Here is a 67,470-nt window from a genome sequence, read left to right on the forward strand (position 1 = left end):
ACGTTTTTGGTTTCAGAAGTTTACACTAGAACCGCAAAACTAAACATAACTGGATGTCGGCATGAATCAGATTTAGTTAATTTTTGCTTTTGTTAAATATTTTTATTGGAGGTCGTAAGGCTACGTTAATTGCTCTGAGGGAGTCGCTGTGAAAAAAGGTTGAAAACCCCTGTTGTAGAGGCTTTGAACCACTGACGCAGGCCCGGTCACCGAGATTGATAGAGTGGTTGCTGAAATCTTGTTGCGGGGAATTATTCCGTCTATTAGGTGCCGCTGAATGGAGAGCAGTCCTTTGATTTAGAATGCGCTGTTCAAGCGCACACTTAACAATGTAGGCCAGGGCTATCTAATTGTGTTAACACATTTTATTTTTTTAAACTAAAACATACCTATAGGCCTACATTCATGTAGCCTATGTAGGGAGATGTTGGATCTTCAAACTAGCGGGACCATTAAATCATCACCCTAAACTTTTTCCTTTCAAATTATTTTTTTTAGTTAAATGTTTTTAGGCTGAGATTAATTCCAATCCATGATTTCCAAAAGATCACTGTAAAGCAATAATAAAAAAGTGACTGTTTTACGATTTTTTTGTTTTTAACAGCCAAAAGTAATTGTAGCACACTAAGTTTTTTTGCGCTTTGTCAGTGCTTTTTTGATTATCTCAAATGGTTTTTATTTCAGACAATAAGTATTGCAACTTATCAAAAATTATGAAAACTCATAATGATGTCAATAATAACTGCTAGGTTGAAAAGCATGCATGGTGCCATACTGGACCTTTAAACCAGCCGCTGCGAGCCAGTGGGGCTTTAAACCAATGGTTGACGAATATTGACTGAAAAAAGCAGCGGTTGAGAACTATGTGGTATGAATTAGTGGTGCGATACTGATGAGCCCAGCCTCATGGGCGAAACACGTGTCTATCGCTGTCAATTCTTGCTACACTTGACTGCCGAGAAACACATGTTTTTGGAAAAGTCTTGATAGCTGGTGTGGAGGTTACACCGGTATGGCTAGCGAAACACAATCCTCGCTGTTCTTTTGTGAGTACTCAGGTAGTGCTGACGCCAGGAAGATCGCTCCTTGTCAACTGTGTATATCCTTGGCGACATCAGTCAGTTTAGTTGTTTTCTTTTCACAAAGATAAGGATTCAATTCACTGACAAAAGCAGCACTGTGAGAACTGTGTGGCATGACTTAGTGGTGCGATACCAATGATCCCAGCCTCATAAGCGAAACTCGTGTCTATTCTTGTCAATTCGAATTGACAGCGATTGCTGTCAATTCTTGCTACACTCGACTGCTGAGAAACACTTCACTGCCGCGAAAATCAATAATTGCAACATGGAATGGTTCTGGTAACTTAGGGCATGAACTTCAAAAAAGTTTCTCTTGAATCAGAAGGAATCGACAATCAAGTTTCGACTAGTATGCAAAACTACCAGAATTTTACTTATAAAATTACTTTTTCAATCAGGGGACAAAGATCCCCACAAACCACAATCAATCAGTTAACCGTCAATATACAGCACACCTTCATCGCGGTTGCAAAAAAAATAAAAATAGTTAAGGCAGCCGACAGCAACAAATTAAAAGTATTATCACGATGAAAACACAACAGTTGTCACGACAATTATACTACTGTCGTATACTTATTGTCGGCCAAAGTGAGCTGAGTTTGTTGCCTGTGCGGTCATACAGTTTTTTACTACCATCTTATGCTGAAATACCAGCACCATACTGAAACAATAAATACAATAAACTGAGCTGTAAATACAAGGTGTGGGATGGAATGGAATGGACGACGTTTTGTCCATCTTCCATCCTGAGATTTTCTTCCCCATTCCATCTCCATTCCCTCATAGAAATCTTCTTCCCTCTTCCATTCCATCTACTGTCTGCAAATTTTGTAGCTAAATTTAAGCTAAAAATTTTACAACAATATTTTTTATAGGACTACGTACCGTTTGATGTTAGAAGTTATCTTACAACTACAAGAAGAATCCAGTACTGTGGAGTCGGGGAAAAAATTCAACTCCGACTTCTCGGTTTATAACTGGACTGGCCAACTCCGACTCCGGACACGCCAAAAATCCTGCTGACTTCACGACTCCGACTGCACAGCCCTGGAAGAATCTGTGATCTTGTTTCAGCGCAACTTCAGCATTTGTGCAGGACGCACAACGAGGTGGAATGCGTTGGAGTGGCCGATATCTCTGTTCTGTCAATTTTGTGAAACATTACTCAGGGTATAAGTTTCACGTACGTAGAGAATTGCTTTTTTTTATTCTTGCAAGTGTATCATCAACAAGTTTTAGCCTGTTGAAGTAGCGTAGGAGTGGTTGATTTTTTTCCTTTGTGTTTGCGATGGTGACTGTCCGGTGTGTGTTATGCAAGCTTACTCACTCTTCTATCGCTTAAGCTTTATTTAAAGTAGGGGAAAAACTTTGACTTAGAAAACCTTATGCTTTATTTCAGTGACTCTACGGTGTAGCTTCGATATAGATGAAAGTTATGTGTTTGTATTAATTTTCTACCATGTACCGCGCCGGAATGTGAAGCTATACTGAAATAAACTTGATCAATTGATTTATTTTTATTATCACTTTGCATGCTGCCACATAATGTCGTTGTTTGTCGCTCTTTGGTTAATTGTCTAAGTGTTCACAGAAATAGAATCATTCAAGAGCGATGTTCTTCAATGTTGTGCATGTAAAAGTCTAAAAAATTAAGTGAAAGTATGTTATTGTCATACTCAGCACAAAGTGTGAAAATTGTCGACTTTGCTTACTTGAACAATCGTCCACGAACAGTCGCGCTTGTTCAATACGAAATAAATCGACATAATTATGTTTAAAAAACGTACCCAGACAGAATCCTTTACTCAATTTATTTTACAACTTTTATATGTCTTGATACGGCTGTGCAAACTTAATGATGGAATTGAGATGGAATGATGGAAGATTGTCTTCCATCCCTTTCTATTCTTGACATTTTCCAACTTCAATCTCAAAATGTACCTTCCATTCCATTTCATCCCCTTCCATTCTCTGTGTAAATATACCAAGTATGAAGTCATTTTGCGTACATGGAGACTGACTTCCAGTCCACTCATTCTTTAACTACGCAAAATGTTTACAAATTTGTGCATTGTACAATGCAAAATCGAATCATTCGCTCAATAACCTTTAGCAACAGAAGAGCAAAACTTTCACTACTGTACCAAGATCTCGACATACTTCCTATCAGTAATTTGCAGAAAAAGGTCTTTAAATTTAAAAACATGCTATTACCTGGCTACTTTGAACTTTATACTTTCAGGAAATTACTAAAGTACATTGCCATGGCACGAGAGCTTCTCAAAAAAAAATAACTTTCACTTACGCAGTGTCAGCTCAAGAAAAGGTCAAGGCAGTTTGAAATTCTGAGGCACTAAAATAGGGAATGATCTGCCTCCAGAAATAGTCGGCGCTATGAGTATAAAAACTTTCACGAAAAACTTATTATATGAATAAACTTAGTCTGCGACTGTTTTTATTGGCACAAACTTGACGACTGTTTCGCAAATTGTTTCGGACTGAACATTGTCGGTACTTCGTAGGCCTACTATACTCACGAACTGGTGCTACGTACGACTTAACGGCTGTTATCTTGTTTAACTGTATTCAAGTCGGCCTATAAACTGATCAATTTTGTAGTATGAAGTTTAAAGTATGATTAGCCCTACTTTTAGTGTTTATGCTTTGTCCTTAATGCTAGTAGTTAACAGTTCTTGCTTTTGCATATAGGCTAGGTGTTTTTTTCTCATACTACTTTTGTAGGGCATGATATTTTTGTTGATTTACTTGACTGTCGTAGCAGTAAACAACCTTTTGTTTTCATTTTTACGGAACTTAAGCTTATCTTGTTTCGACCTGATGCAGATGCTTGACATTTGTCCTATTGAAAACATGGGAAGCAGCTGACTCGATGATTGATATAGTCTTTCGCTGTTTCCTGTCTGTTGTGGAATTGTTATGGTGCTATTTTATTCGCATTGTTTATATGTTTGTACCGTAGGCTATACTATTCTTGCAACAGACGAAATAAAAGGTTTCTCTCTATCTCTCTCTCTCATAGCAACAACAACACTTTCAATACATCGAAGATACTACTAGTAATAATATTAATGAAAATAATAAGTTTTTGATAAAGTTGTATTCACTGCAGCTTACGTTGCTTTCAGCGTTGTAGCCTACGAAGCAGGCAGTGTCAGTGCTATACGAAGTAAACAATGTCTGTGCAGCCTTATACAGTATAAGCGTAGACGAGCGCATGGATAAGATCAAATATTCCAATTTTGATCTGCTGGCTGGTCCTCACACCCGTCTGCTGTCTGGTCCTCAAAGCAGTGATGATGGGAACAATTAGCAGAATACAGTTACAATATATAATAGAGTATTGTATTCAAATCACAGAATGACAATCACCTAACTGTGCTGCAACAATACAGGGTGAAGACAATTGTCGTAAAGGTTGTAACAACATAAAAAAATACGTAATAAGACACATAGGCAATGGAATAATAGTATGATTCGTTGGCAAAGCACAAAGCGATTGGGCGCACTTCTCACAAACACAAGGCACTTTAACACAAGCCACAAACTAGGTACCGGTAAGTCATACACAGTGTAATAATAATAATGTTATGGTTTTATTTATTGTCGCTCTACAACAGCTAAGGTCTTTTAGCGACAGGGCTCATTTTTATTTATATCAGGTTTACGATGTTATCACATTATTACCCGACTCATTTTCACTGCGCTATGCAGGATAGAACATAATCGGTACCGTTTTTTAAAGTCTTCGGTTTGACCCGACCTGGAATCGATCTCAGATCTACCAGCACCAGAGCCGAAGGCGAAACCACTCGGCCACTGAGCTGGTTACACAGTGTAATGTTGCGATAAGAGTAGCCTACTCTACACGATGGCTATCCCTCGCCTTCAAGGATGATGGCCCTCGCAATAAACGATCGCCGTTAGGTTTGAATGTCTTGCGAAGACGCCTGTGCGTGAGTTGATTAGCGTGGACTTGATGGCGCATACTCATCAAGCACACATAAGCTTGACAAAGCCATCAGCTTTATCCAATGGCAAGACAAGATGATTGGAGCTGGTGGCATGCTGCAGCCTTCATCCGCCTTCACAGTCGTTCTTGGCTGGCTTCATCCGCCTGTTTCGCCGTTGGGGACTTGGGTACTTTGGACTACGTTTTGTCTGACCTCTACCTTTGGACCAACCTGGCATGGGTGACCCTTCTAGGAGTAGTTAGCTCCGCCAGTACTGCTCTACAGGTCACCGAGGCACGGAAACTCTCGCACCACGTTAAGGTAGTAGTCCGAGGAGAGAGTTCTACACATTCACTCTACTCTACACATTCTACTCTGCACATTCACATATTGATTTAGTGTAAACGATACTGCTTTACTGTTATGCGAACAGTTATGAGGGTAATACAAAAAGACATATAATCATCAACTAACGGTAATATAACTTTAGTCTATGAAATTTAGCGACTCCTTTCTTGTCGAATAAACTTCATAAGTAAATGACATCTTATTGTTTGACCAGCAACGTAGCTAGAGAGAAAACTTTGGGAGGAAAAAATAAACAAATCAGTGGAAAGTAGACACAGCTTTTACCATAAACAGCAATTATTATTTTCGTGGCTACGGTGTTTTAGAAAACTGCCATGCTATTCCACTAATAGCAAGTAACTAATACACAAAGATTCTGTGTGACGAAATAACACTACAATTTGTGAATAAAAAAGGGAAAAATCCGCTAGAGTTCCACTGAGGTTGAGTTCCATCAGGAGTTTCGACTTCAAGGCGAATATTTCTTGGTTGTAACATAGTTTTTGGTTAAACGTCATTCATTATGAAATACAATTCATTGAAATGTTATGATAATACTAAAAACAGTTCTTTTGGGTTGCAAGATATTGGTAAAATTTTGGTGAGGAGAGCGATTACTCCCGCAAGCCTTTCCGTGGCCACGCCCCAGGTATTGACGTTGATACCGTAGAGCTCAGTGATGTAGCAAGAAAAGCAATTGAAACAATGCAAAAATAATTTGTTGAATGACAGATATTTCTAAATCTCTGGTAAAAACATGGAATTCAGAAAAATTTGAAGAATCTGATAAAAACCTGAACAGCTATGGATAGCAATATACAAGAACATGTGAAATTCTAAACTTTAAATATACCGGTCACAAAGCCAAAAAGAACAATAACGGTTGCGTAACGCTCTGGTAGAATAGCATAAATGAAAGCAAATAAGCAAGATGCTAAATATGCCACTTCATAGGCTAAGATAGTAAATGTATGACAGTATGAATTCAATAACTTAAAAAGAAACTCTGCTACAACAATATCTACAGGGCTAAATCCCCATATAAAATAAATGAGCGTAATTTGACATCTCAAAATAGCGTAGCTAATTTCAGAGCTGTAAAAGTTAATCATGGATTGGCCAATCCTGCAACATGCGTTGAAGACTGTGTAAGCTACAAAGCTATCAAGCAGTTGATAAGTCATTGTTCTTGATTGTGACATATGCGTTACACATCGAAGCAGGAACGAAGTTCGGTTTTTGTAGATCCAATAGGTGGTCCATAAGCTATGTAAACAATAAAACAGAGACGGTTTCGCGAGTCCAATCCACAAATTAGAAGAAAGCCCAATGATACAGGACAACTCCACCTCCATACCTGAAAACAAACGATTTTAGTTAGTTGCTAACGCACAGGAACCTATTTTTAAGAATGAAATCGAGAGACATAGCTGCGGGGACTTGAGGAGAAATCTCTTCCCTAAAATTTTATTTTTATTTTCAAGAATGGAATCGTCTAAAATTTCATCTTGTCTCCTCTCTCAAAAAATGTTTTAATACTCTTACAAAGATTTAAAACTATTATAGTATGTCTTGATTGATGATGTTTGCCCCTCCAACAGTTGCTTTTGCTTGTCTAAGATTTTTATTTTAGTTACGTCCCTGATGACATTCAATAGTAGGCTACATTTCGTTGCAATTAGAAAATTCTCCAACTACAATCAAATCTCGTAATTTTTAAACGGTTACTTCACATTTCAACACCTGTTTGAAAAGATTAGTTCTACAAGTGGATAATTCAGGTAAGATAGTGTTGAAAGAGAATCTTTGCATGTAGCCTGCTATGGGCTATTGTAGCTACTGCAAACTATAAGCTACTCATTCTTGTTATGAATAAACGTTCGTTATACGTATCTTTACTTGCTGAAGATCGAGGTAAATTTTATAAGCAAATTTTACTAAACTTTACAAACTCACCTTGTAGGAAATGGAAGTAATGTATCTTCATATATTCAACCAGTAAATTGGTTAAAACTGCAAAGATGGATGCAGTTATGAAGTCCATGTCGCTGTTGTCCAAGAGTTGCAGAAGTTTTCGATTTGGTGGTTTATTTTCAAAGTAACACCTTAATTGAGTTAAACAAGCTTTTGAACTGTATAGAGTGCATGGTGTCACATGAGGCATTATTTTAAGTGAGCCGAAACGGCATAGGTTGATAAATACACATGGGAATCTATCAGTCTACATTCTGACATTTAAAGTTGAAAATAATTTACAAACAACATCACTTAAAAACGTTAATCGAAACTACCTTCTACAAAATGTCAATTATATTTGTGTGTCAAAGAACCACTGCACTGCGCAAACGGAAAGCAGTAAAAAAGTTATAGACCTACCCTGAACTATAGCTGACCTCAAAAAGAACTACAGCTTGGGGTAGGCTACTAAACTTTAAATTTTAGCTCAGTCAGAAATGGCCTGCAGCTAATTACCGGTTTGTGCCTAAAAGCGAGGGTAATTATAGTTATAAAACATCTTATCTTTTCCTACATTCATACAAAACGCTCCATACGATTACACATTCGTTTGAAAGACCTAGGTTTTTGGTGCCTATTTAATAGGGTTGTTATAACGTATAGCCTGTGCAGTTTACCACACCATGGCGTATTGGTAAAAGTAAACATGTTGTCAATCTAGACTCTAACCTTAAAATGTTATCATTAACCCTTCATTCACTTCCTTTATATATGTAGGCAGGTCAGAACCTGATGGGGAAAGACCCTGACGTCATAGCAGGCCAAGTTTCTTCTTACAGTCTACTGTATATAACGTAACTATAAACTTCACACTCTAGGGTGTTTGAAATAATTAAAAAATTTCATATCAAGTTTCAGCTCTTTCGATTCAACACAGATTGAGTTTCTGTTATAACTGCTTGACCTCATAAAGTAGGCTTCACCTACAAAATGAAGTGAGCTGGCTGGCCTTGATTTTTTGTAAGGTTTTCTCAGTGATGGTTTTTCTGAGGGGAATCACCCGAAAAACGTTTGACAGGAATTACCTTTGTACTTTTGTGCAAAGGTAAATCGGTTTTGTTTAGAGGTAAATTTATAGATGATTGGTTGGTTTTGAATCTTTATCTTCGGACTGACAAAGCCTTGATAGGTTATTTCTGGTAGTTTCGCATACTTGTAGAGGCTTTTGACGCAGGGGCGCAGGACCGGTTACCGAGATCGACAGAGTGAAGTCTTCCGATTGTTGCCGGAGAATTATTCCATCCATTTGGTGTCGCTGAATGGAGAGCAGTCCTTAGAATGCGTTGCTCAAGCGCACATCTCGAGAGTTGAACCAGCGCCGCTTGGTCTTGAAGCTTGTTGGTTAACGAAGTCACGCGCTAACTAACTGAGATATCGGGCGGACGGACATAAGCTATCGAGAGGATTCATGGAATCAACTGGATACCCATACCCATTACCCATTTACCCATTACCCATTTTGCTAAGTCGTTTGCCCATCTATCTTGCACTTCACTTTTGTGATTCTTCAATTGAATGTTTGGGAAATTAAAATGTTTAGGCCATGCTTCAGCAGAAATGTTTAACCTTCGTCCGGCGGCATATTACCGTATATACAATTGTAATTGTAACTTTTGCGTTTTCAAATTGTGAAAACCTTTTTACTGGAAGCCGTATCGCAAAGTTTAGCATATGGAGTGAAGTCGGAGTGAAGCCAGAGGTTTCCAATTTTCAGAAAATGGAGTGCATTCGGAATTTCATTTATCAAAAAAGTTTTGGAGTGGAGTAGATTCAAAGGTATGTTCAGCTACATTCAGGGCCGAATTTAGCTGATGGAGGGCCCGGGGCATGTTTAGATCGGGGGGCCCCGTGCGAAAGACCACCTCTACGTCTACAGTAGCATTGATCCACCACTGCACAGCATTTTGCAGAAACTTCAACGGCTGAAAAAAAAATCACATTTTTTCACGTCGGGGGCCTTCAAAAGGGGAGATCGGGGCACCTGCACCCTCTGCCCTCCCACAGCCTAAATCCGGGCTTGGCTACATTGCTTTTTAGCTAAATCGAATAAGTCTCGTATAGTTCTGATTGTAGAAGAGATGAAAAGTTTCCCAATGATTTTTGACCTATCGTTAATGCTTATAAGTGTACGCAACAAAAACATTGACATGCTATAGCCTACTAAAATTGACAAAGATATTTTTGCACTCCTGAACTATTTCATAATAACCTAGCCTAGAAACTACTCATTGGCTAGAGAACTCAAAATCACATTGTGGAGTGGATTCGGAGTTTAAAATTATGAAACTTTTCGGAGTCGAATTTGAGCGGAGTTTGGTTCTATGGAGTAGGAGGAGTCGGAGTCCCAAAAATCACAATCCGCTCAACACTGCCGTATTGTCCTGCCATTTCTACATTGTTAAGTTAGATTGCGTGAGCCAAAATTCAGAAAAACATCTCTACGTGTTTCCGGATAAGTGCCAAGTTGTTTTTACACCCTTAACAGGAGGCACAGGTAGGCTACAATTGTACCTTCGCAATTTTGTATCGAATTCATGCCGGAAAAAAATACCTAAATTTTACTTTTGAAAGAATATTTTTTTGTAATAACAAATGAATACAAAACACCTTATTTACAGTTTCAACAATAATTTAGGAAACATATTTATTTACCGTGTTTACACAAATATCACACGTTGTCTTTGCAAGTGAGTGTTGGTCGCAAACAGGTGGACGCAAATCACACAGCTTTTCCTAGTTTTACCTTGTTTCCGCTCCTGATCCCGGCAGACATAGCAAATGCCATTAGGAAGTTTCTGAGTAGTGAATTGAAACGTTTGGACCAATAAAAACCATGCAGAAAGTACAGTATACCTTCGCTGATTTTCATGCAACATATAAGTTATTTAAAGGTATTATTGTACAATGTACATATAGTCCAGTCGTTGAAGGGTTTTACCTTGACTTAATTGGTGTAAAGCTGAAATTTTGCACATTGGTTCTGTTCATTGTGTACAATGACCAAAAAAAAATCCCCGTGAAAATTGTTTGGTGAAAAAAAGTTATCCGCTATTTTCGAAATTCCGCCATTTTTTTCAAAATGGCGGATGTACAAATACTGAAATATTCAATTTTTATGAAATTATTGTTAGTGTTGGTGCTCATTTAAAAGTAAATTTCATACTGCAATTATTTCACATTGGCAAAGTTTTGGTCCACCGTGATTGTCGGAGGAAGTTTACGGATACACGGAAAGGGGTTCAGGGAAAATGCCTGCAAGGAAATTACGACCCGTGACAAGGATATTCAAGCTTCTGAAGCCTCCAGCATACTGCGTCAAAAGGGTGCTGATGGGATTAATCCTGCCAGTACTAATAGAGGGGACATTGTTGCGATAGCTGGTCGAAAAGTACACATAGACTGTCGTAAACGTTACACCAACCCAATCGATATACAGCTTAAGAACAACAGAGAGGAAAGTGGGTCCTGCGTCACGAGGAAACGAAGTGTTCGAATTCTTGATGGCAATTTCGGCAGTAAGACTCATTGTTTGTTTTCAAAACGTCGAAAATCTGGGCGACCGAAGGATGAGGAACAGGACCAGGCATCTCTAAAGATGTGTTCACATCTTGAACAGAATGATGAAGAACAGTTAACGATATCAGATCTCAGATATAAAATGAAGGAGTTTTTAGCAAATGATGATTGCCTTTATTATGGATCAAAATATCTGAAGACCCAATCAATGAATTTATTTATATAACTGAAGGTCAGGGCCTTCATGACATTGTCACTATGAGAGAGAAGACATCCGAATTCCTCCGATCTCATTACCTAGAAACAAGGCATGAGGATGATGAAGAGTCACAAAAAAGAGAAATACTTATAACTGCGGCAAGGATCATCAAAAATGATGTTCCATCTGTTAATGATCACTATCCAAGCACTGACGCACTCAATAATAATAGTAATCGTGTTTTATGTGCGCCCATTGCGATACATAACATACAGTAACACTGCGATCGCAGATGCGATACAACAGACGACAGGAAGCAGCGAAGTGACATAACTTATAGTCTTCGAGTCAGCTGCTCTCCTTATTTTGGCTTGCCATTAAGTGTCTTTGCCGAGACACAGCCGCGTGCTCTGGAGCGGTGTCAAACCCACGTCCTTTCGAACGTCGCGCAGACGTTCTCACCACTTGGCTACGCAACCGACACTCAATCTCGGTCCTGCTCTAATGTAGCCCACTTGCCTGAAACTTTGCGAACACTGTTGGGTTCTTTATTTGTAGGAAAAGACACAAAGCAAAAGGTTGCACGTATTGGCCAAGCTGTCGTTCTCACCACTCGACCGACCAGATCGTCAGACTGCGAGCGGTGATTGCACCATTGCAAATTAGTCTTGCTGTTCAAGGACATCATTTGTACAGGTCGAGATTTCTTGTTGATACTTTACAGTTTACACAATATGGGATACTGTTCTTCTTACGCAGAAGTCCTGAGGTTTGAAAAGAATGCAGCTGATTGCGTAGCGTCAGAATCCATTGTTCTAGAGAACATAGACCAACTCGAAAGCACAATGTTATTTGCAGCTGACAATGTTGATCATAATATTATCACCCTGGATGGGAAGGGGACTTTCCACGGGATGGGAATGATTGCTGCCTTGACATCGGGTCAGAAAGCAAACCGTATGATTCTAAAGCACAGCATATCACAACTCAACATCACAGAGAAGACTAGGATTGAAATCATGCAACTCCGCTTTGCCAATGAAGTGTAGAAGACATCACTGGCTGGTTATGTACCTTTTTCTCAAGATCAAACCCTGAGGAATATTGTGAATGGTGTTGTGGCCGAGGATAACGTTAATGTACATAAACATGAACAAAAAAATGATTGACCTATTCGATCAGTAAAACACTTCGGGATAGCCTAAAGGCTGCGAAGTGATCACTGCTCCAGGGGATGCTGATGTTCCGATTGTGAAGGCTACTGTTCTTAGTGCAGTGTCACACTCGACAACGTTGATTGGAGAAGACACAGATCTGTTGGTCCTGCTTCTTCATTATGCGCAACAAGTAAACAGAGATCTATATTTCCGTTCTGACAAGGAAAATGCTGACAAAGTGTATCATATAAACGAACTGAAAATGGTGATGGGTGAAAAATTATGTTCCCATTTACTTTTTCTACATGCCTACACTGGATGTGACACAACATCAAGAATCTTTGGTGTAGGTAAGAAAAACTGTCTTTCACAAGCTGGTAAAGGGTGATGCTATTCTGAAAGACTGTGTCAATTACCTCCTTCTTCCAAAGCAGACAGCAGCATCCATTGTAAACAAAGATTGTCAAGCGATGGCTGTGATTTTTAGGGGCACGCGGACGGATTCCCTCTCGTCATTGCACTACAGAGTAGGGTACTAAAAAAAAAGTAGTCTCTTCCCAATCATTTGTGACACCAGAACGCCTACCACCTACTGAGTCATCAACAAAATTTAACTGTCTAAGTGTTTACTACCAAATGATGGTCTGGCTAGGACAGAAGAGTGATATGGAAATTTGCTGGTGGGGTTGGAAACTGGAAGGCAGTCAGTTTGTGACAACAGAGTCGTACATGAATGCGGAACCAGATTCCTTCTTATGGATTATCCACTGCAACTGCACAACTGCCTGTAGCACTGCCAGGTGTAGGCAGAATAATCTACCCTGTACCTCAGCATGTGGACAGTGCAACTTGATGCCTGTGACAATACGTACAATCAGTCATTACTGGATGAGGATGATGACCAGGACTTATTAAGCAACTGAATGTAAATAACTTAATAAGTGGTCTGCGATTCTTGTACTGCCAGTGTTTCACTATTTGTTTGGTTTCATATAACTTAATAAGTTTTTCCATTAAACTAATTAGTTAATTTCATTTTGAATTGTTTTAATGAATTCCTTACCACCTTAAACCTAGGGATAGACGCCAGAATTAGAGCTCTAGCATGAATATTAAGTAAATTATTGTCATTATACTGTTTTGGCGGCCATCTTGAAAATGACAACTTTCCGGTGCTCTGATTCATTTTTAATATATTATTCTTGATGATAAATACTAGAAAAAACCGTTGGAAAACCTTTTGTAGGAATTTTTTGGGGTCAAACCATATATTGACCTGACTATAAGTGAACAAATTTATCGTTTTTGGAACTATAATGCATTAGCGTAGGCTATTATTATATAATATTTTGTTAATGTCACTTCGTTTAAAGTCAAATATAGTTGTTATTGAGTACCTACTTGCTAATTAATTGTGACAATGATAATATCATATTTTAAAGAAGCCGTAGTATGACGATACTTCGGAAAAATATTCAAATTTTGTTTATCTGCCAATTTGAGAAAAAAAAAATGGCGGATTTTCAAAAAAGGCGGATAACATTTTTTCACCAAAAGATTTTCACGGGGATTTTTTTTTTGGTCAATGTACATAATCAACAGAAACAATGTGCAAAGTTTCAGCTTTACACCAATTAAGTCAAGGTTCGGCCCTTTTTTTCGCTTCAACGACTGGACTAATATGCCGCCTGTAATGCGGGGTTCACACTGAGCTTGTCTGGCATTTAGCATATAGCGGGTGGGCGTGTTTTCATGTCTGGCGTGTTTCGGCTTTATGATTTGCGCTGACATGTTCACATTGGTTTCCATAGAAATAAGACGTTAAGCGTGTGGAAGCCATTGAGTGAGTAGGCTTGTTCATATATCCGTTGACAAACTTTCAAAGCTATAACAAAACCCGACATTGCATTTATATCCGCTCTGATGCTTCGTCAACAAGAAAACTTAGTATTTTTTTTTGAAAAGTAGCCTATGCAAGACTACTTGTAAATAACAATGAAGTTTTTCTTCTGGCATAGACCTAGGCTACTTCAAAATAAGTTTGTTTATTGTTCTTTACAAGTAGGCCAAGTCTAGGCCTACTTCACTTCCTGGCTGATTAACCAACAAAACAAACTGAAGACGGTAGCCTACGGTATTTTTATTAAATTTTTCACAAAACATTTAGATGGTTGGTGCTCCCATATTTCAAAGAAGGGATGACCTGGGCCCTGGGAGAACAAAATCTTGTGACATAATTGAGGAATAATTTCATCGTTAGTTTAGAATGAGTAGTAGTAGGTCTACCTTATAGATGATCTGCTTTCTTGACAAAACGTGTCAGCTCCGCTTTGTCGCTTCTACCCTTTTTTGGACCTCTGCTATGTTTGCCATATATTAACTTATATGATCAGAATAAAAACAAATTGCAAGCGCAGGTTACTTTTATTTCAGCGATGTTTGGAAATACAATTGGTCGTGAATTCAAGTGGCCCATTCGTGTAATTTCATTTAGAATCTTGTGTTAACTTCCCGGCTTCTCTTACAAGTTTTATGGTTTGCCTTAACGGTCTTGCCTTAACATATCTCCGCATCACAACTGTCCAAAAAGTATAGGCTGTGGCCAGGGATGGAGGAACCACGTGGTCCTCGTGGGCCTGGGCCCATCTACTTTATTTTGTGGGTGGGCCTGGCCCACCCACTTTTGAAAGCCAATTTTTTTTGAATAGGTAGCGAAAACGGCAAATCAGAGAGGGAGTTCCAAAAAAGGTCTTCACTCATTTGATATACACTAGTTTGATTATCTTTGATAGCTCAATGATGAAATCCAATATTTAAACTTTTCTGTTGAGCCCACAAGGCACTATTGATGGGCAGCACGTCTGGGTGTGGTTGCATGTGATTGGTAGAGCAATCTATCAATCAATTCATTATTCTTTATGGTCTCTATGGTTAAAACAATGATATCATTACATATATGCACGTACTGTATAATGCTGCAGGTTATTACTCCGATGTGGTATTATAACTGTGTGTATATTGTTACCTTTTATTTGTGTGTACATCGCCATATTTTGTACGGCGCTATAGAGCGGTTTTGTAAACTTTTTTGGCAAAATCGAGCCAAAAATGGAAAAATGTTGCTTGCTAGAAAGAAATGTAATCATGAAAACACAATGTATAAACGATTTAAAGTATTAGGAATGCAACAATATTATTGGGGGTCTGGGGGGCAAAGCCCCCCAGAAGTCGAATTGATTTTGACTGCTGCACCTCTGGGCCCACCTACTTTTAAAATGGTTCCTCCATTACTGGCTGTGGCTGACATCAGATGCTCTGCAAACATCAATCAACAGTCAGTGTTGGGCGCGATAACTCATTTTTCAGTTAAGCGATAATCGATAAACGAAAAATGCTTACAGCGATAACGATAAACGATAAATCAAAAAAAAGTTAAGCGATAACGATAAACGATAAAATTATCGCCGATAATGTCCGATAACAATAATTTTTTTTTCTTGATTAGCGCTGCCCCATCCCATGCAGCACGAACTGTTTTCATCAACATGATGAAAATTGAACATAATACAGTAGAACTCGGTTAATCCGGATTCGGTTAATCCGGATCTTTGCCTAATCCGGATGAAACTGGAAGTACAAATGATTTGTAATCTTTTTCTTGAGAAACAGCTTTGGATTATCCGGATTATTTAATCCGGATCTTCGCCTATTCCGGACAAAAGTTGCGCTTTCTCTATCGCTTTATCCGGATTTGCCCGACAGTTTTGCCACTTTATGCTAAAACGTAACGCGGATTATTGCGAGAAATTTCTTATCTATTGTTCCGTTAATGTGACGCAATAAATTCTTAATTTCGATTGTTACTTAACAGCCGCACATTCGTCTTGAATGCTGCAATCTACAGTACATTGCAGTCATTCATAACAGCTGTTAAGACACTTTCTAAGCCGGAAAAGCGTAGTCGTCAGGACAGGACCCTGGCAAAAATTACGATTTTCTTCCGTTCATGAACAGAATTCCCTCCTAACGCAAAATTCGTCCGCAAATGCCCAAACTCGTACTGTAACTTGAAAAGATGTCGGTGGAATTTTCGGTCGTAATGTCAGTGACGTTTTTCCAATCGAAGACTTTGTTTGGCCGTGATTTTTTGTAAGTTTTCAATAGAAACTCGTCTTCGGTAACTGTTTTCAAAAGTTTTGAGTGACTACAGATTATTCCGACACACATGTCTGAAGATGTAACTTTTGCCGGTGTGTTCTTGCGTTAGGCGCAGAGTCTACAAATACATTCATTTTACATGCATAGGCCTACTGCATTTCAAAAGAACTCTATCACTGGGTCGCTAATGTGGTGATCGCGCGTCTCGGAATTGGCAGATGACCACACTAATGCGTTCAATTTCGGTGATTTTTACCGATACCCTTCTATCTAGGTAACGTCAGGCTTGATAGTACCGTCATCGGTTAATCCGGATCTTCGCCTAATCCGGATGGAATCGCCGGTCAAATCGAATCCGGATTAACCGAGTTCTACTGCTGTAAAGGGACAAAACTTTTTGTAAGTTATGCATGAATAGAATCGCAACAGCGGCAGTGGGTATCGAATCTTCAACCTCTTGATCCAGAATCAAACCACTGAGGCAACCGCCGTGCTTATGATTATTCCTTCAGATACCAGTTGGATGCTTTTATCAATTGAGTTACACTGCCGCTTACGTGCAGTAGGCAAAATAATTAAATCAAATGAAAATACCATAAAAAATTCCAAACTTTGCATATTGCTTTCTGCTTAAAAGGGCTGTTTACAGCAAAGTCAGCAATAATTGAAAAAATTCCAAAAAACGCAAAATCAAACGAAATTTAGGCTATATCGGAACAACAATATTGGATTTTTCAAAGTTAAAATTAGCCATTTAATGCCAAAAACTCTCTGAAAAACTCCCTGAGCTTCCGATCCTCGGATTCCAATGAGTGAGTTTGCAGCGCTTCCCCAGTTCTCTGGCTGAATTTTAAATGATTTTTTATTCAAATTCACTAGGCTATTATTTGTTACGTTTTTGTGTCTATGGCCTCTCCTTATAAACCGATTTCTTATTATGTTGATTAGTTATTTGTTAACTCTGATTTGCAAAATTACTATTCAGCATTCATAATATTGTTGCCCCACGAAAACTTATGGCGTTTATTATGTGACCGGCTTCTTTATGACTTGTTCAATAGGTTAACATTTTAGTGCTTCAGGTATTCCAACTTTGGTTCTCGTAAATCTTTAGGGTAAGCGTGTGGAAGCTATCGGTGATATAAAAACATTAAACGACAGCCAATTAAAAGAACATGGTACTGTGTTACTAACCCTAACTCAGTACATTTATAACTCAGTCCGGTACGGGTTTATAATTATTTATATTGGTCAGCCTACTGGTTGATGCAGCCCCCCCACGTTTTGAGACCACGAACCGCCACTGCTGTCAACAGTCATATAAGACTGGCAATATAGGCTACAGCTACACGCGTCGGACTCTTAATTCTTTGCTCTAAAAAGTACCAAACCAAGCACGGATGTACCAAAGCAAGCAACTACGATGTACCAGTATATTGTAAGGCTTCGAAGTTGAGGAAAACGAAAATTGACGATAACTACAACGTAAAAAAAAACGAAAAATCAAGCCGCAGATAGTGTAGCTACATTCGTATCTACAATGGGCAAATAGGCCTAGCATAAGGCTTAGGCATATGATGAAACCAAGACCTGAACCAGTAGCGTAGCCAAGAAGTTTGAAAGGGGGGGTTTTGGCCACCCAACGGCGAGGGATCTGGGGGGCCTTCCCCAGAAAATTTTGAAAAATTATTTTGAATTTGGTGCATTCTGAGAGCATTTTCAACAAAAATGTGGGTACGAATATTCCTGTAAGGAAATATTCTGTCCAGTAATGGTGCTGTCCGGTAGCATAGCAAAAGGATAAGATCATGTTTTCTTCGGCATTTTTCGGAAAAAAAGCCAAGTCTCTGTGTTTTCTTGTTGCTAATTCCTGGCTGAGATGTTTGAATGTTTGGTATTGGCAAAACTCGCTCTTTTAATGCAATTTTGTTTAAAATTAGGCAATTTTTTTTTAGACTGAAAGCATCATTCTCAATATCGTGACGTCATACGCGTACCAAAGGGGGGTTGTAACCCCCAAAACCCCCCCTTGGCTACGCCCCTGACCTGAACATACACTGCAATGCTGAATCCTTCCAAAACGAACCTACACCAATCATCTTAAACTTACTCTACTCTAACGACTAGAAAGATTCATATGATAAGTGATATCAATCATACCAGCGGCATTAAACGCTCTAAACACTGATTGAACCAAGTAACACAACGAATGATTACTATAGCAAGAAATAAGCTAATCTGGTATAAGCATGAAAATGACGGTACAGTGCATATAAGTCCACAGATCATTGTGAATGCACAGCCCACATATTTGCAGACAATAAGCACTTTTATCAGCCACACATATCAAAGTAAACTAGATACAGTATACAAATTTAAATAATTGCAAACAATATATTATACAGAATAATATATGTACTGTAGCCAGGGCTGTGGAGTCGGGGAATTTTGGCGTGTCCGGAATGGAGTCATTTAAAAAGCTCACTCCGACTTGATACAAAATAACGAAAAACAAAAGTTTTGTTAAGACGCTTTTTAAAAGAATATAATTTCTTGTTCGCCGTATTTGGGTCTAAAAGTTCACCCGAAAATAGAAGTGCTTGTTTTTGTTAAATTTGTAAACGTCGCTGTAACAATTTCGATCATAACTTTGATAAAATTAAATTTTACAAAAATGGAAAACGATAAAAATTATAAAAAAAAACTGGAAACTCTGAAGCCGGAGTTGGCTAGTTATAAAACGAGGAGTCGCATATTTTTCGCAAGACTCAACAGACTACAGCCCCCCAGACAGCCACTTTATCTGGTCCAAATCTTTACCAGATTGAGTACGATTTTGGCCAGATAGAGTGGCTGTCTGGGTTGCATATAATAGCTTTTACGGTGTTCAAATAATCTCAAATGAACTAAATAACGACAGTGCAAACCACATTGTCTAAGCCAAGGCTAACTTCAAATTACTACAATACATACAATTTTAGTGCCAAACTCCCCTCCAATCTTTTATAACTTTTCAAACCAGTCACATTGCAATTTGCAACAAACTGATGGCAAGCAGGATGCTCATTTGATCAAGAAGAAAAACACAATTAATTTGATGTTCACGTGCGCTCACATATCGTGACAGATTATGTAACGTTCTAAACTAGTCATTATAAGCTACTCCTAAACGATTAAAACAAAAAAAAACGATATTTATGCAACAGTTACAAAGCATAAAACGACGTACAGTATGAGTGAAACAGAGTATTGTTAACAGTCGTTGAACATTTATAAAATAGCGATTTTCATTTGTTGGCAATGCAGCAAAGTGAGCGCATTTGCCGCAAAATATCCAGTTCATTAGACAAACTGTTACATGTATAACACTTAACCGACCCAACAAAGAGAAATTTCTCAGGCTCAAGCGAGTGGGATTCAAGAAAGTTTAAAATGTTGAGAAAATAACAACCAAAAGGTTTTTTACAATTACAAACGATGTCATGTCTGGAGGCATAGCCGATTAACCGCCACAGTAGTTTAGAAGATATTTGTTTGAGACCATGTCGACTGGGGGAAGAGTAGCAAATATCATCTGCAAACTTTATGTGATTAACACAAATATTACAAAATCAGACAAGACAAGTGAAATCACACTTATGTGCTTTTCTGTTGAATGGTGCATACATACTAAACACTGTGTGACATGCACATATCAGAGGCGTGTTTGTATGAATCAAAGTTTGGCGTGGTTAATCAATTGACCAAACAATGCTTCTTCATCTGTATTGTATGTAGCAGTAGACAGTGCTGTCCCTATTGCTGACGAGTTTTCTTTTAACATGGAGAGCAAACATTTCTGAAAAAATATATAAGTTATGATGCAGGCCGCATAAAAATGAACCACAGAAAAGTACTGAAGTTCCTTGATTTATGTCAAAAACTTTCAACACTTAAATAACAATATTTAAATAACATGCTTGGTCGAACTTGGATGTAAAAGATGGATTTAAACGTTTGTACAGTATATATGTATTGAAAAGCAAGCACACATCTTGCAATTACATACCTAATTTGAAGATATTTAATATTTTTAATATCAAGGACAAGGGACACAATTACCTCGACATCTGTTATAGTTCTTACAATGCAATGCTTTGTCATGTCCTGATGTAACTTGTATTATCCGCATATCAGACAAGACAAAATTTTCTTTTTCTTACTTGTATTTTATTTTTGTGTAAACTTTTTGGTCTTTCTTAAATACTCCCAGCAGGACTCTCACATCACCACCTTGCATTTTCTGATTCTAGGTAATAATTACCCCTCAGTGAAATCTTCAAAGGAATTTATGCTTTAAGACAGAAAGTCATTACAAATTTATGCTCTCACTGTTGTCATCTGGGTGTTTCAGTTCTACAGCTGCACATAAAATAAGCGTTTGTAATTAACTTTTACTAATTTTAAGCATGAAATTTATTAATTTTAGCAGATGAATCTTCACATTAATTAATATATTTAGTAACAAAAAGAGATTCTATTTGAATAAGGACCTTCTGATGATCCTCCTTTAGGTGAAACAAGCCGTCAAGGGTTTAGATAGTAATAACTATATTTGATTTATATTTGGTAACATAACATGTATATTATATATAAAGGAAAAGTTTTGTTTTGAAGGTAACCCACAGCTCAACCACAACCAGATTTTGCATTTATATAGCTTATGCGCTTGCACTTAAGAGTAATTGTCATTGCAATACATAATTCAGCTTCACAGTGACATTGTTGAGACAATACTATAAAGTCACTCACTAACTTTAACCACACTCTCTACTTCATACTTTGTGAAGATTCTTCCATTAAAAGCAAGAAATTGAAAGCATTTTCAACAAAGCTGTTGTGATCTTTCTTGTGCAAGTTTTGTGGAAAATATCAATTTAAAAGACTTATCTTCACAGGACTTACACAAACAACTTTTCGATTTCTGTAATTTTAGGTGTGGTATTAATTATTTTCTCCCATATCATCATTTTAGAAACTAAAATCTTCACTCACAACATAGCCATTGTATCTGTGAGCTTACAGTAACAGTACTTATTCGAAGTGGTTATATCTAACCATGGATTACCATGGTTGCAATTAAAAAGCATTGTTTTGTAAAAAGTGTTGCCAAGGATAGGTTTAAGCTAAGAATTTTGCCCAGGATTTCAAAATCTCATAAATCACAAGTTTTTGTCTTCAACTACTTTAAACTTTACTCAAATTATGGAAAAATTTCTTATCTGGTAACACTAGTGCTGTAAATATAGCCACGCCTTTAATTCGTATTGCTAATTTCAATATATGTGTTTATTCATCATCAACATCCCTGATCATAAAATATGTAAATAAAGCAATACAAAGTTTGTTTAGATAGCTCAGTTGCTACCCTGTAAATAAGCATTACGTACAGTCGTACACCTGAGATTAGTTTGATGACACAAAAGCAGTAAAACACACAGTGAAAAACCAAAACCATTACAATTTACAAAAATATGAACAACACATGTTTTCACACTAGAACTAGATTTCTCTTCAGCTCACTGACATCAGCAGAAACGTTTTTTTACCGTTTCAGCAACGTTTTCCAACTACCGTAAGTTGTTTTGTTATCAATCATTATTTAAAATTTTTAAAGTCAGACTATAAATTAATAATTACCCGGATGGCCTATATCTTTTTCATTTCTTTCCGTAGCTTTTTCTTCAACTTCCTAGTTCCTATCTTTGTACCCATTATGCTTTTTATCGTACAGAGCAGGAACATTTTAAGTTCTACCAGTTTTTTATTTAATTGTATGTTTTATTTTTTAATTGAAGCAATATTAACTGCAATATAAAAAAAATAATACCACTTGATCATGTACCATTGACATAGTCTATGTCATGACTTAGGTTTGTTTGTTAAAGTACCATTCTAAATTTTACTTTTAAATCATAGACCTAGCCTATACCGAATACCGGTACATTGTGTTATACCGGTACGGTACTGCCCTGTATTGTAGCAGGCCAAGTCAAATATAGCCACTCGGCCTTCATAGATTCAGGGCTAATAAAACAGCATAGCCTACAATACTGTAGCCTACATACCGGTATTCTAATTCAGTATAATGCATCTAAACCTGAACTACGCTTTCATTTATTTGCCAATTATATACCGTATAAAGTTGTAAACTGTATTAGCCTTGTATTAGCCTTATTAGCCTTGCAACGACCAATCAAATAAAATTCAATGCCATGTTCTTATTCACGATGTTTCTGACCACTTTCCTATTGTAGTTGTGATAAACTCTGTAAAACCAAAACAAGAAAAATATACACAAAAAGTAAGGAACATGAAAAACTTTGTTGCTGATGAATTCGTTTGTGATCTGGAAAATAGCTTGACCAACCAATACACAGAGAGGAATGATTCAGTTCATAGCAAATTTAATCATTTCATCGACACTTTTAATGACACTTTAAACAAGCATGCACCTTTACGATTGTTGTCTCGAAGAGAAAGAAAACTCAAGACCAAACCATGGCTAACAAAAGGAATTTTGAACTCCATCAAAACTAAAAACAGACTATATCACTTAAAAATAAAAGACCCAACAAACACTTCTGCACAAGCAACATACAAAAAGTACAGAAATGTACTTACTCATACCAAAGAGCAAGCAAAAAAAATGCATTACAGTTTTCTTATTACGCAAAGCAAGCACAACACTGGAAAAATATGGAAAACCATAAATGACATCATCAAGTACAAACATAAGCACACAGCTCACATACCAGAAGAAATAATTAGCACTGACAATGAAAAAATATCTGACCCTGCACAAATAAGTAACTGTTTTAATGATTATTTCACAGAAATTGGTCCTTCCATGGCATCTAAAATCCCTCTACCGTCTCCTGGCTCATTATTGAAATTGCAAAGTGTCCCATTCTCCTTTTTCCTAAAACCTGTCAATCAAGAAGAAGTATTAAAACATCTTAATAATCTTTCTGTCTCTAAAAGTACAGGACATGATGGAATACCTATAAGATTTGTCAAACTATCCTCACCAATAATCGCCCCTTTCCTCACCAACTTATTCAATGAGTGTATCGATAAAGGTGTATATCCTGATGTACTAAAGGTCGCTCAAGTTACCCCAATCTTCAAAAGTGGCTCCAGGAAAAATTGTTCCAACTATAGGCCCATATCACTATTGTCCCCCTTCACCAAAATATTCGAAAAATGCCTGTATGAACAAATGTACAATTACCGTATCTAACAAAAAAAAGACCTGATCACACCACATCAGTATGGATTTAGACCACAATATTCCACTTCGTTAGCTGTGTCAAACGTTTGTGATAACATCTTAACTAACCTAGATAATAAAGATACAACTTGCTCTGTATTTCTTGATTTAGCTAAAGCCTTCGACACAGTTGATCACACTATTCTCATACAGAAACTGCAAACATACGGTTTTCGGGGCCTTCCATTACAATTGTTAAAAAGCTATATCAGCAATCGTCTACAGCACACGGTCGTCAATGGAATCTCTTCAAACTCAAGACAGGTTACCTGCGGTGTGCCCCAAGGATCGACATTGGGACCCCTTCTTTTCTTACTTTATATAAATGACTTACCAAATTCAACAAACATGAATGTTAAACTATTTGCTGACGACACCAATCTTACGATGAGCGACAAATGTGAAATAAATTTGCAGAACAATGTGAATGCCGAAATGCAAAAAGTTTACAACTGGTTGAAGCTTAATAGATTATCATTAAATTTCTCAAAAACTGAATACATGCTAATAACAAATAAAAAACACATAAAAAATTTTAACATTAACCTTGGTAACACAAGCATTCAACAAAAAGATCAAATAAAATACCTTGGCGTTTACATAGATACGGTAACAAATTAACTTGGAAATATCACATAGATAAAATTTGCGGAAAAGTAGCAAAAGGTTCATGGGCGTTGCTTAAACTCAGAAATTATGTCAACACAGACACTTTAAAAGATGTGTATCACGCTTTGATTTACTGTCATTTGCAATATTGTATTTCAAGCTGGGGAAAGGCCTGTGACAGTGCACTGGATCCATTAATAAAATTACAAAAAAAGGTTATAAGAATAATTACGAAACAAAATTACTATGCTCACACTAATTTTTTATTTTTCAAAATGAACATCTTGAAACTAAAAGACATACATTGTAATGTCTTGATCTCTCAAGATATATTGATTCTTATACTGAATTATAGCTTCATCAAACTAGCGTCTTGCGCATACATCAGTAACTCGTGAGAATATATATTTCGTCATAGTAATGGTAACCGCACATATATACAAGTGGTAGATGGCGCTATAGGCCTAATCATTCAATCTGTTACATCTTCCTTCTTCAAATAGGCCAACATTATTTACACAGCATAAAAATACAATCGTGAAATATGAACAGTAACACAAATGCTTGTAAGTCACAAATCGGTGAATAAATCAATCACGATATCTTTGTGGGGTGACAACTTGTCTGCCAGATCGCGTTGTCCTATTTTCAAGTCGAGAAGTACTTGATTCATTTCGAACATCAGGCACATTTTGATTCAAATCATGATTATTTGCGATAGTTTTCATCAGGATCAAATTTGAAATCACCATGACAGTACGGATCAGCGGGCATTTGCAATAGATGTCTACGATTACGTCGAAGAGGTCCACGTTCATTGCAAACAATGTAAGATCGAGGTTCATTGCATACATTCGAAACAACAGCATTGTTCCAATAATTACGTGTTTTATAACGTACTTTATCTCCTTTTTGCAAAGTAGGTAAGGGTTTTGTATGACGATCAAAATAAGACTTCTGGCGATTTTGACGTTTGCGTAAATCAGCATACACATCAACAACTTTAGGCACAAGTAAAGTGTTAGCAATAGGCAATTTACTGCGAAGACGACGACTCATCAAAATTTGAGCAGGTGAGTAACCAAGACCAGCAATGGGTGTATTACGGTACTCTAACAAAGCTAAATAGGGGTCAGTGCCTGCATCAAAAGCTTTTTTGAGCATTTTCTTTAACGTCTGAACAGTGCGTTCAGCCTGGCCATTACTCTGAGGTTATTCGGGGCTGGAGGTAATACTCTTAACACCATATTCTTTACAAAACTCAACAAACTCTTTGCTTCGAAACGGCATATTGTCGCTGACAATTTCTTCAGGAATACCGTGTCTCGCACAGACACTTTTAACTTGTTCTACAACAGTCTTTGCTGTCTTGTCAGCTAAGGAAAGCAGTTCTGGGTACTTGGAATAATAGTCAACAACAACAAGATAATCGCGATTTTTAACAGTCATTATGTCCATAGCAATTTTTAAAAAGCGTCCATCTGGAATTTCGTGAGAAACTAGCGGTTCACGTTGGTTGATTCGTTGATGAGCACAACAAACATTGCATTTTGCAACAATGTTTTCGATGTCTGATAACATCCTAGGCCAATAAAGCAAGTCTTGCGCTCTGGATTTGCATTTTTCCATTCCAAAGTGGCTTTCATGGATTAAATTCAACATAAACGATCGTAACTCGACTGGAACAACGATTCGATCGTTGGCCATTATTAAATGTTCGGCTTCATGCAATATGTCACGCATATTCCAGTAACTTCTAGCTTCGACCGGAACGTCTCTTTGTGCACGAGGCCATCCATTTTTGCAATAGCTTTTGACCTGCATCTCGCTCTGTAGCCTCAGTAAGCTCGTCCATGCGAGATGGCTTAACTGGAAGGCTAGTTATAAGAGTGTGGATTACACGAACAAGGTCATCATTCAATTCATTGTCTGGCACAACATTGAGATAAGCACGTGATAAAGTATCAGCTAGGTACATTTCTTTTCCTGGAACAAATTTGATTTTTAAATCGTATGGCTGCAAACAAAGCATTAAACGTTGAAGTCTAGGCGGAGCTTTGCACAATGGCTTCTTCATAATTGATTCAATTGGTTTGTGATCAGACTCAACAACAATAGAGTCTTTTCCATAAATGTACTGATGGAACTTTTTTGCTGCAAAAACGATAGAGAGCATCTCTTTTTCTATTTGTGCATAGTTTTGTTCGGCGGAAGTCATGGACCTAGAAGCATAGGCAATCGGTTTTCCATCTTGAAGTAAGCACGCTCCGAGTCCCTTTTGAGAAGCGTCGGACTGGATTGTTACAGGCTTCATGACATCGTAGAACGATAAAACTGGCTTACTTGTCAACAGTAATTTAAGATGAGTTAATGCTTCGTCATGAGCATCAGTCCACTTCCATTCAACTCCTTTCTTTAACAGATCACGTAAAGGCGCTGTAATGGAGGATTCATTAGATATATATTGAACTTCGTCATTCCTAGCAATCGCTGCAAAGAATGGACATCTGTGGGCTTGGGCATGTTCACAATAGCGTCAATTTTCTTTTCATCCGGCTTCAGACCATCTTGTGAAACAATGTTACCCATATATTCAACAGTTTTCACTTTGAGTTGGATTTTCTTTTTGTTAAACTTCACTCCTTTTTGACGAGCTCTGTCTAGCACAGCTTTGAGAATTTCATCATGTTCTTTCTCAGAAGATGCTGCTATGATGATGTCATCAGCTATGACATGCACATTGGCAATGTCACCAAATGTCTCTTCATCTCGTTTCTGCATTATTTCAGATGCGGACGACAGTCCAAAAGGCATTCGAAGAAATCGTTTTCTACCCCAAGGGGTGTGAAACGTAGTGAGGTACGAAGATTCTTCTGTCAACTTTACATGCCAGTAAGCGTCTTTCATGTCAATTACAGTAAATAAATTCTTTCCGGACAGTTGGGATTGGACATCCGCTGGTGTGGGAATATTATGACGTTCACGCTTAATAAAAGTATTCAATGGTTTTGGGTCTAAACAAATGCGCAACGATTTGTCTTTCTTTTCAACTACAACAAGGTTATTTACCCAATCAGTTGGCGTATCAACATCAGCAATGATTTTTTGTGTTTTAAGTTGTTCAAGATGCTCTTGCAAGTGTGATCTTATAGCATAAGGGATTTTTCTGGGGTGCTGGATTACAGCTTTGGCATCAGGCTTGAGCATTATGTGGTATTCTTTATCATAAGCTTCAATGCCAGAAAAAATATCAGCATATTCATGGGTAATATTTGCAATAGTACCAGTGCCATTTTGTGTGTATGCGTCGATACGTTTAACAAGGTTTAAAATAGCACATGCATGTTCACCAAGAATAGCAATATCAATGACATCAGTTACGTAAAATAACAAGTCAAAACAATTTTTTCTTTTATCATAGCATTTGATTACGGTGGTGCCATGCGGCTTAACAACGCTATTACCAAAACCACAAAGCTTGGTGCTCGTCTGCTGCAATTCAAGACCGGACATTTGTGCAAAAAAATTGTAAGGAATAACATTTGCAGCTGCACCAGTGTCAAGCTTACACAATACAGAATATTTGTGACCATCAGGATCACCAATAAGCAAGCGAGTTTTCATTTTCGTGCTGCTTTCTTGTTCATCAATGGTAGAAACTTGTAGAAATGTTGGTTCTGATTCTTCGGCTTTGATGTCGTGCATCGGCTTCGTAGGTGGCTTTCGACACACCGATTTAAAATGATTACGCACACCACAGTTGAGACATGTTTTACCATAAGCAGGGCATTTTCTGGGTGCGTGGACTTTACCACAGTATCTGCAACTGTCTCTTGGCTTTGGAACGGGTTGCATCGCAGAGGCTGCGCGGTTCGTCATGGTTGACTGGCGTTTACTACTAATGCTGTCGATATGTTGTGGTTGTGTGTTATTCATGACCAACAAATGGCTTCTTGTTGCGTCATAAGCGTGGCATAAATCAATGGCTTTTGCCGGCGTTAAGTCTGAGGTTTGCATCAGCTTTTCTCTAATACTCTGGTTTGAAATACCACAGACAATTTGATCACGAAGATTTCTCTCTTTAACAGCTTGATTATGAAATGCACAGTCATTTGCAAGTGTTCTGAGATCATTAATCCAACAATCAAAAGACTCACCATCAAGTTGATTTCTATGCCAAAACTTGTACGTGGAAAAAATTTCATTCTTCTTTGGTTCACAATATAACCGAAATTTTCTCAGTAGCCTACGTGGTCGTAATTATCTTTGCTATCATTATCATCATTGTCTGGAAAGACAAAATTGCTAAAGATTTCTTGTGCTGCAGTCCCAGCACAGTGTAGCAAGATTGCGACTTGCGTCTCTGCTGACTTCTTACTGATCTCAGCGGCTACATAATAGGTTCGGAAAGACATCTCCCATTTTTTCCATGCTTCTGCTATGCTTGAACTGTTGAAGTTCATCGGGGCAGGCTGCTTAAAATCTGCCATGTTTTAAGACTAAAAAAACGACTATTGATAATTCTTCTTGCAATACGTAGGTTCAAGTAAGTTCTGACACCATGTAATGTCTTGATCTCTCAAGATATATTGATTCTTATACTGAATTATAGCTTCATCAAACTAGCGTCTTGCGCATACATCAGTAACTCGTGAGAATATATATTTCGTCATAGTAATGGTAACCGCACATATATACAAGTGGTAGATGGCGCTATAGGCCTAATCATTCAATCTGTTACATACATAACATTGAAATAAAAAAACATATGTACAAAGTTCATATGAATGAGTATCCGTCTACGTATTGTGATTTATTTACAAATGCTTCATCTATTCATCAGCATAACACAAGATATCAAACAAGCAACAATTATTTTATAAACAGATCAAACACAGAATTTGGCAAGAAGTCCATGCAGGTATTGGGACCAATGCTCTGGTCAGAGGTTCCAAGTAGGCTAAAAAACTTATCATTTCATTGTTTCAAAAAAGAGATCAAAACGTTAATTTTACAAAGCTACAGTGCATCGTAAGTGATATGTTATGGAAACCAACTTGTCAGTTGCTTCGGAAACTTTATTATTTTCTGCTTGCTTCATGGAATTTTGTGTTTAGGCCTACGTTATCATCAATATGTTTTTTTTTGTGCGTATGCTGTTGTTGAAGCGCGGGAACGTTTCAATTATTATTTTTCTCTTGTAAGCTTATTTTAAATGGCAAAATCGTAATTTCCGTAGGGTGGCAATTGACTAGTAGACCGTATGGTCGTCTCGTTGTCTCCCTGTCGGTATGGGAACTTGTGTAACTTTTGTACTGTGTATATTGCATATTTCAAACATGTACCTATGTTCCTGTTACTGACAAATAAAACATTGATTGATTGATTGATTGATTGTTGATCTTTTTGCATTTAGGTTGTTTGGAAAAAAAGGTTAACTTACGGTATCTATGATTAGTTTTAAAACAAAAACAATCTGGTATTTCTGTAAATTTGGAATTATTTGTCAACTATTTAGTCTCACTTAAGTATTCTAGTGAGATCTGATGATCTGACCCTGGTTTATGTTACAGCAATACTCCTAGTATTTTTTCATAAGCTTTGATCTTTCAATGCTAGTATATTAAATCAATTACATCTTGCTGCTGGCTAGAATTTGAATTGACTGCTGATAACGTGTTACAAAATCAAAATATCTACAGAGCCAAAACTGCTGACAAACTATAGCCTAAGCGAGTCGAACCTCGACTCGAACAGATCGAGTTCTCATGTCAAGCGCGTAGAGGAAAAAGTTGAAATAACTCAACTTCTGTTTTCACGCTTGAAATCGAGATCTCCAAACCGGTGGCGCGATTCGGTCACGCTTCACGCTCTCAGTGTGAACACTTTTTTTTCAGTGTGAACACTCGTTTTTTTGACACGCTTTATGATTTGCGCTTATGCTTGTCAGTGTGAACCCCGCATAAGAGTTGCCAAATTATGCCGCCGGACAAAGTTCAAATTTTCCTAAATTTAATGAGCAAGCCAAATATTGGCGCTTATTGTCTTTAGCCTACTGGGGGAGGGGGGAAGTTAGCTGAAAGTGTCTTATAGCCTAGTCGCCATGATTAGTGGTAAGACTTAAGACAATTAGCTTCATACCATATTTTTCTACATATAAAAGAAAATAGCCTACTTTCTCAATTACTATTGTTTGATGTGCTGTCGTTGTAACATTTGCAGAGCTCGAAATGTTTAGGGCTGCAGAGCTCGAAATCTTTAAGAAAAAATTCCCATATCAAATGTCAGCTCACTCGATTCAACGCAGATTGAGTTTCTGTTATAACGACCTACTTGACCTAAAGTTTTTTGTAAGACTTATTTTTTTAAGTTTTTTTCAGTGATGGATTTTCTGAGGGGAAAATCACCCTAAAAACGTTTGATGGAAATCACCTTTGTAGTTTTGTGCAAAGGTAAATAGGTTTTGTTTTGAGGTAAATTTATAGATGATTCATGGAATCAACTGGGTGAGATGGCGAAAAATAGTTTGTCAAATTTCACATAATTGTTCAATCACAGTAACCGCTTGAGCTTCTAGCTATTTCTATAACTTGCTATATCGTGCATTGTTTTTGTTGTACGGTCAGAAATAAAAGAAACTGAACTGAAAATCAACGATGAATCAACTTAATAAAACTCAAATGTATCCACAAGTCCAACAAACGTTTCCAAAGGTGTGTCAACAAAAAAATTTTGAGAACCACTGAATTACTCCGAAATTTCATTGGATAACAACCAACTTTTGGTTTCAGTCTAGACACGAAGACCTTCTTGATTAAATGAGTGGAAGATAGCACAGCCATACTGCAAGCGCTACTACTGAGCATCTATGAGAATTTTTTTTTTTTTTTTTTTCTTTCACTTTTGTTATGGTTTAACGTGTAAAACATACGGTAGCCTAACCCAAATTTATCATATTACTGTGACATGCCACTACTACATCCCAGCTGGCGATAGCACAGCCATACTGCAAGCGCTACTGCTGAGCATCTATGAGAATTTTTTTTTTTTTTTTATTCACTTTTGTTATGGTTTAACGTGTAAAACATATGGTAGCCTAACCCAAATTTATCATATTACTGTGACATGCCACTACTACATCCCAGCTGGCGATGCCTGTCATTTTTGCATTAATTCAACGTTTGCTAACGTTGGATCAGTGTGGAGGTGACGAGTTTAGCTGACTGGGGTCTAAAATTATCGCTTTATCAACGCAAGTTTTATGAAAGCACGCTTGATATCTTCAAGATATTACTTCCCTGGGTATGATTGAATTTCCGCAAGATGATGATGTTGTTTTTTGCTAGTTTGTTTTATTTGTTTTTGTCATTGTTTTCATGTCGTCAAGTTATAGCCTATCTATTTTGTGAGTCGTGCAAGGCCTGGTGCGTTGCGCTTGAAATGGCTTTGCCCGTGGTAGGATTTCTTTGTGGGGTTTTCTTTGCCTGCCTTGCTCTTCTTTGCTATGAGCTAAACGCATCAAGACGTGTTCCCCTTACGACCATCAGCACTCTTGATAACGCACCATGGCCGATCTTCATAGCAACTGTCCATACAAATCTTAAATATATCAGCTAAAGCTATGTGGGCTAATAAAGCTATAGCCTAACTATATGTTGTTTGATTGTTTTTTGTTTTTTTGTAACATTTTCTTTTTTTATTTTCCCTTTATATCTTAAATTTTTCTGAAGGTGTTGCGACCGTGCCAAATTTCTTTCAAATCAATAACTTACTTCGGTCTCAAGCACGTTTTAACGTTCGCGTTTTGTCGCTTCTACCCTTTTCTCGACCTTTGCTATGTTGACGTGTATTGTTTTGATATGATGGTCAGAAATAAAAACAACTGAACTGAACTGAGTGGTGCCTTTCCAGTTAAAGAACGCAGAGCAGATCATCAGCTGCACACGGAAGCTACTTGGAATCATTACGTTTTTTGTCTTTAATCGATTAAAATCTTGTGAGCGAATATCGTGAAGCGTAAGACGTGAACACAGGGAGCTGTTTGACGAGCCCCATATTTTATACCATTCAAACTTATTTTGGTAAGATGTGTTTTATGTAGTGCCACATCCATCGCAGAAAAAACGACAGCACCAGCGCTTTTGAAGACCAAAAGCTTCAGAGCAGTAACAAAGACACAGATGAACCAAGTGGTTTTACACTCAACAAGCAAAGACCCAATTATTTCAAAAAGTTTAAAATGCATGGGTATCAAGGTATGGGAGAATTTACCACCAAATATTGAGAAAAAAACATGGTCAAATGCTACAAACTGTTTAGCAAAACCTGCAAAAAACACTTCTTCAGTAAGCAAGAGCTGTAGAAGCGACAATCATCACCTGATTTTATCTTCAACATCATTAGTATTTCTTTTTTGCATTTCATGCATACATATTCGTTTTTTCACTGTGTTAATTTTCCATTTTAAAAACGCAATACTTGCATTCGTATGTATGTTTGAATGAGAGAGTGCAGACTCGACGACCTCCTTCACCTTCATAGGGCTACGGTCTTTCGCACTCTCTCATTGTATACACACTGAAGGTGTTTTATTATGTTATGTACGTTTAGTTTCGCATCCAAACAAAAACAAATGAACATCCATCCTTATCACCCTGAGTCCATTTCACTCGGTGCATGTTGGATAAGAACGAGAATTAGTGCCATTTCTATGAGGTCTTTGATGTGACAACAGGATATCGAACCCAGTCTACCTCATCTGAAGCGGGGTCCTACCTACTCAGCCGGGTATATGTTCTTAAATGGAAACAGTTTGAATAATAAGAATAGGAGTGACGCACGCAGTAGCGTTGACAGGGGTGTCCAGGGGGTACCATTGGACCCGGCATCATTTTAGGGGCCTGTAACCTTTCCAAGGGGGCCTGGAAACTTGAAGAAACCATTCGTTGGATATGGGACATTTTTCTTAAAAATATCTTGATTTCGGGCACGAGAATCGCACTGGCACCGGGCCCAAATTATCTTCTCTAATAACTTACTTCGGTCACACGCACGTTTTAACGTTCGCGTTTTGTCGTTTCTACCATTTTCTCGACCTTTGCTATGCTGACGTGTATTGTTTTTGCTGTGATGGTCAGAAATAAAAACAACTGAACTGAACTCTCGCCGGCCCTGGGCGTACGCATAAGGCTTTGTTGTATCTTCTTGAATTACAACAAACGACATCACCTTGTAATTTTTTTTTCAAGGTGGAATTTCGAAAAAAGTTCTTACATTCCAATGACAGGGATCGACCATACAAACTTCCTACTACAGCTCTGCAATAAGTGCCAGAGCAAAACAAACATAAAGGGATGATTGGTTGGGTAGCCAGCAAGTCGTGTAACAAACAACACGGCTACTTGAGTAACAAAGCCATTGTAATCATGATCATTTGACCAGGAGAAGCGATACATTCAATGAAGCAAAAAAAATCTGTCTTCAGAACCAGCTCGGATATTCAGCACTGACCAAGAGGTGCATTTGCACAAATAGTGTCAACTTTTATTGGATTTTGAAATTATTGTTCAAAGTTAAACCATAGGCATACGAAGAGGCGTTAAGTTAAATTCGAAAAAGCAAATTTCAGATGAGAACAAATTATTTTTCATTGAGATATGACCCAGCTAACACCATTGGTCCTCACTGCATTGTCGCAACGTCTGCAGACGTTGAATCAATGCAAAAACACTAATTCTCCCAGCTGGGGCGTTTAAAGTAGCACCTAAACAGTAAGTTAATTGTCACTTATACATCACTTCAACGTTCGGCGACATTCAAAATCAACATTAAATAAAACTGTACATTTGTTCACGAAGAAAAAATAACATAACTCTACAAAAATAGAGGTTTGCTAATACTTCGACGAGTTACTTTGAGAGCAAAATTGGTCATTTTTACGTTGAATCAATGTAAAAACGAGGGATTTTGTTGTCTGGGTAAGAACGTAAACAAACATTCTAAAATTTCAGCAACGTTAAATCGACACAAAAGTACGTAAATTTTTCAAGTACAACAGACGACTCAGGTCCTGTTCAAACACTTTGGGGCAATATTCGTGCTTTTCTTCATCACCCTCCATCCATTTCCCACATATGACGTTTTCGTCAACTTATGTGACGCAATTCTGACATCACATACTACTAAGACGTCATGTGGTATTTGAACAGACTCTTGCCTCCCTTTTACATGCGCACATTTGAGGTCGGTGCTCTGCGTTCTGATTTCCAAACGTAACTTTTCGTGGTGTATGAAGTAAATAATTTGAGGTCGTTCAGGAAGTTTGAATGGCCAAAGATACAAAACTTAAGTTTTTTTAAATTTCTGTCTCAAAAGTTTTGAGACGAACCCTTGCTCTGTCAGCAAATCAACCGTTTTTTAGATTGATTCAACGTCTGCGGACATTTGAATGGTTGATTTGCTGTCTGAGACGCATGTTAATGAATGGATACTTCTGATGTAACAATGCAAAACAATGGATCAATAACAGTATTTGTTTTGAAACAATAATACAATCAACGTCATAATACCGATGGAACAGGCGACCGCTTTGCATGGAAGGGTTTCTTTGGGTTGGGCCTCAAACACATGACCAGCAAACAAACGGTGCTGAATGACATGAAGCACAGGTTAACTACATCGCTAAGTTTTCATATTTGGTACTGTTGCAATGACTTAGGCAAGCTAAACTATGGTGTACAACTGTACCAAGCTTTCCTTATTTCATTACTTCTATAACTTTTCACTTCATACCCAAAAACCGTATCAAACAACGCCTGTATGAGTGTATAGTGTATAGCATACGTTCAATCATCGTAAACAAGACTGATTTGCTGGCTTGGTAAACATCGTCAAAACCACTTCCACAAACATCACATTATCATTTCCAAATTCGATCGTGTCGAATTATTACGGGTCAATGCATCAAGAATGAAACTTACACGGCGATCACGTAAATATTTCAAACTTTGGGTGTTTATGGCTGTTTGGTAACAATAATGACAACATTACATTTGCTTAGTAAGATTTGGCAATACAAGAAGAATGAAATTCATTTGGACAATGCGCAACTACCACTTGCATTTCGATAGTTGGATATACTTTGGATCTGCTAAACTTACTAGCGGAAAGTTTTCAAAATAACATATTTCACAACATTTTTAATGTGGTTCTAAGATCTTCACTAATTTAAGTTTCCAACTTCTACGAGTAAATGCTGCAAATGCAACAGACTCTACTTATTGCACGCCCATGGAAGCCATGCCGCTACCTAACAAAGCTTGCAAAAGAGTAATTTTTATTCACAGGAGATGTACATTTGTATATTACCGGTTTACAACAGTTCCTTGTTTCATGACGTCTAAAAACGTTGAAATAATGTAAAAAAATGGCAGCTATTTTACCAAAGCATTGGGCAACTATGGTTGAAAATGCTTTGCCCGGGAGCAGTGCATCTTTAACTTTGGCTGACCCAATAGATTGTTCGAGATTTAAAACAAACGTTTACATCGGGATGAGAAAATCAATCCTTTTATGAAGTGATAGAACGTTGTCAGACGTTAAATCAATGTAAAAAAAACACTAATTTATAGCCTAGGATGCCATCGGAGACAGCTGACCACGCGACACATGTGCCACCACGCGGAAGAAAGCACCGATGCTACATTATGACGTCACACGAAAGGCTGACACGGATGGGGCACAGGATTCATGATGGATAATATTTATGCAGTTCGCTGGCGTAAGTTAAAGTGACGTAAAATGTAAAAACATGGCACAAAACATTTGTTCGAACCAGGATACAAGCATACACCTATGGATCATGGTTCGGCCGTGAGTTTACTAAATCTGTTACACTTCGAACATAAACGTCAGTATTTTTCTAAGATTAAAGGACGATTTTTTCCGGTTGAAAAACTGCTAGAAGAAATTCCCATTCATACAGTTACGCCTCAGATGACGATCAAACAGCATCCTGAAAACTTCGCTGGCTTGAAGCAGCAATGGCTGCTTGCCACTTAACAGCAAACAAAAGCGATATTGCAAGAGCCCTGTAAAGCGATACTACGTGGAGTGAATATTTAGAATAATCTACAAGCATGGCTGAATAAGATGCGTCTGGCTCACAATACGCCGAGTGGTCGACCACACCATTGGGCTACAAGTAAGTTCACGATGACGTGTATGCGATCATGCGCGACGGGTTAAAGGTCGACAGAAAGCAAAGATTTGCGTGTGACGAGGCCAAGAAAAGACTTGTCGTACTATGCAGCCTATGTTGTTTCCCTGCTGTTGTTTCCGACAAGGATTGTCCATTGGGTCTTTGACATAAAAAATTAAGCTTTTATGAAGATGAAGAACCTTTCAGTGAAAAGAAAGGTATAGCAAAAAAATGCAAAGGGTACGTTTCATCTTAATAACTTTATTAACATCTAAGCAAAAGAAGCCCTTAGATATACACGCCATACCTGTATGCGGCCACATTTACAAGTACAATAACAATTTTGGAAACGTAGCTCGCTACAACTGTCGTCATCGAAAACTGTGACAATTCACAATGTAAAATAACGAAGTGTTAGAGCAAATATTTAAAATACTTTATCATTGCGTGAGGATTTGATTCGGTTTTAGTAAAAAAAAATCTCGGCTGTGTCGTCAAGAGCAAGATGAACCGAAAAAGGAGGAGACACCGGAAGCTAACCAAATCCACCCAGCAAAGTTTTTATATCGTCGTAACGCTTCAAGACTGGCTGCTCTCCAGTAGCCTCTCGGCGTAGTCCGACATGATCAAGAGGGGTGGTAAACGGATAAACCCACGGTGAACGTCCAACGATGTTGAAACAATCTAAAAGCGGATACATTTGCTGGTTGGAAAAGTATCGGATCTTTTGGTGATTGCACTGAAGTTGCAGCTACGGAATGTCTAACGACTCACGACAACCAGGTTCTCTGAAACATCTCAGATCAGTATAACTGCTGTGAGGAAAGTAATTGTCAAGCAGCTGATGGTGTTCTAATATAAGGGAAAAACGAAGAAGAATAGACAATTGAAAACAAACGCATGGCGTCAAAACTGTCAGAAACGCTACCAATGCACGTTGAAACTGCGGCACGTAATCAAATAGCTTGACGCGCGTTCCTCAAAAAGAAAGGAATTGGAAAGATTTTTTATTTCGAGAGCTTTTGAATGTGAAACTTTTGACTACAAGTTTAAAGACTTTCAATTCTAATTTTATGAAAATGTGATTTGAACGTATTCGGAAATGCTCACTTCATACACTCCTGCGTCTAGGTGCAAGCACAGGAAAACCAGCACAACCAACACCGCCTTGAAAGAACAAAACAATTGTTTAAACTTTTTTCTTGCGCTTGAATAAACTTCCAAAATTCGATCGTTTTTTTGTTGATTTTCGATTATTTTCTTCAGATTCAGTAGAATTTGGAGGAAGTTTGAAAGTTTTTCCTTCGGCCAGTGTCGAATTTTCGACCTTAGGCTTAGAGAACATGTCTGGTAGAGAGTGACTGCTGATGGACTTTCTTGCAGGTAAAGGCAAGGAGTCAACGTCATTCGAACCCAAAGAAATGGTTCTTCCAGGAGAATTCTCCCTCCTCAATTCTTTAAGAGCCTGTGTGACTTCGATCGTGCAAGATCGAACCGAATCGTTGCTTCGGTTAAACTTCGGAGAAGATCGCCTTCTCGGTAGTGTTCGGATTTTTTCGGAATCCGAATGTTCCTCAGCTTCGGGAATGGGTGATGGCGACTTGTGGTTTGATGACGTTTTCACGGTGAGCATAGTGGAAGAGTTTGATCTGAAAAAGAATTTGAAACTTGTGCTTATTTTTCGTTTGAAGAGTTTGGTTAAAAATATTTCAAATGATCATGTTTGTAAACTACAGTGCGTATCGTAACAGCGTGGACGTCGCTACGTCCATGGTTAGATAATAATTAGAGATACAACACAAACTGATAGTCAGACAAAACAAAATCATATTCGATTGAGCCTCTTGCTTAGTTGAACTTGCAGCATCTTTTTCAGCTCTCTCTTGCGCAACCACAAAAGCATTATTACGTTGATTCAACGTCATAAAAATGTGAACATAGCAACACCAACATCCATAACTACATGATAAGGACAAGCGTTTTGAAGCAAAAAGTTAGTCAACTTAACTGTACACATTTTTAGTTACATTCGATTATCTCAAACAATGCATCGGTTTTTGAGTCGCATAGTTTCAGGGGTGTCCAATCAGAGGATGACGCAGCACACTGCGAAACAATTGAGAGCAGCGGTTCTTACAGTGTTGTGTAGCAAAGCAACAACGTGAAGACATTTTGTAACACGAAACGGACAAAATTATTTTCGCATAAAGCTCCAAATGAAACGTTTGGCAAATACCCGTTCACTGATTGAGCAATTCTCAACAACAACAACCAACTAATCACAATTAAGATGTTTCGTTGATGACAACACCCACACATTGCTGCTTGAAGTGCAGCTGTCAAAACAACATGCTCATTCCATGGTGTTTCCAATTTCCATTCCAATTTAACCATCCGCATGATGGCAGTATAGCGATGCAACATGGCAAAATGAACCTATTTTTATATTTGAAAAAAGTTTTATAATATCTGAAGAAAGTTTTTTTTTTTTAAACAAAAAGAAACCAAATTAAACGAAAAGCTGGAACACCACCATGACAGCATGCTACTAACCGACGATGGGACACACTGGACCACGGCTTCATGTAGCTGATGCTGTGTGATAAACATTGTAAGGTCAAAACTTTCCGCAATAATATTACTTGAACAAGCAGGATCAGCAGGCATAGCCACTTCACTGTGAAGCACGAAAGCTGACTAGCTCACGCAGCCAAGTTAGGATATAAAATGAACTTGTGTAATAACTTTTGTTGGTAACAAAATATAAATTCCTTTTTACTACCAGGCACTTCTCATTGAAGTATATTAGAGCTGCCTGAGTTTCGCACAAGCCTTCAAGCTGCATTATATTGGTTAGCAAAAGTATCATAATTAGATGAGCTAGCGATCGGCAGCAGGAAAACATTTTTTGAATGCAAACCGCAACAGCTATAAATAATCACTAGAACGAGTAGCGATGCTACAATCCCACACCAGACAACAAAATCTGTCATTTTTACATTGATTTAACGTCTGCAGACGTTGAATCAATGTAAATATGATTGATTTTGCTGCCTGGGACATAGCAAAAATCTACCATTTTGTGTCGATTCAATGTCATCAGATGTTGAATGCACCCAAAAAAAAAACATAATTTGCTACATAGACGGAGCGTGCGTTTAGCTTCATGAGCTTGCAAACAGACTTGATGTCGCTTTCGAAAGTCGAAACCTCTGCACTGCAGTGAATTGCGCGGAACTTGAAGTGAAAATGAACTTGAAGTCTCGGCCCGAGGTAACCACTAACCAACGCAACAAGGGCTGGTACAAACCGCATTGCGCACACGCGGCATAATCAACGCAGTAACGGACTCACGCAAACTGATTGGCGCACACACGACCGTTGCCATAGAAACCCGATCAAAGGCGGAATATGCGCATCTTTTGATTCATCTGCAACGCGAAAACGGGCGTTTTACAGCGGTCAGTCATAAGTTGCGATATTGTAGTGAAAAAGGAGCAATGTCAAGTCGAAAACTTAATCAAACGTCTCTCCGTAACTATTTTTCAAGGGCTGCTTACGGATGTCAGCAACTTTTAAATTTATTCAAGGTGACGTGCTGTTGAATTGATGTAAACATGAATGATTTTACTTTCCACAGGTATATTTTCAAGCGTATGATCAAGTTAGTATTTGCATTCCATTTTCAAAACATTGTCATTCCATTTACAGTATACCTTTTAGTAAACCTTTTCGTCTCTTGTTTCATGCTAATAAATCTAGTTCGTTGCTAAACTTTATGTTGTGCCTAGCTTAAAAGAGTTGCAGTTCATCAACCGCTAGCTAACGCAGACGCATGTCATGTGTTTGCTTAACCGAAGTGGTCGAGTTTTGTTTATAATAATTAACATGCCTGAAGGTGGACACGAATATTGGCTTCCTTGCCTTCCCGTCCACTTAATCTAAATCTTCAACCACCGGGTGAAAGCCTGGATACGACAAACAAAACGGTAGGTCGAACGTAGCGATAACTCCGAGTGTGGCAATAAAAGCAATCCTAGTGTGGCGGCATGTCGGCATAATTACGTCATCCATCTGCGTGACATTTGCTGAATTTACGTTGCTTCTGATGAAACACGCTTTCGCCCCCACGGCCAAAAAAATAGCTAGGCGCCTATGAAAATGACTGTTGGACACATCACTTTCAAGTCATTCTTTTTAACTTAAACAATAAAATTGTTTCCACACTGAGTACAATAGTACATGCACTTCAATCGAAATAATTAGGGACAGACGCCTTGACAAAAAACAACGCTCAAGTTAGACATGCAATCAGGAATCCAAATGACAAGTGTTGTAACCCCCTGCTCTAATGCTTTACAATTACAAATGAAGCTTAGGTTGCCCAATACAGCCAATCTAAATAACAAGGAAGAGTTTGAAAAGATGTTCACTTTTCGAAAACTAAACTGTCATCATCAGTGCTACAAATGACATAAATGTCATTACTGTCATTGTGCTATAAACGACATAATTGACATTTATGTCATTTATAGCACTGATAATGAAAACAGTTCAGTTTTCGAAACGTTTGCTGAACATTATGGGCTCTTGATTTCTTCACTAGATTAAACCATTTTGCTCCTTTAGGTTCAACTATTGTGCTCCTATATCTACTTTGTTTCCTTGATGCTCAAAAGAAAATAGATAGCTCAAAAGAAAATAGATGAACACTCAAAAACTTTTTCGTTGTGTCGTCAAACCACAAGCTGAGAAATAACTGGGAAACAGATGGGAAGCCCACCTGTTTGAATGAATGGGACCATTGTCGGTTCTACAGAGTGATGTCACTGAGAGAACAATACAAGAACAAAGCCTCATCAACATCAAACTAAAATATGTTGCACAATCACAGGCTGCACTAACGCATATGTTTATTAACACTCACATCGGTTCACTTCGCCGGTGGTCATTATAATGGGAAGGATGCTGGGTAAAGGTGGGACAACTGCGTAAAGACTTCATCCCCTTGCTTGACTCGGTATCAGAGTCTTCAAATGAAGGATCTGGATAATACGTGATCAATGATGTTGATTATTATTGTTAAATTAATCCTTAAATCCAATACAATTGTCCATCCACACATACAACAGAAGAATTGAATACTTGCATTAGAATATCCAGTAGAAGTTTTGAGTTGAGGATTTGAGGCAGGTGCGGTTCATTCACACACTTTATCGATACAAAAGCAAGCAAATGGAGAGAAAGTGATAACGAGAATCGAAAACTAACCTGTTCACAAACTCACCTTTCATGTGTAACCCGTCCGTACTGTCGTTAAGAGTGCCTTTGCCTGCAAAAAAAATATGTCAATAAACGATATTAGTTGAATTTTATGTGCAACCCGTCATGATGTACGTTTTAATGCCTGCTATGATAGTCTGGAAACTTAGTAAAGACCATAAATAAAAACCCTTCATGACAATAAATGCCCCAACGAGGTCTCCATAGGCACGGTTGATCTTGGGGAGCACCTCATTGTGGTAACAATAGTGAGTCGAGCTCTGCAACAACTGAAATCTTCTTGTGAGAAACTTAGCTCTTAAACGAAGGTATTTTTTCAGCATAGAAACAAGATTTTCTTCTCAGAAGTTAAACACTTTCCCACTCAACATTAGTAGCTCCTAATCAAAGAGATTTTTCTGCATGAAAACAAAAACCCCTTCTTAAAATTAAAGAATTTCGCACTCACCATTAGAATAGTCGTGATCAATTTTGTTCTTCAACATTGTGACATCATTTGCAATCATCTTCTGCTTTAAGCTATGTGCCTTCCTATTGTTGTTCTCATGATTCACAGATCGACCGGATATGAAGTTAGCTTTGCAAATCTTTTCTAACTCCAACCAACGCTTCTTGTAATCATGGTTATCTTGTTGTACTTCGCGTAGAAATTCTCTGTAAAATTAAATATTTTTAGGTTGTACTCTTCCAAGATAGTATTCTTTGTCAACTAGAATCTACGCACACGAAAAATTAAGTTCAATCATCATGATTACTTATTCAAACAACACTTCGATAAGCAGAAACTTCACTTTGTCTGTTTCGGTGACCTGAAGGGGCCATTAATCCAAAGTCTTTTACAAGCATGCGAAACAGTCAAGATCAGGCTTCCATAGGCTACACTTTCTTTATTTAGGAATAAGGATTTTCACTATGCCTTGCGCTAGTCGTAAAAATATAAGCCATTGAAGCAGAGGGTTTATCCTTCTACCCGAGTATTGGCGATGTTTTCCAGACTACATAGAGAGATGCTACGGAAGAGCAGGGGACCTCAAGCCTCGTAATTCACAACAAACAGACCTTCTGCTGCTTTTTGGTAGACCGAAGATAGTACAATGGTTGATGATATGGTATGTGATCTGTTTCTCAGAACAACGCCCAAAAGAAAGTTAACACCGACCCGTCAAAACCACTTCATAAACTGGTTTAGTCTTTGCTGGAACTTGTTTAGAAACTTACTTAGTAACTTGCACTTCCAGGTCGAAGGTGTCCACTTGTCTACTATGCACTAGCTGAACCGATGTGAATATAGAGCTCTTCTTCTTCATTTTCAAAAACTAAACAAAAATGATTAAAAGATTAATTTTTTAAAGTTTAAAACTGAATGCTTTTTACATTCATAGCCATACGCACAGTAGTTTTAGGCCAACCAACAAGTACTGGGCCCAGTTAAAGTCATTCAAGAATTGTTTGCCGTATCCAAGATTATGCCTGATGGTTAAAGATTTAGATTAAGTAGATGGAAGGTCAAAGTAGCCAATCTTCAACCATGCCTATTAAGTACCCTGCCAAAGACATGGCCGCTTTCTCTTGAACGGTGTCGAACCGGCGCCATTTCGAGTGCCTGGCCAAGGTTCCCACCGCTCGGCTATGCAACCGACATAGCTTCGAAATTCATTCTCTTGTCACTGATGACTAAACAGGACGTGACGTAAATTCGCTACTGTGTCGTAGCTGGATATCAAAGTCAAAGCAGCCATCATAGAAAACACTTCATCACCATACCATAAAAATACAATTACATAGAATTATGCCGGAACTGTCTCAAGTTCAAACAAACAGTTAATTGCGCAGACTGTGAGACTTCCTCATGTTTACGTCGTTTCCAGGCAACACAGACAGATTGTTATGCAACAATGTAACCTGGTTTGACATTTACAAAACATAACCTTTTGTCACAATAGTCTTCAAACGAAACAGCCAATCAACAATAACGTTAATGCAATAAAAATTACACGATATTGTTTCTATGTGATACGACTCAGCGTAACATGTAACTAATAAGCGTAGGATCAAAATATATCGAACTAGAGATAGTTTTTTTTTTTTCGGAAACGTGATAACAGTTTCATGTGTAGTACTAAGCCATCGCTCCATGCAGTAATTGCGCAGGTTTAGGGAAGGACTCCAAAGAATATGGCAAGAAGGCACAAACGAACTTGATTGACATCTCACCCATTGATATCACATCGATTAAAAACAAAATTAAAAGCTGTCTCTTAGCAAAATATTGACCATTTCATTTTAGCTTCTATTTTTAGTGATCAAAGAATATCACCAGAGCTTAGCACGATAAATCTTGTTTTTAGCATTTTGACAACAAATTAATATACGTAGTGTCATATACAATAAATACTGTTAAAGTGCTCAATGCCAAGCAAAAAAGCCAAGCAGAGTTAATTACATCAAGTGCAGTTACTAGTCTCTAAAAACCTTTACAGGCTGTTTCACCATTATTGGGATCATCAAAAGATTGCTATTCTGGTCATTTTCGCAGGCTTTATTTGAATAAGAACCTTCTGATGATCCCAATCTGGGTGAAACAGTCTGTTAAGATTTTTAGAGACTAGCAACTGCATTTGATGTACGTAGTATCATATGTAGCCTACAGTAAAACTCGCATACTGAAGAAGGTTTTCAACGACAAACGCTAGCCCAGACACTAAGGTTAAGAGTGAAATTTATGCTTTTTGTTATTTCGCGATATTTTTTGCAGACTATTCCAATCAAACAGGTCAAAAATAAACCGAATCAACGACCAGACCAACCGTCTCGATCAGTACAGTAGAAATATCTTCAAAACTCTATCCGATGATGATAAATATATGCAAAATCAAAAACCAAATCGCTCCTTACCTGGCTTTTAGCCTGTTCCACCTTCTTTTGTGCCTGCGCCCGCTTCGCTTCGTGCAGCTTCGTTTCAACTTTGTGTGTATTCTGAAACAAACGAAAATGATCAAAAGTTGTCGGTGCTGCAGAATGTAAGCCTCGTTCAAGCCACACGAAACCACAACTCAAACACAAAACAAAGCTCAAAGAGAGCAATGTTTATCAGGTGGTTATTGAAGAACATCGCTCCTCTCTACCTAGGGTATAATAAATTGGGTGGACGTACTTGCTGAAGTAAGGCAGCCGAGAGAAAAGAACTGGCCACCCTACTCTCGTCAGTCCCCAAGACTTAGTATAATGAGAACTTCATTTAATCGCCTTCTGTTGTATAAACCTCTGAAAGCAACAGATTTACTAAGATATCCAACTAACATGAACACCAGCAAGAAGTTATGGCAACTTCTCACCTTCAGGCAAGTGATCAGCCTCCCTGGGGGAATCCACTGTCTTATACTCAGTCTCTCTTCTGCTTGTTCCAGAAGATTCCTTGTGTCCGCCAACTCCTCCATGACCTCTTGCAATCTTGTTTTAAGCTCTGATTCGGAGAGGAGAGAGGAATGGGAAGAGTTCAGCTGAAAAAGACAATGTTTCAAGAAAAAAAAAACAGAAAAGATTTTTTCTTTGAAAGTTTCACTGCACTGCAGACAAATAAATATTAATGTCAGGTGAGATAAAGTAGGAAGGGCAATGAGATGTTTGCAATTATAGCACGTGCTGACGGTACGTTGATAGCTTGTATCGCGTGGAGTCTGCAAATGAAATATATCACAAATTTCGCATGCCAGAGTCACAATTTTTCTGGTGAGGACAAAACCGTCAGGACATGCTGCCAAACGACAAGTTACACAAGCCACACGAATATTAAATCACCTCTTCACAGCGAAATAATAAGAGGTGCACATAAAAGATCAGCACAAACCAGGCAAGTTATAAAACAAAACCAAACAGGTAGTGGAACTTTGATAGCGATGTGGCTTCGACCATTTGGATATTCATAAATTTCTGAACCCTTTTGTTAAGACGCGCGTCATACTAGGGCTGCGAATGTACGTTGAAGAGATATAAACGTCGAAACGACACACAGAATGATTAAGAGCGATTTTGAATCCTTTTAAAGCGATAAGAGAATGCATACAAATATTTTCATAAGAAATGAAGAAAAAAGTGGCGCTGGAGTGCAATTGTCTTATCGCAACCTTATCAAATAATGGCTAGTTTCGAAAGCTTATATTTTTACATTGCTTCAATGCCAGGAGATAGTAAACCAACCACCATAGAATAGAATTCGGTCAGCTATGAAAAAAGTCTCGTCACATCTGTGACGTCAGAAGAATCGAGGTACCGATAAATATTAAGTAAACCTTAAAATAAACTGATGCTTCCGTTTGCGGACAGATTTTGTTTATTGTGCAACCGGAAGATCGCGATAAGATGTCGTCACGAACGCTTGAAAAGCAGAGTAGGGTGGATTGGATACTAGCAATTCCATGTACACTGTACAGTGTACACTGTACACCGCACATTTATCAGTTATTAAACAAAGACATTACGTTCGATTACATTTGCATAATGTTCACAACATAATTATTAACATTTTTTTGGAAAAAATAAACGTATCCTACATTGAGTGACAATGTTAGTTTGGGTTACCAGCAAAACGTGTATCCTATACTTTTGCAAAGGTTCTTTTTCAGAAGGACAGGAAGTCTTTTAAAACAAAGGGATGTTTTGTTTGGATTGGAAATAAATCAAAATCAATAAATGGAAGCGGATCAGACATTAACCGGACCAAATAGTCAAGTTCAACGAATCGATTCTGTCTGGCGCTGAAAAACGTATTTGCCAACCCAGCTTCTTAAAAAATTTGCCCTTTTTACATTGAGTCAACGTCAACAGACTCAGGTAGAGCGAAAAGACTTTTCAGATGCGTGTAGTATCCCTTAACAAAATAAGATAACATCTCTGATTGCTATACTGGAAAAAATGGCAAGTATGACAAAGCGACTTAGTTGAAAAAAAGCATTGGAAAAATTGATTAAAAAATGAGTCATGATGGTAAGAGGACCACGAGGAACATCATGGGAGAAGAATAGTAAAACATCAAGCAAGTCACCATCAAGATACAGCCTGGCATCACTGCTGCGACTGATAGTTTCCTGTTTGATGGTGAGGTTTGAAACAGCATTCGTTATTGCAACATGTCTTTGTAGAACACACCGAAGCAAACAACTGGTTTTATGGTTTGTTTGAAAAGTCATGTAAGTGGTAACACATTCACCGTAGGACGAGCGTTTAAGACTTAATCACACTCAAACAATTATTCATTTCCGTGCACAACACATTTATGAGCTAAAGATAAAAATTGTTTAAACGTAAACGGTGATAAAGATACACATATCTGGCAGCATCCATCTTTCCACAATCATCGTTTCGAAGGGCAGCTACTTTAAAAAGAAAAAATTCAGTCATTGCCACTGAAGCCTCGAACCAATCAACCAATCATAAGCTATGTTTTCCGTGACGTAAAAGAAGATGATACAAAGCAAATCAAGTGATGGATTCTCTGTCAGCTGGTTGGCTTAAGGGTTACTTAGGGCTAGCAAAATAAGGATAAAAGAAAACTACGAGCACTACCAGCAACCCGTATTTCACGATGTTGAAACAATGTACAAAGAACAAATTTTGCAAGAAGGATAGACAGACGGTAGAATGTTCCTGGTGCTAAAGACTTCGATGACGTCCGGAGTGTACATTTTGTGGGCAAAGATGTGACTCATTCGTGGCGAAGGTTGCTACCGTGCGTACCGGTTATAATACAGGCATCGCAAAAAGACATAAAATTAAAACACAAGATGAATAATACACAGTCGGTTGCAGTGACCAGAACGTTTCCACAACGCTCAAAGGGATAGTAGTTCGACAGCCACTAAAAAGACGAGATAATGAAAACACAAGAAACTTAATGCCATGCAGGATGGTGGAGGCAAAAATTGACTTTCTTTCATTCAGTTTACTCAAATCAAATCGTCAAACCTAGACATGCTAAACAAATTGCCATACTCATCATTACAGTGATACCAACGTCTGTAAGCCCAGTCTTAAATATTCCACGTAGTTGAAGAAAAACATTCTGTAGCACCTTGTGGTTTAGTCATATGAAGTTAGCCATTGTATAATTATGACATAGGCTTAGATGCATATCTCGATTTCATGCTTTGCTAGGATATCGCATATTTTACCTAGTATATATATTTTTCGTCACAGACGTGCTACTGACAAAACACAACCAGGTCTTCAACAGATACTTACCCCGTCTCTGGTTGAACTAGACTCGTTATTGCCTTCCCTATTGAGATCATTCTTCATCCTAGACACAACATAAGCACATGTTGACAATTCGTTTCACGATTCGATAAAGTAAAGTTAATTGGAATTAAGGGGATGTGGGGATTTTGTAAAGTTATTACGGTTGATGGAACGAAAATGAAAGACGCTTCGATCTCCCCTCAGACACATGGATATGTAGTGTACCACTGATGATCTCAAACAAAGGTAAAACTCGAGTTTGGCGTCTTCAATTTTCGTTCAACCGGGGTCTTAATACAGTTAATCGTTTATAAACATTTGTGAGACGCAACAAAAAGCAGAAAATTCGTATCAACCTAAACTTAATGTGTAAACGCGTCTTTCATGTGCTGACGTGAAGAAAATAACAATCCAATCACTGCTCTGTGAAAGTCGTTTCAACTAACTACGCTCAGGTTAGTGTGATGAAAATGTAATGGGCGAAACAACCTTTTGATCAATATGGCTTCACCGGAATCCCAGTGGCGATTACAGAAAGAACCGTTTGTTGATTGCTACTCTTTTAGACTGAAGGTCCTCTACAAAAATGCATGAATGAGCCCCCCGACATAACACCCAAGAAAAGGTGTTTTTAATTTAAAAAATTGAGGTGGAGTTTTAATAATAAAATTAAAGTTGTTATAGCCAGAGCTTTGGTCGAGAGTTCACTTTGTTGTATCACAGACATATAAAATTCAGCAACGTCATTGGGTTATTTTATTTTACGCAAAAACTACATAGACATAACATAACTTAACAAGTAAAAAAGTTCAAACGTTATAGCCGTTCCACAAATGAACTTCTCATCCGACCTACCAGGCGTCTTCTTCATCTAGCTTGTGCATGTCGGTTTGCAAACTGGTGAGCTTGTTTTGCATTGCTGCCATAGCGGTGGCCGCAGTACGCCGCACATGGACAGCGTAAGCGACACCACTCAGTGCCAAGCCAATGGAGATAGTGAGCAAGGCGTCCTTCAGCAGACTCGACTTCGCTGAAATCATAAAACCAAATTTTAGTGTAGGCTTAAAACAGTCAACAATAAAACAATAACATTACTTAAAGCATGCAAACACAAAAACATCTCATCTAGTAAAATCCGTCGGTTGACATCGATTTAACGTTCGAAGACTTTAAATTAATGGAACAAAATTTTTCTCGCTAGAATAGTGAATCTTCCTTAGATGAGCGTTCCTCCTTTAACCAGGAGTTGAACATCGTGATGTCAGTTGTGTTCATTGTCTAGCGGAGTAGATGCAAGGGTAAAGCTTTGACGAAAAAAACTCTGTCGCTGGGCCTGTGATGGCTGAAGAGCAGCCAACGTCAAAGAGTGAATACTTCAGTCTATAGTTTGGTATGGACTGGTCTCAAGCAAGGTACTTGGTTCAGAACATTCTGTTACTGATATTACATCCCGGAAAGGGGGGAAAATATAGTAAAGGTCCTTTGTCATACAATGTGTCTGCAAACACAACTAACACTTATAAAATAACAAGCTTTTTATATAAAATTAACCATTTTAAGCGTATTTAAATTGAAACTTATCAAATTTAATAACTGCTAATCACTTCAAACAATTATATATAAATTATACACTGTAGTGACTAGCTCGTGATCAACGAAGGCTACAGAGAAAAGAAAGTGGGAAGTTTAAAAGCAAGTGAGTGCTGAAGGCAGGAATTGCGAAGAACAGGCTTGTGCAAAGCAGCTGGTGTTAGGGCAGTCAACAATGAACACAAATCACATTCAAAATCAGGTGTTTTAATTACAAGTCTTCAATGAGAACGGATTAGTTGCACACAGATGCAAGATTCACTGTTAAAACACGTTCAAATCAGAGACTACCAACAGTCCAACATTCATTATGATTAATTAAAAGTGCGTTTTCCAGTGCCCAGACTACTGTAATGCTTGTCCAAAGTCCATCTGTAAGCATGTTGTCAACTGTCACGCGTCACAGCAAATGGAACAGTCCTTTTACATTGCCCTAACGTCTGCAGAAGTTAGGTCAAATTTAAACAAAACCACGTGCTCTTAGTGGGGGTCGAACTGAGAACCTTTGGAGGGTCGGTCTGACATTGCTGAGAAACAGTCCACAACGAATCTGCGTCAACCCAACTGCGCTTTGGGACTTGAAAACAAAAACTGAAAACCAACACGACGGCTGCCAATGGCAAAATAATGGTAGAAAAACATTTGTTAGTAAAAAATCCAAGTCTAAAATCACTATTCGAACAAAATCCAATCAAAGAACGTTATATTCAGAAATGGAACTTCATGCAACTTGAATGCTGTGCAATTTCCCTCATTCTATGTTTAAACAACCAGTTTATCATACAAAATTATCTTTAAAATTTAAAAATTGCAATTTAACAAGTTCTACTTTTTAAGTGACAACTTTAGCCCATGAGATCACAAATAACCAGGCTCAAAACAAAAATATTTTACATTGATTTAATTTCTGCAAACGTTTAATCTACAAAAAAGGATTGATTTGCTGATTGAGACATACGTACGATAACGTATCTTTTATAAAAAATATGCGGGTAATTAAAACCAAAAAAGAAGATACCGTACTGTCGTCGAGTCTCAAACCTCAAAAAAGCAAAAAGTGAAACAACATTGTCACACGAACATAACACAGACTTGGAATGTTGTCAATCTAACACAGCGATGTCATGTTGGATCAAGATGAAAGATTTCCAAAGTGACGATCCTCTTATAATAGCTGACACTTATGCACCTTTCAATATTGTAAATTGATTTTTAATCTGTATCGACCGTGGTTTAACCTTGTCATTTACACGAACGAGGAATTAACAAAGATGTGTTGATGGCATGCCACTGGTTGAGAAACATTTTGTTTCAGTTTTAAACAACTACCAGAGGAGGTACAATAGAAAAGACAACACTGTTTAAACATATGTTTTTGCGTTTGTGTTGAAATGTTAGCGTTTTCATGATCGTATCTACTTGTAGCTATGTGGTCTAACTTTAGCTCGTTACGGGTTCTATAGAGCTCAGTTTCAGTTCAAGCCTGCTGATGATGCTGGAAAACTTTCTCCAACTTGGGAAACCTTAAAGATTTTACTCATCTTTAGAACAAAACTAAAACGGTATTAAGAACTTTTTCAAGTTATTAACATACTGCTGGTTGACCGTAACAAAGAGCATATCACAAACTTTGCATTTGCATTCCTGATTAAAATTTGAAGTGAAATTTTGAAAACCAGTAAACTCGCTGTGTGTGTCAGTTCGTTGAAAAACAAGTAATTAAAATTAAAGCAAGCCTGTCACTTATAGCGACGTAACGAAAAAAGCACCCCAGTTAGTCAAAACTTCTATAAAAATCAAGACAAGGAGCGACATGGCCCGTTTCGGAGAATCCGATTCGAAGACGCCAATTCGGAGAAATCCCAGTTCGGAGAAATCCTTTATCGGAGAAAACCGATTCAGTGATTTCTTGAAAATCCAGGGACGCCATCTGTTCATTTCGAATTTGTAGGGATCATTTAGGTAGGCGTTTTTGTGTTTACATTTTCATGCGCATGCAAACGAGACAGACAGCAACGATTGTTTTATAGGTTAGGCAATTAATCAAACCAATATAATCGTTGATGTCACAGTGGTAGATCATGCTAATAATGTTGAGAGGAGAGGGGATTTGATACATCTGACAAAGACAAGTATTAGGCCTACAAGTTAATACTGTTAATTTATTACATTTTAAGAAAGCGATCGCCAGATTCGCCAGTGATGTATCGACCGTGATAATGATTCATGCGTAACAAGTATGCATATGAAACGCTGTTTGATAACTGCTTTTTTATTTTACTGAAACTTTAGTTGTGACTTTATTTGATTAACCTCTGCTCTATTATTAATCATGAAACACCGTTTGACAACTGTGTTTTTTTCTCGCTAAGACTTTAGTTGATTAACCTATATAATAAGCTAATTCATGTAAATAAACAGAGGCCGCCGTGGGATTTTAGAAATCTTCAAAAAATGCTTTCTCCGAATTGGGTTATCTCCGAATAGTGGCAGACCGGACAAGGAGTAACTGATGGTAGGCTGTGCACTTTTTTGTACAGTATTGTTTCTGTGCTTGGAAACGGCCAACCAATGTTACACAATCTTCACTATTGGGCCATCAATGGTCGAGAAAACGGATTACAGTTTGCTCTGTCAAGCGCATACAATGAAGAAAGAATTTGATGTTTGAAAGTGTAAATCACCGATTGATTGGCTACAATATTGTGGCAGTCCGCAAGCATACTCGTGTTTCCGCACATCTACTTTAGGCTATGCATTAAATAATTACGTTGCAACAAGCAGTTAAATTAACAACTGCAACATCATTATATAGAATGTTACATACAAAGGAGAAATATTAAAGTCATTGCATATTAAAGAAAAGGGATAAAAACAATTGCTGCGCGGAAACAATCGGCCACCCCCACTAGTGGGGAACAAACCGACGATGGATTATGATGAACCAAGACACTAAATTTTAACGTGAGCAATTCTAACTACAACTTTATTGGTGTTATAGCAAGGCAACATTAACCGGTAAGTGGATCTTACACTTTGGTGGACCAAATAGCACAAGTTCTGTAGCCCGTAGATATACTTTACGCTTATGAGCTTGTGACTGTATGCCTAGTTTCTTCAAGATTACAAAATCAGGATCAGCAAACCTGAAAAATTATAAAAGTATTATACAAAAAATGTGAACCAAAAAATCAAAAATAATATCCACCGACCTGACTCCAGACAACAATCAATCGTTTGGTTAAAAGTGCGTTTCTTGTTGTGAGAACAATACCCACTGTCAAAGAACAGAGGAAACCAAAGGACAAAAACACCTACAACTCTCTCGCAGGAAAGCAACGTAAAAAGCTTTCAGAAAATAATAAAACAAGTTTCAAGTGTAAGACAGAATTAAAAACGTGTGCTAAACCACAAAATAGAACATATTATAGCACAAATATCACCACAATTTCAATTTCTTTCACCATATGCACAATTTCATACCAAGAAACAACACAAAAGCAGTATGAAAAGAGTGAAAGCCTATGAAAGTTTCAGAAGTTTGAGAGAAGAAAGTAGCCTTCGGTTGTTTGAGAGCTCGTAACAACTGCCAACCTTTATAGCCACACAACACAACCTCCATTGCTTTCAACCAGAGCTTAAGTCGGTGCTCTTTGATGCCATCGACCAATGATAACACTAGTGTGCTGTTGCTGGCAAGGCTGAACATTTAAACGAAAACACGGAAAAGTTAAGACATCAATCTAATGCCAGTTATTCTACAATATGAGTTACATGATTCTACAATATGAGTTAAACATTAAATGTTTTTAAGCCATCGATCAGGTTTGGTGAGAAAAGGGTTCTTCGTGATATAGGCATATCTAAAATGTAATCAAAAGCATACCGGTAGCTCTTTCTTAGTAAGGCTTTTCTTGTAAAAACCTGTCACATGCACAGATAACAGCGACACACCGGCAACTTTATGAAGCATTGAACTTAATCGCACAAACCAACTTGTTTGCGAAGACTATTACGTGGATCAAGTGTTTGCATAGCAAGCATTTCACTTCTGGTCGGTCAACATACAAAAGTAGAACCATTCTCAACCAATTATAACAAAAGAAACTTACAATCTGGTACACGTGCATGACTGCATGTGTCAAGTGGCAGCGCCGTCTTAAACGACAGACTTTGTGAATATAGAAACGGCAACATCAAGAAGTGATGGTTCAACTTTTGAGGTGTGTGCTTGAGCTTGAGCAATGTATTTTAAGAACAGCTCTCCAATCTCCATTAAGCAGCACCCAGTAGGTGGAATAATTCACCGACAACACTTTTCACAGTGCCTGAGCCTGCGTCAGTTGTTCAAAGCTTCTACAAGTTTGCAAAGCTGCCAAGAGTTAGCTTCCGAAGATGCTTTCTCAAGCAAAACAACTTAGAAGTTAGCTTGATGAACCATACCTGCTGTAAGTGGAGCTTTGGATTCTGAAGCTAAATTAAATTGGGCAGATATGATAACACTAAAAAAACAGGTAACGTGCCGTATATTCCGAGTATTAACAGAACTTTAGAAGCATCAATTATTGCACTATGCCTGTGCCGCAAAATCGTAAATATTATTGCTATTATCACTACTCACATAGGCATAGCCGCACCAGAAATCCCATACAGCTTAAACTTATTTGCATACAGGGGAAGATCAACATCTCCAGACAACCAATCAGCCATCTCTGCAGCTGTCCAGTTGTGAACTGTAAAACAACTTGGATAAGCATCACATTATAGCAAAAGACCATAGCCTACAGCCAGGGTCCATTTCAAATCCATTTCACTTGCATATTATAATGATGTATAATATATGCACAATTTGCACATTGCACCTAGTCTATATGCCTTGTCCATATAAATGCAACTTTTTAACAACTAGATCTTTTACTTGACATGTATAATGGAAAAGCCAAGAAAAACTACTTTGCCTCTTTAAACAGACAGAAAGTTTCAAAAAGAATTCATATTGCATTGCTACATTTAATTAGGTTTGAGATATAAATTCGTTGATGCATGACCAGGGTTGGTGTGACAATAATTTCCAGCTTTTACCATATCGATCTTTAGAAAGTCACCAGCCCTCGTAGATTCATTTACTATTGCTATTTTTTAACAGCCCAAAAACGTAATTGCTGAAAACAAACCGCTTCAAAAAATTAGTTACCATAAATGTAATTCAATTTTGGTAAAGAGGTCACTTTCTTCAACCACAGACATATACAACCAAGCAACCACACGGCATTTAACATAATCGATTAAACTTGAATATTAAACTCGATTAAACTCGATACAGATAAATGTAATTGTACAAAAGTTAAATTTAATCTAAATAACCAAGTACTAGTTGTCCTTATCCATGCCCATTAGGTCATTACCAATTGTAGAGTTCTTCCAGTGGCTTAGATTTGGAAATTTTTTTTAATCATTTTTTATTCTATCTGATTTATGACATGTATTGTTGTATATGTAGGAGGCCGGCAGGCCGAAACGGTGTGCACTGTCTGCAGTTATGGAGCACTATACTGAAGGCACCTTGCAGTGCATTGCGCAAAGCTCTCTGCTTGCGTTTGAGCACTTTGGCAAGGTTGGCAATAGTACCATTTTTGGAGCTTAGGTTCCACAAATGCGAAAACGTCACACGGAAGTATATGTCTCCGTGACCATACCCAGTGTCCCTACTGCACTGAGGAGGCCGGAAGGCCGAAACGGTGTGCGCTGTCTGCAGTTAAGTGTATATAAATATAATTGTGTAAAGTTTACAGATAGTTATAACTGCAGCAGGAAAACTTTTATACTTGCTTAGAACAACTAAGTAAAAAAAGTTTATCTACATTTAGAAAACACATGACTTTTCTTTAAGCACATCACAAAATTAACAATATCACAACTTTCCAAATAACACAACAAATCTACAAACTATGTAATTGTCAACACTGGGTTCATGTCATCAGTAACAAAACAACTCCTCCAACTTTCAGACAAACTCCAACAAAAGTTTACGAACCTGCAGAACGCACCCAGCTTTCCCAGAACTCTTCTTCAGTGATTCTTCCATCTTTGTCCGTAGCGAAACCAGGCAAATTAGAACCACTCGAGTGAGTGAAGTCTTCTCGTCGAATGTACTAAGACAAGAAAATTAGTGACCAATGCACAGGGCAAAAACCAGTAAAAGTTGAATATCTGCAGTTTCTACAAGAAATGTTCAAGCTGGAGATTCTTGTCGTGCATACTATTTTTACCTATTGCACATTCCCAAGACTAAAAATTCAGAAACCAATTTTCCAAAACATATTAATTTAATAAAAGCATCATATTATTACCATAAACTACCAAATATTTATTAGTATCCATATTCCTTATTAGTAAATATTAATTAAGTATTCCACAAAATTAATTTAATGTTGATACCATACCTTTGCACCTTCACTCAATGACACATTCCCATCATCGTCATGATCCAATTCATCATGAAGTCCTTTCATAGATTTTCTTGCAATGCTGTCCACAAACTCAATATCTAAAAACGCAGTGTTTACTTACATTCTTGAATTATATAAATCTATGAATATTAATGCAACAATATCATTTATATCATCCTGTCACATGATGTGGAGAAATCAAAAGTTCCTTGTTCTCAAATGTTTTCCATACCCATTCCGGCTAACTTCACAGTAAGCCTACACACTGGATAACTCAATCTTTGGTTTAACTTAACACCTTTTTGAAGGTCTCCACAAAAACAATTGTTAAGTCATTTGAGCAGATAGACAGATTTACTAGCTGGACACTTGGACAGCACTGCTTTTTCTCACATTGTCAATCAACGTAGGCAGCATTTTTAAACTTTGTATCCTACAATCTCTTCATTTTGTCAATGTTTCTGTGGTATGCCGTTTTTCTGTTAAGCAGATAGTTTTCACCTGTTTCAGCTTCTTTTGTAGTCAGTTTTGCTGACTGGCAAAAAAACAGAAATACAACTAGTTATGATTTTTAACATCCAGTAGCGGCTTCGCCTGCATGTCACGAGAAGAATGCAAAAAAAAAAATTTTAATTAAATGCCTGGAGAACAGTATAATTCTGCACCCTCAATCAAATTTATCTATTTTAGTACAGTAGTATGGTAGCTTACACAATTAGGTACACAATTTTACCACCATCATGGGACCAAACTTTTCTATCACAAAAGAACAAGCTTACCAGTGAAATCAATATCTTGAAAGTTTTGAGGCACATCAACCTCACTGAGCACTGATGTTACATGGTGGGAGCACAGACAGAGCAAGTTGGAGAATTGCATTGCCACAATAGAAATAAGAGTAAGACGAATTTTGTTGACGGATATCTGTCTTGGTGGCTTCATTTTCCGATTTGTGGTGACAAAACAAGTGTTGGCAAATAACATTCCAATTGAGGAAGCAAATCCAGACACAAACAATATCAGTAAATGTCAAAGTGTCATCTTGTTTCACAAATCTTTTTAAAAATCAGCCACTGTGACAAACATTAGGAATCATGAATGCCAAAAACCTAAAGCAGAACAAAACAATAATTGTCACTACAGGGTCAAATATTAATTGTTCTGAAAAGTATTTGAATGACATGTCCAGCCACTTGTTAGATTGCATATACCCATTTATAATTGTTAAACTATATTATAATTACAGTATATTTATATACACAATACGATAAATGGTATTATATGTACAGTAGATGTATTGTATTATAATATATATATACAGGCCCGGATTTAGGGGGGGATTCTGAAGGCCAAATGTAGTACCTTCTGAACAAGCGTTCTGAACTGGTAGGTAAATGTTGTCATCGCAATAAATTCAAACTCAAGATACCGGTACTTCAAAATAACACAAATTTAATTTCTCCATTTGGATGTCTTCATTGAGAGAGCAAGTCTTTAGGCGCCGACAGTTAGGCAAGCACACTGTGGCGTCTGGATATTTAGGTGCTATTCCTAGTAAAGCCTGCAGATTGTATCAGCTTGGCAGGTAGGGCAATGCTTTTCACACAAAATGTTATATATTATACAATATATTGAACAAAAAAATATGTCATGGCTTCCGTGAGTGAAGCTGCTTAAACCGGCAATGCTTTTCACACAAAATGTTATATTGAACAGAAAAATATATTGTATTTTAATGAGAGTGTTCGGTATTTATTTGTTGTTAGTCCAGGTTTGTGTCGGCGAAAGTTTTATCAATAAAATATTCAAGTTTCCGAACATGACTGAGTTAACTTTTAGTTAAGTCAAATAATAACTACGCTAAACATCAGTAAAAAATATACCGTAGCCTATATTCAAGCGGGTGGTAGGCTGAGTGAAGAGTAACTTAGTTTTCCGTCAAAACCCTGATAAGGTTTAATAACGAGCAAAGTCGCACCATTATGCTTGCAACTTGTAGCCAGGGTTCACATGCCCTATACAGTATACAAGTGTATTCATGTAGTAGAGCATTGTCCCATACGTACTCGCCACACGACCAATCCATCCCGAGTAGAAGTAATTGCAAAAGATAACAGATTACCGGTAAGTAAAATACATCTGGCTGCAACCTGTGTTCAGGATGCATAGCAAATGTCCTGTGGAGACGTGCTAAAATCAAGAGTAGTAGAGCGTTGTCTCGCACCTCATCTCTACACGCGGATTAACAAAAAACATATTTTCCTGTTCATAATAACATTTTGTGTTAATAGCATTGCCCTACCTGCCAAGCTGATACAATCTGCAGACTTTACTAGGAATAGCACCTAAATGAACGGGCGCCACAGACAGTGCTCCGCACCTAAATATCCAGACGCCTCAGTGTGTGCGCCTACTTGACCGGCGCCTAACTGTCTGCGCCTAAGAGACGTGGACCCTTAATTGAGGCTTTCATGGCATCTAATAGTGAACCCTTTGTAATTCTGAGTTTTTTTTGCAGATTGAATTAAGGTTATAATGTCTAACATTTTTTCAGGTATTATCGATTCATTGCTTTTGCATATTTTCAGGATCTTCTGATGATCCTCCTTTTAGGATGAAACAGGTTGTATATATTATACGAGATCATATACCCTACTTCAACTATAATATTACCTTCATACAAAAAGTGATAGCCTATTCCTTTATAATATAGGACAAAAAATTTTGTAATGATAAAAAATGTTGTAATTTGTAAAATTCCACTTAAAAACATGTATATATGAAAGTTGATGCAGAGGTTTATGACAAAAATTGTTAAAGATGTTTTGGCTTGTTATTGAAGTTTATTCACACTCGGTGCAGGAATTAGTATACAGAAGTCAGATCACTGTAAACTAAAACTTTAATAAAAAAAATAGTGCAGCATAACAAGTAAAAATCATATACTAAAGTCTAAACCTCATACCTGAACACCAAAATGAAAGCTCAACTTGTGAGCCGCAATTCACAAATACATATAATAAACAAAACAATACAGTAAAATAACGTGCCACTTATCATGGCTAATCAGGCTGCTTAACTGCAAGACTGGAACATATGTTTGCTGCCTTCCTGTCATTTTTTGTTAACTTATTCAGATTGAGATTCTTTTTATTTGGTTTAGTAGTACAACATGTATACATCAATTTGGATGGTATGTCATGAGTAAATAAATCATATGAAAAAATACAATGGCTCAAATAAATTGATCAACATTTGTTAGCATAATGTCACGTTTCATGTAATACTGAAATAGAACACTTACACCAGTATCACTCTCCACCTGGGGGTTGATAATCTTCACAATAATGGGTGAGGCCCAAGGCCATATATGACTAAGTACAAGTCTACCTGGAATTATGACAACCTAGATACAAAGGCTTTACCAACATGTAAAGCAACAAAAATGACTGAAGGCGAATGTGATTATGATTTCTAACTCCAAGGTAAATGTACTTTACATGAGGTCAGATAAAAGTTCAGACTGTTGATAAAAGGCAAGAAAGAAACCCAATAGCACAAATAATCTGAACTATCATACCACAATGTCCACAAATGCTTGAAATATATACACTGAACAAAATTAACACACAACTAGGGATGTTCAATTTCGATTATTTGAATATTCGAAAATCGAAATTCAATTTATTTTCGATTTCCGAATTTCGATTTCGAATATCACAACTATTCACCAAACTGCAAAATGTGATTTTATTGAAAGAAACGACATGAAAATTTGCTAGAAAACGCGAACAAAAGCCATGAAAATTTGCGAAAAAATAACACAAAATAACATCTACAGCTCCAGAGTCCAGGCCCATGTTGGTGTTTATGAAAACAAGCTGAACGACATGGTCACCCGTCAGTCGGGATCTCAGCTTCGTGACGGTCAGGCCAGCTTTTGAAAACGATCGCTCCGCTGGAGCCGAGGTCGCTGGGATCCCAAACACTTCAAGTTCATTTCCACTGCCTTCAAGCGATTCACTGCCGCGACATTTCACTGCAGAGTGCAGAGGTTTCGACTCGAAAGCGACATCGAGTATGTTTGCGAGCGCATAAAGCTAAACGCACGCTCCGTCTACGTAGCAAATTATGTTGTTTTTGGGTGCATTCAACATCTGATTACATTGAATCGACACAAAATGGTAGATTTTTGCTATGTCCCAGGCAGCAAAATCAGTCATTATTACATTGATTCAACGTCTGCAGACATTATATCAATGTACAAATGATAGATTTTGTTGTCTGATGTTGGATTGTAGCACCGCAATTCGCAAATCGTTCTAGTGATTATTTATCGCGAAGCTGTTGCGGTTTGCATTCAAAAAGTGTTTTCCTGCTGCCGATCGCTAGTTCATCTATTGTTTTATGTATCAACACAGCATAAAAAGTTGCCCCCTCACAGTGGCCAGCCGGGGGGCAGAGGGGGCCTCGCCCCCTGAAAAAAATTTCGCCCCTCCTTGGCAAAATCTCAACATTCTCGGGCAACAGCTACAACCTACAATAATAATGATTTTGCCCATATAAATTTTTTCGGCCCCCCTAAAAAAAGTTGCCCCCTTGCTCTGCGGTATGGCTACCCCTTGCTCTGCGGTCTGGCTACGGCCCTGCTCCCACGGCTTAGGCGCCCAATGATTCGGTAAAAATGGATAAAACTGCGACAAAGCTCAGCCTACAGTTTCTGCTATTGCACAACCTAGCTATCTTCCATTCTTGAGAGAAATTTGTGAAATTTGGCATTAAAAATGCCAACCTGACATCCCTGGTGCAGGACTGGCCGTTGGACTCGCGAGAGCGTGTGATAGTCACGTGATCGACGATGCGCATGCGTCGTAGTCTTTTTTTGCTTGCAAAATGCGACAATACAGATTTTGCGCCACTTGCGTTACTTTCAACCGCGTTCAGCCGAAAATGTGGCTATAATTTCGAATATGTCCGATACGAAAAACGAATTTCGAATATCACCATAATCGAAATCAAAAATCGAAATTGAACACCCCTACACACAACACCAAAAAAGTCTCAATTTAGCATGGCTTGGATGTTTCAGCACAGCCTGCTACACACTCAAAGATTTTTATTTTTAACATTATGTAAAAACATTCATACCCATTAGATGCAACTACACATAAAAAATACAAAAAAGGTATATAATGCAAAAGTTGTCGGAATGGCCCGTTTCGGTGAGTTCCCTATTCGGTGAGAGCCCTATTCCGTGACTTTTTTTAAATTATTGGGTATCGTAGCCTAATTATCATTGCCGTTAAAGGGTTAGGGGTTAGAGGTTAAGGGTAGGGGGTTAGGGTTACGGTCTTATTTCAACATTTAGTGACGTTAAAACGATGTAAAAGCAGCAATGATAATTAGGCTATGGTACCCAATAATTTTCAAAAAAAAATTCAAAAAAATCACCGAATAGGACTCTCACCGAAAAAGACACACCGAATAGTAGCAGACCCAAAAATTGTATAGGCTATATATGATATATTATATATACATTATACAATCTCTTGAGTTTCTTCTGGTGACAACATGCTAAATTGCTACGGTATAACACTACAAAATATTTTCAATTCCAATTTTGAAGCATTCTAAGCCTGACCATTGTAAATACCGTGCAATATCCTAGTTCATAGTCAAGAGAGCATTGAAAGAAATTTGATGATTATCATAATTTAATGCCTGGCAGGCCTCGAAATTCGTTTTTGTTGACGGCGGACAAACGTGTCCGATCTGAGCAGCTATCTCGACGGACAAATTAAGTCTCACGGCGGGCACACCAGTTTTAGCGTCGATCGTCATGTTTAATCACTTTATCTTGTTAATTCTTCACCATTTGAGAACGATAGCTACGGTTTAGAAGGCTTTTTAAAATTTCAGCAAAGTCAATGACTCTGAAAAGCTTTCATCAGAACAATGAAGTGCGCTTGAAGAGTCAAAGTGTCGCGTAACTGCTTAATACGCCGCATAACTGATTAACTTCCACCGAATGAGGTCGTGTGGCTTTTTGTGGCACAATGCTCTGGGAATGAGTAAGCAAACTTCTACACCAACCCCTATATTTTCGGGTCCACGTCTTTTAGGCGCTGACAGTTAGGCGCTGGTCTAATAGGCGCGCACACTGTGGCGTCTGGATGTTTAGGTGCGGAGCACTGTGGCGCCCGTTCATTTAGGTGCTACTGCTATTCCTAGTAAAGTCTGTAGATTGTATCAGCTTAGCAGGTAGGGGCGTAGGGCAATGCTTTTCACACAAAATATTATATTGAACAGGAAAATATATTGTTTTGTTAATGCGTGTGCGTTGTTGGTCATGGCTTCAGTGAGTGAAGTTGCTTAAACCGCCAATGCTTTTTCACACAAAATGTTATATTCAACAGAAAAAATATATGGGTGAAGCTGCTTAAACCGGGAATGATTTTCACACAAATTGTTATATTGAAGAGAAAAATATGTCATGGCTTCAGTGAGTGAAGCTGCTTAAACCGGCAATGATTTTCACACAAAATGTTATATTGAACAGAAAAATATGTTATGGCTTCCGTGAGTGAAGCTGCTTAAACCGACAATGATTTTCACGTAAAATGTTATATTGAACAGAAAAATATGTTGTTTTTTTAATACACGTGTTCAGCATTTATTTCTTGTTAGTCCAGGTTTGCGTCGGCGAAAGCTTTATCAATAAATTATTCAAGTTTCCGAACATGTATGAGTTCACTTTTAGTTATGTCTACACTAAACATCAGTAAAAAATGTACCGTAGGCTGTATTCAACCGGGCGGTAGGCTTAAGTGAAGAGTAACTTAGTTTTCCGTCAAAACCCCGACTAGGTTTAATAACGAGCGAAGTCCCACCATTATGCTTGCAACTTGTAGCCAAGGTGTAGCCTATATGCCCTGTAGAAATGTATTCATGTGAACAGTAGTAGAGCGTCTTACGCGTTCTCGTCACATGGCCAATCCATCCCGAACAGAAGTAATTGCGAAAGATAACAGATTAAGTAAAGTTCCATCTGGCTGCAACTTGTGTTCAGGATGCATTGCAAATGTCCTGTAGAAATGTGCTAATATCAAGAGTAGTAGAGCGTTTTCACGCACCTCAACTCCACACGATCTATCCGTCTCAAGTAGAAGTAATTATTAAAGGTAACAGATTGCACAAAGCTGCGCCTTTAAACCGGCAACTTCTACTCCAGAAGTACGTGTCCTGTGGAGATCAGGTGGTCTACTGGTCTAATTGCCCTGCATATAAGCCGATGTTGGATCTGAGCACTTCATTTGCACCGAAAAGTTTGGTAAGTTTGCCACATCATAAAGCAAAGATTGATATGGCAGCTTCGACTATTTCAACTTCACGTAATCGTGAAAAAATTGCTGCTGATGGCTTCATGTGTACGTTGCAGTGTTTGATTGCGCATTTTTCGTATTTATTAATTGTTTAATAAAAATCTTCATCCTTCCACCTCGTGTAGCGTACCTTCTCAAACAAAGAGCTTGCTGTTGGTTCTTTGCTGTAGCCTAGGCTACTTGCAAAGTCAGGCACTGCACACCAAAATTTTAACCACCCGCTTCAATATAGGCTAAGGTATGATTTTTTTTACTGATGTTTAGTGTAGTTATTATTTGACTTAACTCTTTCGCAACCACCGAGGTCAAGACGTTTAATCTAAATAACCAGACATTTTTCACACAAATCTGTTGTATCTACGCCGTAAAAACATCTCATGTGATCGACGTAGACGCACAATCTTGACATTAAATGAAAGCATACATCTTCAGCTATCCGAAGATGCAAAGCTTTGCAATAAAATTTAAAACATTCAATCTACGACTAGCAACTTTCCATACGGTGTTTTTTCTAATTTCTAAAAAAATTAAAAATTGGCAGAAAAGTGTACTTCATTATAATCTTTACTACCCAAGCATGATAAAATAATTTGAAAATATATGTAGTTTAATCGAATGCCAAAACAATTCTGCACATGAGAAAAATTTTACTTCGTTTCTGCGCGCAATGCTTTAGGAGGTACAGCAGAATGATTATGGAGAAAATTTTAAGCAAAAAGTTTACGTAATTTAGCCTACAGTCTTTTTGATCAAGAAACATTTTGTGTGAAAAGCATTGCCGGTTTAAGCAGCTTCACTCACGGAAGCCATGATATAATTTTCTGGCAAGCTGCCATGCTGATACAATCTACATACTTTACTAGGAATAGCACCTAAATGACTGGGCGCCACAATGCTCCGCACCTAAATATCCAGACGCCACAGTGTGCGCGCCTATTAGACCAGCGCCTAACTGTCAGCGCCTAAAAGACTTGCTCCCATATTTTCTGTTGTGCAAAGTTTCACTAGGCTTCTTCTTGAGATTTATTTTTGTGTGTCATGTGAGCAAAAGTGAATTTTCCCTAGGGCTTTTCTTTCTTACTGAAATACCAAAACTAAACAAATTTTGCTGCATCTTGCTGAAATAGCCTACTTGTATAATCTAATTTTGTAACCAACCTTGCCTTATCAATATTACTCTGAGATCAAAGCCAGACATTGTGACGTGAGACTTGAACTAAGTTGCGTGTGATTAGTGAAAAAGTACTGGTACTCCCATCGGTTCTTAGCGAAGAATTCACCTTTGTTAAGCTGATGCAATGTCATCAATGGTTGAAGCAACGTAAGAAACGAAAGTTTTCCTGCTTGAATGGAAGCTTAGGGATACCAGTCTTCGAAATTAGCCTCGGCAATCGGCAATTGCCGAGGTGATTGCCGAGGCAGATGCATGAATGGCACATTAGCCTCGGCAATAAAAATGCCGAGGCCACACGAGCGCTTGTAAGGACCACAAGATTACAAAAATAACCCTAACTTTCTCGACCACACCAGACTAGGAGGTTGATTCAATCTTACTATTGCTTAATGTTATTATTTGGGTTACTTTCTACTTCGCCAGCGCTTATAAAAATATCACCCTATTTGCATTGATTCAACGCCAGTAGACGTCAAATTATTGTAAGCATTTACTCCTTATCGGGCTTCGCCTTCCATTATCTCGTCCAGCTGTATCAGAAACGATCGCGACGCTTTCACAACGAACCGCACAACAACAGACGTCGAATACATGTAAGTAATAGGTTAACGCGTTAACCTTTAGAGTAAGCTTTGTTAATTGGGGTTAGTGATAGATGTCTGGTTCCGTAACAGCAACAGGTGCAATTTTATGCGCTGACAATGCTCATGTGAACTATAAAAAAAGTTTGCAACCTGATAAATACTGGCTTAATTGTTACGCAATAAGTTATTCTTTTATCGAATGCTTGTTCTTTACCAGTGTCATTGCCAATATAAATCATGGTAAAGAGAAGATACAGTTAAAAAGTGGGATTTACCTGCTATAGGTTATGAAACAGAGGGGACAGAAGGAAAAGTTAGTGTAGTATTTTGCAAAATTTGTAAAGAATTTTATGACGGAAACAAATTGGAATTAGAAAAGCTATGGGGCCCAGTTAAAAAAGTAGTACAAAATTGGATAAATGGTACTTCGGCAGTAAAGAAAAGTAATGCTTCCGATCATATGACATCGCGCGTTCATGAACAGGCAGTTTTGCGTCTTCAAGCTTAAGCTTCAAGCGTCTTAAGAAATGACGTCGTCGTCATTTCTTATTGGGCATTGTTGTTACGCAACACAACCGGTCGGGAAAATTAAATCGATTTATGCTGACTCGAACGTTGAATCAACCCAAAATTAACATACTTCCCCCCCCCCGTAAGTTATTTAACATGAATTATCGTAACAGCGTGGGTATCGCGTTGCTCGCTTTATCGCTACTTTTGGTACTATTACATCACAACCATGGCGAACAATGCGGTCTTGATAGACTACTCTATTATATTTTCGCTTCTCGTGTTACATGTTGTGGTAGCCTACAATTTTTTTCGTAATAAACGTTCACAGCAATTGCCGAGGCAATTTCAACTTTTGCCGTTTGGCCTCGGCAACATTTTTGCCAAAGTAAAAATATGCTAATTTCGAAGACTGGGATACAGTATTCATATTTTCTAGATGCACGCTAGAATGCACGGAAATTATATATTTGCAACAATTATTTGTGCTATGCAATGATGATTGGTATCGCTATTTCTCGGCAGACAAATATGACCGATCTAGATGGTACTTCCCGCGGACATCACATGCTGTGACGGCGGAGATGAATTTCGAGTCCTGGCCCGGTAAATATTTTACGTTAATACAAAAATCGAAGCTGGTATACAAGTCCCCCCTTGGTAACTCATGACAAAAGACAGGACTCAACCAAACATTTAGGGTGAAACTACTTTACCTTTGCTTTACTGTTCACACACTTCAATCCACATGTTTTGGTCAATTCCTCTTTGTCATGAGTTGCCGTGGGGGGGGACTTGTATACCAGCTCCCAAAAATCTTATCAAAAGTCAAACAAATAAACACATAGCTCATCCTAAAAGTTCCTATTTTCATTGTTGTGTTGATTTCAAGGTAAGCAATGAATTGGTAACAGTAAGATGGGTTGACTTAGGAAAGGAGCTTGGAAGACGTTCAGAATCTAATATAGAAATATTGCATGCGTTTCCAAACAATTTTTGAACTTCTTGATTGGAAACACTGTGTGGTGGTCCATAATAATCGTCACCTCCAATTTCAAAACTATTTAACAAATACTTGCATTGAGGGGCCATCATTTTGATCATCATATCTGCATAAGTAGTTCTTTGATCTTTGTTAATTGCAACAATGGAAGCTCTGTCCCAGATAACATCAAACTTTCCAACTATTTGAGATGAAAGATGAAAAAAATCTCCTCTGAACAGAGTGACTTTTTTGTTGATACCTTTGTAAATATCAATTTTTCCTGACTCATCAGATAACACTTCAAACTGAATAGATTGCTCATCAAAAAGTTCTTTAACAGCTTGTTCAACAAATTCACAACCATGTACATCATGACCTTTGTCTGCCAAGTATGTCATGTCCACTGATTTCCCACATAAAGGCATAAAAATACGACTGTTTGGTTTTAAAACTATCTCTTCAAATTTTATCAAGCTGGGATTCACGCTAGTTTTGTGAAATCCAATTTGCTCTTTTTCCCATCTGTTGCTCCAATCCTTCTCTGTTAAAGCAACATTTTCCCACACTCCATATTTGTTTGGTCTTTTACCTGTTTTGTTATCCATTACCAGTACTTTTAATTTTCTAATAAATCTTATCAATCTCCTTAACATTTAAATCCTATAAAAACCAAATATACAAGTCTGGTCTCTCCGGATTGGTCAAACTGGTC

At 37.9% G+C, this 67,470-nt stretch overlaps 2 protein-coding genes across 2 annotated transcripts; both read right to left on the reverse strand.

Annotated features, from left to right (window-relative positions):
* Positions 1–33,885: 33,885 nt before the first annotated feature.
* Positions 33,886–57,228, reverse strand: LOC145779352 (stromal interaction molecule homolog). The gene is made up of 14 exons (XM_082590913.1): positions 56,903–57,228; positions 56,118–56,221; positions 55,709–55,826; positions 54,296–54,407; positions 53,269–53,375; positions 48,940–49,114; positions 48,088–48,145; positions 45,186–45,350; positions 44,746–44,826; positions 43,069–43,166; positions 42,299–42,504; positions 41,855–41,899; positions 41,495–41,612; positions 33,886–38,216 (listed from the first exon to the last, which is right to left on the reverse strand). The coding sequence occupies exons 1-14, from the start codon at positions 57,105–57,107 to the stop codon at positions 37,757–37,759; spliced, it is 2,052 nt and encodes a 683-aa protein (XP_082447039.1). The 5' UTR covers positions 57,108–57,228; the 3' UTR covers positions 33,886–37,756.
* A 9,294-nt stretch (positions 57,229–66,522) lies between these two features.
* On the reverse strand, positions 66,523–67,363 carry LOC145779726 (putative thiopurine S-methyltransferase). Its single transcript, XM_082591363.1, has one exon. The coding sequence runs from the start codon at positions 67,361–67,363 to the stop codon at positions 66,644–66,646; it is 720 nt and encodes a 239-aa protein (XP_082447489.1). The 3' UTR covers positions 66,523–66,643.
* Positions 67,364–67,470: the final 107 nt, after the last annotated feature.

This window comes from Aplidium turbinatum, chromosome 11 (assembly GCF_918807975.1).
Source record: "Aplidium turbinatum chromosome 11, kaAplTurb1.1, whole genome shotgun sequence".
Lineage (NCBI taxonomy): Eukaryota > Metazoa > Chordata > Ascidiacea > Aplousobranchia > Polyclinidae > Aplidium > Aplidium turbinatum.

Bases quoted from the DNA above. Each gene is read 5' to 3' on its own strand.
- LOC145779726 (XM_082591363.1), bottom strand. From the start codon at position 67,363: ATGGATAACAAAACAGGTAAAAGACCAAACAAATATGGAGTGTGGGAA.
- LOC145779352 (XM_082590913.1), bottom strand. From the start codon at position 57,107: ATGTTATTTGCCAACACTTGTTTTGTCACCACAAATCGGAAAATGAAG. The intron at 43,167-44,745 runs GTAAGGAGCGAT...ATTTTTGTTTAG, and splicing joins TGGAACAGGCTAAAAGCCAG to TTTTTGAAAATGAAGAAGAA. The intron at 42,505-43,068 runs GTAAGTTTCTAA...TTAATTTTACAG, and splicing joins CTGGAAGTGCAAGTTACTAA to AGAATTTCTACGCGAAGTAC.